Source organism: Lactuca virosa, chromosome 9 (assembly GCF_052849685.1).
Source record: "Lactuca virosa cultivar CGN04683 chromosome 9, Lactuca_virosa_CGN04683_v6, whole genome shotgun sequence".
NCBI lineage: Eukaryota > Viridiplantae > Streptophyta > Magnoliopsida > Asterales > Asteraceae > Lactuca > Lactuca virosa.
Window position 1 is genome coordinate 151529941 of NC_136434.1, and position 72089 is coordinate 151602029.

At 35.2% G+C, this 72089-nt stretch overlaps 4 protein-coding genes, 3 long non-coding RNA genes and 1 other non-coding gene across 8 annotated transcripts; all 8 read right to left on the reverse strand.

The window, feature by feature from the left end:
• Positions 1 to 5721: 5721 nt before the first annotated feature.
• On the reverse strand, positions 5722 to 8909 carry LOC145138808 (uncharacterized). The gene is made up of 2 exons (XM_079072830.1): positions 7888 to 8909; positions 5722 to 7414 (listed from the first exon to the last, which is right to left on the reverse strand). Exons 1-2 carry the CDS (start codon positions 8711 to 8713, stop codon positions 5766 to 5768), a joined length of 2475 nt encoding a protein of 824 aa, XP_078928956.1. The 5' UTR covers positions 8714 to 8909; the 3' UTR covers positions 5722 to 5765.
• A 5655-nt stretch (positions 8910 to 14564) lies between these two features.
• LOC145136203 (uncharacterized) lies at positions 14565 to 15105 on the reverse strand. The gene is made up of 3 exons (XR_013720296.1): positions 15021 to 15105; positions 14800 to 14938; positions 14565 to 14675 (listed from the first exon to the last, which is right to left on the reverse strand). It is a non-coding gene; the product is annotated as an uncharacterized LOC145136203 (long non-coding RNA).
• A 113-nt stretch (positions 15106 to 15218) lies between these two features.
• Positions 15219 to 15608, reverse strand: LOC145141197 (uncharacterized). The gene is made up of 3 exons (XR_013722489.1): positions 15586 to 15608; positions 15390 to 15477; positions 15219 to 15314 (listed from the first exon to the last, which is right to left on the reverse strand). It is a non-coding gene; the product is annotated as an uncharacterized LOC145141197 (long non-coding RNA).
• A 188-nt stretch (positions 15609 to 15796) lies between these two features.
• LOC145141198 (uncharacterized) lies at positions 15797 to 18662 on the reverse strand. Its single transcript, XR_013722491.1, has 3 exons — positions 18560 to 18662; positions 16084 to 16264; positions 15797 to 15852 (listed from the first exon to the last, which is right to left on the reverse strand). It is a non-coding gene; the product is annotated as an uncharacterized LOC145141198 (long non-coding RNA).
• Positions 18663 to 32614: 13952 nt separating this feature from the next.
• Positions 32615 to 37017, reverse strand: LOC145138751 (uncharacterized). The gene is made up of 3 exons (XM_079072777.1): positions 36365 to 37017; positions 34784 to 36274; positions 32615 to 34310 (listed from the first exon to the last, which is right to left on the reverse strand). Exons 2-3 carry the CDS (start codon positions 35607 to 35609, stop codon positions 32659 to 32661), a joined length of 2478 nt encoding a protein of 825 aa, XP_078928903.1. The 5' UTR covers positions 35610 to 36274; positions 36365 to 37017; the 3' UTR covers positions 32615 to 32658.
• Positions 37018 to 42026: 5009 nt separating this feature from the next.
• LOC145139919 (replication protein A 70 kDa DNA-binding subunit C-like) lies at positions 42027 to 45549 on the reverse strand. The gene is made up of 5 exons (XM_079073580.1): positions 45447 to 45549; positions 42972 to 43152; positions 42473 to 42740; positions 42277 to 42373; positions 42027 to 42201 (listed from the first exon to the last, which is right to left on the reverse strand). Exons 2-5 carry the CDS (start codon positions 43137 to 43139, stop codon positions 42027 to 42029), a joined length of 708 nt encoding a protein of 235 aa, XP_078929706.1. The 5' UTR covers positions 43140 to 43152; positions 45447 to 45549.
• A 438-nt stretch (positions 45550 to 45987) lies between these two features.
• LOC145137751 (uncharacterized) lies at positions 45988 to 47752 on the reverse strand. The gene is made up of 4 exons (XM_079071891.1): positions 47480 to 47752; positions 46497 to 46578; positions 46243 to 46327; positions 45988 to 46150 (listed from the first exon to the last, which is right to left on the reverse strand). The coding sequence occupies exons 1-4, from the start codon at positions 47640 to 47642 to the stop codon at positions 46130 to 46132; spliced, it is 351 nt and encodes a 116-aa protein (XP_078928017.1). The 5' UTR covers positions 47643 to 47752; the 3' UTR covers positions 45988 to 46129.
• Positions 47753 to 55703: 7951 nt separating this feature from the next.
• LOC145141663 (small nucleolar RNA R71) lies at positions 55704 to 55810 on the reverse strand. The gene has a single exon (XR_013722856.1). It is a non-coding gene; the product is annotated as a small nucleolar RNA R71 (small nucleolar RNA).
• Between the last annotated feature and the right edge of the window lie 16279 nt (positions 55811 to 72089).

Genomic DNA, 72089 nt, shown 5'->3' on the forward strand with positions numbered 1-72089 from the left:
TACCTACTACGTATGTGTGAGCCCTCCCTCGGCAGCTATTCGACTTATGAAAGGCGCTTCGGGGTTCACCATTGGTCAACTCGGACCGATTGTTATTGGTGATACCCATTCTTATACCATGCGTAACTTCCTTATTTCAACATCCTAATTATTTTTGACCTGGGTACCTAATTGTATTAACCGCCTATTGGAACCAGGGTAATACTTAATCAGGTACATAAACTCGATTGCCAAAGAAAGTTCCATGTATCATTTCATATACATTTTATTACTCAACCTATTCATGTATCTACATTCTATACATAATATTGTTTTCATTTTAGTTCCAAAAGCTTATTTTTTAACATTCTATTTGTTTTTGGTTTAACATTATGTGTGAGCATCAAGATTTCTGATTCCGAACCAAGGTTTTCCGTAGTTTTTTTCAAGTGGTACATCTCATAAAAACCCTTAACACTTCCATTTGACATAACTTTTCCATTTCAAGTCCAAAAAGCTAGGTTTTTTTATTTTTTTTTTATTTTTTTTTTATTTTTTATTTTTTATTTTTTTGCATTTCATTCTTAGTTGATCCATATAGGAACAACTAAATTACTTATACAGTGCACTAAAAACTGGATTTCATTGCCATTTCCTTGTAATTATTCACATGTTCACTTTTCTTCATTTCGCTAATAAGTTTCATGTATTAACCAAAACCCGCATTTTAAGCATTCTTACATTTTGCTTAATATTTACAACCTTAGTTTAAGGATTTAAATTCACATCCAAAAACCATTTCTTGTTTGCAAGTGTTCGTATGCCACATTCTATCTTGTTCCCCTTTTATGTACCTTGGCATTCCTATATGCCTCTTAAAATTTGGGGTGTTAAATACATGACCTACATAAGTGTATAATGTCAAAGGGAAGGAAAGTGTCCGGATTAATTAGAATCGTAAAGAGGTAAATGTTTAATTATGGAAAGTTGGCAACAACCGAATATTTTACTCCTCGAATGCTTATAAAATAAATAATAAACTAGATTATAACCCGCGTTAAACGCGGGGAGCATATAAAAAACATAGAATTGTAAACATATATTACATCATAGGAAGCATGACAATTAAAAGTAGATTACCATAGCTATTTTAAATTCATTAACATACATTACAATAGCTATTTTAATTTCATAACAATTAAAAGAATAAATAAAAAAAAGTAATAAATCATAGAATAATATAAAATATTAAAATAGTTCATTACAAAAAAAAAAACTATGTTCGAATGCAAATTAAAATATATATAATCACTACTATCTACTTGGCATAGTCACTGTATCAAAATCAGAACGGATTGAAAAAACTTGTTGAGAATGATGTGCCGGAACCACATACTCAATCGTATTTCCTTTAAAGAAATAGAGGGTATTGTTTCTATAATCCCACCATTCATGTGCACTTTCATTGTAAGTACTAACATCTACTTTAACCCACCGATTGTGAATGAAAATCCAAATAGCCCACGAACTATCTCCACTTATAGAGAGATATTCCAATTCTATTGCCATGTAGTAGATGAAACAGGATAAACAGATGATGGTAACCGGATATTTTGAAACTCCCTCCATTGCCATGTAGTAGATGAAAACAATTCTATGTTGTAGTAATCATAGTCCACTTTTTCCTTAGGCATATCACTACAAATAAAATAACATATAAGTAAATCATAAAGTAAATTAATAACATAAAATGTACTACATATAAACTCTTACGATGGCTTTGTGTATGACAATCGAATGACCTTGAAATGTAACGGGTTCGAACTGATAACTACCAAAGCAAACTTTGTTGCAGTGTATTCAGAGGTCGGAAAAGGTATCCATTTGGCATCTGAAGTCGTTGGTTTGATAACAAATAAAATCTTTGAAACGTATTCATCTGGATCATAGGATTCAACAAGAAGGAGTCCACACAATGATGATGCTAAAATAGTACAAGTATGTGGTAGCCAATTAATGCCATGATTGTTGCTACCAGAAGACGGAAGAAACTGACGCTCTATATTTCTCCATGGTTTTTTTGTTGAACGATAATTCCACAAACCACATTATTTCTACGGTTGTAGTTATGAAGAACATAGTTGTTGTATGTTAGATTTCCATAATATGTATTTGTACAACGTACAGTAGCAAATGTTTGTAATGATGTTCGTGAAAGAATTTCAATAATTAGTTCAGAAGTCAATAACGATAACTGCAAAAGAAAGAAATAATAAGATAATAATATTAGAAAAACTTAAAATTTAATATTTGATGACATATGATTTTAATTGATAATAAGTATACTGTTTGTAGCATTGAGGGTAAAGAATTTTACCCGATCCATTTTCAATATTTTTTCCAATTCATCAATGATTGTATTGTTAGACGTGATCCTTGAGATAGCATAACCTTCTGTTTTGTTATTCAAATTGTCATGTGTAATTTGAATTTTGAACGCCATCTTTTTTTCCAATAGTATATTTAGAGCAGATGGATAAATTTCATTATTACCAACCTCAAAAAAAAGAATGTTTATAAAAATAGATATACAAAATAATAATTTTGTTTTATGTAAATGAAGTTAATATGTATAACCTTATAGAACTCATGAACCAACTCTTGTGTGTTTTTTCTTATAAGCTTCTTTGTGTCAGAATCATATAAAGTAAGTGACACCGAACCGGTAATATCTTCCACTATAATGGTGATTTTAAAACTGAAAGCATTGATGTAAACATATTTAGTAATATAAATTTATATAATTTAACAGAACAATATAATAATATTTATAAAATAAGTTTCAAAACCTGGGAACAACAGAAATGACTTTGTTTATGCAGCTTGAAGTGTTACAATAAAAAACTTCTTTATCTTGAGACTGATCATGATGGATTAAAATTTGTTTCACGACTTTTTGTTGACATCTAATACAAGTATAACAGTACCATTCCCCTTCAGCACATACTTGCTTAATCGTACCGACAACAATTAAAGTTTTTTCCTAAAAAATATTAATGGAAGTTTAAATTTTAGTATAAAATAATAATAATCAAGGAATAAGATATAAATAATACAAAACCAATTTCTCATAATTTATATATTGTAAATGAAAGTGATTTATATATACCTGATGTACTTGTTGGAGATCAGCAATACTATTGAAATCAAAATTATGAAGGAAATCTTCATTTTCGGAGTAGATGATCGATGACGAAGAGTTGCTACAATTAGCAATTGTGGTTTGAGCCATTTATCTGGACAAAAAACAAATATTGTTTGAAGTTATATATATATATATATATATATATATATATATATATATATATATATATATATATATATATATATATATATATATATATATATAACCCGAACCTAAGATTGCAAAAATATATGAAGAAATATAGAAAATGAATTACCCTCCATGCAGGCTACGAAATATTAGTTTGAAAATGAGTCAAAAGCATTAATTGCGAATGTAAAATGATGGTAAATATTAAATTAACGATGCATTTTTTTTAAATTTTTTTATTTGATTTAAAGTTTTGTTAAATATAAAAATGATGAGACCTCCACATCTTTAAAATCGGATAACCGAAATTTTTTAATAGTAGACTTTTCATTTTAGATATACAAAAAAATTAATACAAAGTTACAAACACAAGTTCCTACAATTTAAAAAAAATACAATTCAAACACGTCAATTTAAAATTTAAAAACAAACAACATATATAAATATTTATATTTAATATGATATTAATGAATTAAAATTAAAAACGAAAATAACTTGTTTTTCATACGAATACATTATTAACCCTAGATATTTTAGGAACATTCACATATGTTTGTTATTTATCACTTAAAACTTACAACCTGATTCAATAATCAATAATACAGTGTATAAAGTGAAGACGATGAAGACAGAGTTTTCAAAAGAAAAAAACGTACCTGATCTTGAAGATCTAATTTTGAAGAGAAAAGAAGACGTGGAGAATAACAGAAAACAGTGAAATTGGCGAAGATGACGGCAACAATGGAGGACGGAGGTTCGGAGAGTAGTATGAACGGGTGCCAGTCAGGGACTCAGTGAGTCAGCAACAGGAAAATGGAAAATGGGCACTCGGATACCAATGTATGATTGTTAGGGAAGAAGAAAGAGATACAGTTGGCGATACACCTGTCAAATATCATGGAAAATGGGCACTCAGATGTATGATGTTCGGTGGAAATAAAGTAGGTTGTTATGTATCCAACATTTTTTTGGGGTTGTTTCTTTCTAAAGTATGATGTACTTACAGGGGTAGATTGGTCATTTTACAAATTTCATATTATAATGTGGCTAAGTTTTGTTTATTAACTTTAGGTGTTCAAACCAAGGGCACTTGTTGATCTTGCTGCAGCAGTGTCGTCTGCATTGTTAATGAATGAGCCTCAATGGGTGGGTATAATTGTCAAACCAATTTATTATTCCCTAAAAGGAGCTGCTTTACATATTGATACTGGTCCTGGATTGAGGATAGAAGAGTCATTTCCCATTGAAATGGAGAAATACGGATTAGAGGATAAAAAGAACGATAATGATTTTGTTAAGGAAATTACGAAATTAACCTTGAAGAATGGTAGCATAGAGTTGCCTGATTGGGCAAGTAATATAGAGAGTGTTTTATGGGTTCCAGTTCGTGCCATTAATGAAGGACTTGCAAGAGGAACATCTGCAGGTTCAGTTATTACTATTATTAGAATAAGTTACATTTCTGTTCCCTGTGTAAATGAGGAAGAACATCAATAAATGGAAGCTACCAAAGAGAAGAATAATAAATATTTTTGTAAAAAATGATAATGTAGCATAAAGTTACATTTCCATCCTTATACATGTTTCTTTCTCACCCTTTTGGCTTATACTACTGGAACCCATTTTCTCACGAGTTTGTTTTCATGTATGGTATATAATAGGGAGGACCAACCAGAAAAAAAGCTATGGTTAATTTAATTTGACATTCCAATCATTTCAGTTTTCAAGGGTGCTTGACATAGGTGTGGTTTTGCTTCAACCTAATTAAGTATTGATTAAATTCAATTATGTATTCTAATTAGATATATCTTTGTTTAGCTTCAAAGATCCTGTTTTTTTAAAAAGAATTACTAACATGTTGAAGTCTGATTATGTTGAAATTTAGAGCTAAAAATCGTGCCTTCATTAAATGACAACCATTGCACATAGAATTGTAGAAGTTCGGGCAATAGTTGAATCGGTGCATGATAAATCAGGGTTTGTGAAAGTTTTGTGTATTGTATGTTTCTTGATTCACTGTATTTTCTACATATTTCAATAATACCAATAATCCTGATTTTTTTATAATTATTCTTCAATATTTATATATATTTGTATTTTATTTATGCGTTCCCCTGCATTACCAATAATATGAATTTTAAATGTACGTTACCAATAATATGAATTTATTTACTTATAAGAAACAAAGGAAAATAATTGTTTATTCAATAAACAAAAAGCTGTCTTTTGCAGGTTTTAGACTTTGGACTGTTTCATATGTTTATTAAATTAACACATTTGATTTAAGGGTGTAAAACATATAAAGAAAACACAATCAAGGACCCCGATTATTTAAGATGATATCATAAAAAACGTACACAATAAAATTAAATATGATAAAGTAACATAAAGACACGTCGTTTTATTGATTATATTGATATGTCTAAATAAATAAAAAGAAATGTATGATTATCTATAATCGTTGAAGGACCTCCTTGTATACAACATTTTTTGTTTTATTGGTTTGACGACCTTCCTCATCACATATGAGTACCTTCAAGCCTTTTTTACTTGTCACGCGAGATACAGCTACATATAACTGACCATGAGTAAAGACGGGTCTACGTAAATACAATCCAACAGTTGATAATGACTGCCCTTGACTCTTGTTAATGGTCATGGCAAAACAAACAGCTACGGGAAATTGTCTCCGCTGAAAACGGAAGGGGATTCTTTTATCAGACGGAGTTAACTTCATGCGAGGTATATAAGTAGTCTCATTGAAGAATCTACCAGCTATAATGCGTGCCTCAATGACATGTTTTCCAAGCCTAACTATTTGTAACCTTGTACCATTGCATAGACCTTTGGTTTGGTCAATATTACGAAGCAACATGACCGGAACACCTGTTTTTAATGTGAGTTTATGGTTGGGAATTCCAGATGCCTTAAAAGCATTCAGTACATCCGGAGAGTAAACTGATTCCTCAAAACAATCTGCTGACTCTGTCTCACATAAAGAATCCGAACTCAGATAAGTTTTCCCTTCGTCTTTCATCAATCCTAACATGTAGTCATTGATAGCATCAACTTCTTCATTTGTAGGAACCAAAATAGCCTTATCTTGAAAATATGATGGGTCATCAATATGGTTTTCAAAAGAAGGATAAATGGTCGATACAATTGAATGAATATGGTCACCTGTAGAGCGAATGATAACATCTTCTGGAAATTCAACTTCAGCTTCACCATCATTAGGACCACCAATATTACCTTCACTAATTTTAAGAATCCATTCTGCAAATGCTTTTGTCTCATCCAAATCATTAGTTCGACAACCAACCTGAAGCCTCATGTTTACCGTTAAACATAAAACTGTACATTCACTCCATAATCTTGATGAATGTAACGATGCCTGCACAATATCCGAACGATTACCTCTTTGTATTACTGGAAGAATTTGTCTAAAGTCACCTCCAAATACAATGGTCTTGCCGCCAAACGCTTTATTCCTGTCAGATGAACGGATAATGTCTCTAAGTGTCCTATCAAATGCTTCAAAACAATGACGGTGCATCATCGGAGCTTCATCCCAAATGATAAGTCTCGCTTTGTTCAGTAGTGCAGCAAGATCACTGTCTGGCGCGATAGAACAAAATGAAATCTCGGTCAAGTTAATTGGGATAATAAATCTTGAATGCGCTGTCCTACCACCAGGGAGCAATAGTGCTGCAATTCCACTTGAAGCAACGTTGAGAACAATTTCACCTTTGGATCTAATAGCAGCAGACAAGGTCTTCCAAACAAATGTTTTTCCGGTTCCTCCGTAACCATAAAGGAAAAAGACACCACCTTGTTTGTTGTTAACCGCATTCATAATGGTGTGATAAACATTTTTTTGGTCGACATTTAATTTGGAATACAAATCTTGATGCTCAACTTCAATAATAGCAGGATCATAGTTAAGCTCATCTTGAATTAACATATTGCATGACTCTTGAATGTATCTATGATCAGGAAACGGCATATTTGGTATTTGCTTCAAACTCAATCCACAGCTCAATGATTTCTCGATGTATGACAACGTAAGGTTGAAAATTGCATCCTCTTTTAACTTCAGGCCTGAAAAAAAAATAAACAACGAAATTAAATATAGTTATAGCTATGTAAATGGCTTATGTTAAGACCTTTATAACGACTATAAATGATGTAATCGCGAGTTGCTTTTTTGTCAGTTTTACATGCATAATGTATAAATGATGGAAAACGAACAATTTTTTGTGAAAATGGCAAAAATAATTGTTGATTATGTTTTATGTCAAATATTTTCATAAAGGTCATTTTTAAGCAATATAGTTCCGTCCAAGGACCATTTGTATATGAACAATAATTGGGTTGTTTTGGAATCAAATTAAAATGTAAGGGAAAACGAAATTTTAGGGCAATTAATACAAATGCAATTCCTGACCATTTAAATATGACCTTTTGTTAATTAGTTTTTATCCGTTTTATTTAAAGTTGAAATTAATTGATTTTCTTTTCAAGAAGAAATTAATTAGTTTGAATAAAAAATAACTATAAATTAGTGTATTTACCTCTGACGCCGATTTCTTGTTCACGAACGTGAATGACATCATCAGAAAGACATTGATATGTCTCTTCAAAAACATGAGCAGGACTTGACAAACTATCAGATGTAATCAACATAACAAAGAGAGACCGGCAGAAAGAAGCTGTGGCCCAATGATGTGTTTCGTTTATTGACGAAATGTACTCTCTATCATCATCTAATAGACCAAGAGCATAGCAAGCATCTTTGTAAGAGTCATGTACAATTCCATTAATTGTCTTGATATCTTCATAGCATGTAGGACCCTTGATTTTGTTCAACAAAATCCGTAGGTAGTAAATGTCACCAGCCTTGGGAGAAACGTGGTTTAATCGACCGAGTGCCTTGGACTTGGTTTTTCTTTTTGTCCATATCTTATCTGATTTATTCCAAACATATTTAGTTGGGAATTCAACGTATGACAACTTCCGTGCATCTTCATCATGCTTGTTACATTCCATCCAAGCTAAAAATTGAGAAGCAGCGACAGTCGGTTTAGAAACAACCTGATTAAGATGTTGGTTTGGTTTAAAAACAACAGGTTGTTTGTGTTCGAGGTGAAATGACAACCTTTCGACAGACGGTGTTCGATAATGAATATCATACCCAAAAAGCCTCCAACATGCCTCACATGCGGAAATATAACGACAGTTATAGAACTCACCAATTTCGTCATGGTCGTTATTTTCTATCTGTTGTTTTTTCTTTTTTGTTGGATCAACAATAGATGCTGTTATCCTATCCGGTCCTTTGTTAATATACTTAAAAAGATACTTTATCGATCCAACTTGGTTACACCACTCTAGATTCATGTGAGCTTGATATTGTTTCAGAAGGATCTTATTATATGGAACAACATTTATGAAAAATCAAGAAAAATGTCATAAACAACATTAAATGATAATTTGAGGTTAACATAGGAAGAACATAAGAAAACATATATAATGAGTAATATGTTTTTATAGATTACATTATCCGTTTAAAAATAAAATATTAGTACCATTTTAATTTAAGTTGTTTATTGATATTTATGTATTTAAACATATAATAATATATTTCATAAAAACAAAACAAATTTAAAGAATTAAAATTTAGTAAATCATTGAAAAGGATTTGTGTATACCTGTTGTCTAAAGAAACACCGTTTTTAAGGACATTATTTCCATCGTTACGTCTCCGGTAAATAGGATAACCATCTTCATCAATATATGTATGATCGGTATATTCCCTTGGAAATCGTTTTGAACATTTGCCTTTTTTCATACACGGCATAAATGGTTGATCGTTGCCACAAGGTCCGTGTATCATGTTATCACAAACAATCTGATACAAATCGGGTTCACTATCCTTGTCTGGCAATTCAGCACATATAACACGGTCTATGTCTTCGGGATTTGGAATTTTAGAATTTTTTTCCAAAAACAGACATACATGACAATATGGCAGGCCCCTCTTTTGAAACTCAATCGTATATACAACTGTGTGAGCAAAGAAAGCAACCAGGGTTAAAAGATAAAATTATCGAAAAGTTATAATGTTAATGAGTAAAAAATATATAAGATTGATACCTCCACCGACTTCACCCAAAGTTTTTTCATCCTTCAATTGACTGATTAATGAATCAAATTTAATTTTGAAAATTCGTGTCAGAATATCTGGCCTGTCTTCCGGTTTAAGATTCTCGGCTTCAACAAATCTAATGACTTCTGGCCATTTAGGATTACATGTAAGGGTTAAAAAAAGATCTGGATAACCAAACCACTTAACCAGAGTCATCGCATCTAATTAGTTTTGTTGCATGTAACGGCTGCCGCCAGTAAAAGAAGATGGTATAATAATACGGTTTCCCATCAAAGAAGCATCTTCAATGCCATCTTCAGCTGCCTGGGCCAAGTTGCGATAAGGTGCCACGCGTAATGTTGGCTGGTTAAACCTAATATAACTAAGTCGTTCATTTTCAACCATTGTATACGAATCAACCAAAACTGTTGGAATAGTTTTCTTGAACGTAATATCAATGATATTTCATCGGTTCTCTGTTGTATACGATAAGCAAAAAACTCTCGCATGGTCAACCTTATTCGTCCATCAGATTCTGGATCTTCAACACCACGATGTAGTATATCGACTCGAAATCCATCTTCGGCATAAGGGAATAATAAAGGATATTGAAGTGCAAGATATTGAGGATGCAACTCATTAATACGTTGAAGTTGTCGACTTTGCGTTTCCAATACGATATCCCTTGAATCATACCCATCAATGTCACCTATAATGAGGGCAGCTACCTCATTTGTGGTAGGAAGATTATACTGCCCACCATCATTTTCTCTTGACCCAATCAATTTCAACCTAATACGCTCTGTTGGATTTGAACCAAAGCGATCACGTGCCATTCTAAATTGTTTAGCCAGTGGATTAATGAAATCCAATAAGCCCATCAACTCGTGAATAGTCCAGAACTCAAGAGAAAACGGATTTGCCATGGACTCATTAGATGTGGTCTTTTTCTTCTTATTAGACCTACAATAACATAATAAAAAAAATAATGGATATAAATTTTTTGTAGTAATATATATATATATATATATATATATATATATATATATATATATATATATATATATATATATATAACTAATGGAGTTATATAATATAGGGTATTCACACACTCGCATGATTTGAATCTGTTTTGAACCTCATGATCTGTATCATACATGTACAACTGGCAAAATCTTGGTGATTCACCCTCTTCGGGAAGTAAGCTGCCTGCAATATGATAATTTTGGCCATGCATTCGATAAACATAAGGACCACCTCCTGAGTTAACGGTGTGATCAATCTTTCCAACCATAGATGTGAATGCGAACATCATATTGTATCGACGTATATTCTGTATAAAGTTTTGACTTTTTTCCGAAAGACCGCTATATAAATCAAGCAACAACTGAGGTGGGTGAATCAGACTGGGTAGTTCAACTTTTCCATTGTAACAACAAATGGAATAACATGTTTTCTTTAAATCCTTATTTCCTCGAATTGCTTCTCCCTGCCACACCTTAGCTTTACATACTGAGCAAACATATACAGCATCTCCAGAATCCAAATAATCTATAAATAAATAAACAAATTTACGAAATTATATTTGTGGTATGCTTTAAATGTAATAGGGTAACGACATTTTATTTGTCATGACAAATAATTTATGGTGTGGATATAACACCTTTGCTTATTCCGATATATTTACTATGATTGTTACCGGTTACATCATTCTGAGCATTTGAAGTAGAAGGAATACATATTTGTGTCTTCTTTTTTGTAGAAATTGGTCTGCCTCTTTTTTTCTTTTCTTTATAGTTAACGCTGGTACCAACTGAAAAATGTGTAACTGTATGTATGAATAAAATATATAATAACACAACTGAATGATGAAGTTGATCATTATTAACAGATAAACGATCAAGTTGAACAATATGGGTACCTGAAGGTTCAACGAAATCTTCATTCAACTCAAAAAATGGAATATATTGTGTATTAAATTGTTTCCGTTTCGTTGTTGTTGAATGAGTTGTGTTGTGCTGAATTGTATCTTGGTTGTTGGAAAAGTCTGGAGGTAATTCGGTAAACTTTTGAGCAACTCGACAATTAGGGGGTATGAAGAAACTATTTTCTGAAAAATGAAAATTTGTATGATAATTTAGCGAAATATATAAATAAAATATATGAATTTAATACACATAAGCAAATAAAAAAACAAAAAATGCAATACAAAAGAGACATAACATATAACAAAATGTACCTTTGTGAGAATTTCTTTGCATTGTCTGAGATGATGGTGTTTTCAAAGCATTCGATGAAGAGGGTGAATGAACTAAAGAGGAAAAGTATATATAAAACATTAAATTAAATAAGATATTAAAGGAAAAAGATAGTTACCCAAATTAGATATTATAGACCTATATGTATTAAAAAAGATAGTTATACAAATTAGATATTATAGACATATATGTATTAAAAATTAAATGTTAAAAGTTTATATATTGGGAAGTTAAAATTGACGTTATATGATTTAAGAAGTGGATGTAAATATAATATAAAAGAAATTAAGAATACTTTACCTTGATTGGTTAGCTGTGAAAGTGGCGATCTTGAGGAAATAAATGTGGATTGAACATTCGGTTGTATGATGTTATGAGACGGGGTAGCCTTAGGTAATTCGGAAAGGTTTCGAGCAACTCGACAATTAGGTGGTATGAAAAAATTATTTTCTGAAATGAAGATTCGTATCATAAACGGAGGAGAAATATTAAAAAATATTAATAGTACAATAGATAAGCAAATATAAAAACGAAAGTGTAATATGAAAGATGCATAACATATAAGAAAATGTACCTTTGTGGGATATTGTTTGTAATGTTGAATGTGATGATGTTTTTAGAGCATTGGATGAAGATGATGCATTCACTAAGGAACAATGGTATGTATATCAAAAACTCAAAGGAAATATAAAGAGAAATGAGTTATACAAATTGAACATTATAAACATTTAAGCACTTCAAATATAAACAGAATGCTTAAATATGAATCTTACCATTTGTGATGTCAGACAGTGGTGTTGTTGGGGAAGTGTTGTTGGGTGAAACATTAGTAACAAACCTTGTAGGTTTTTTCTTTCCCGAAGCATTTGAAATGTCACTCATTTCAATACGTTTGATAATTTGTACGTTCTTGGTCATATCTCTGTATATATATATATATATATATATAGTGATGATGATGATTTCTAACACTTTAAATAAGGGAACTGGATATTTGAAGGGTTTAAATTTGGTAAAAAATAAATATTGCATATAATTAAATAAAGTAATGAAATATTAGTTGGGTTTAACTTAGGTAATAAATAAAGTCTTCATATAATTATGGAGGGAATAAATGCAGTATAGAAAATTGATTTTGATTACATATTCCATGATTTTATTCTGTTACCATATGAAAACGATGCATATTTATGCAAATAAAATTTAAATTTGACTTTAAAAAATAAAAGTAGGTGGAATATCATATATAATAAAAATATAAATTTTCGTGTATATATATATATATATATATATATATATATATATATATATATATATATTTAAATTAGGTAACTGAATATTAGAAGGATTTGAATTAGGTAAAAAGTAAAGCATGCATATAATTATGGTAGGAATAAATAAAATATAGAAAAATACATTTTGAATACTTACACTATGATTTTGTTTTGTTACCATATGTAAACGATGTATATTTATGCAAATAAAATTTAAATTCCATTTAGACAAATAAAAGTAGGTGAATTAGCATATATAAAAAAAAAATTATTAATTTTCGTATGTGTGTCTGTGTGTGTGTGTGTGTGTATATATATATATATATATATATATATATATATATATATATATATATATATATTTATATTTATATATAATAAATTTATGAAATCAAATGATGAACGAAAGAAAAAAGAAAGAAAATATGCATTAAATCAAAAGAGTTCAATAACTTGAAATTGTCATAACCTCCAATTCTATCATTGTGTACACACCAAATAAAAACTCAATAAAATTTTAAAAACAACCAAAAGATCAATAAACAGACAATTGAAAATGCGACACACAAAAGATTAAAAAGAAAATGTCTATAAACATATCGAAGATGATATGTAAAATTTTGATGGGCGGCTTCATATTAGTCCAACTTTTCTAACTTTGGGATCTTCAAGGTATCCCGTACAGCACGAGTTTTTGAAGAAGACCACTCCAAAGAGTCAGTGTTGGCATCAATCTCAATAGGGCGCTTCCCCGTACTCGATGATGGTGTTACAGCTTCAAGGTCAACAACATCAAGATTGTCATCATGCACATAATTAGTATTTTCCTGCAGAAAACAGAAAATAATAAATATCGATCAAGAAAAATATAAAACAAAACATAACATATTTGCACAAAGTCATGAAAAATGAAAGAAAAATATATTGAAGAGAGGGCACAGGGTTTGACTTTGGAAATATATGAGATAGTTACCAACCTTATTTGGCTTGTTAATAGGAGTACCATTATCATTTATATTATGATGTTGATGATTTGGTGACCGTTTTGTCACCTCAGCAAGAACCCTTTCATCATCAGTTAACTTATGCACAGTGTAAGCACGATAGTTGTTCTGCAGATTGAACATGGATATCTGAACTTTGAAGACAAACTTCTTATTTAGAAGAATTTTGAACTCATCAGGTATCTGTTGTCGCCCTTGATCCTAATTTACATTATAAAATGCTTGGAAAAGTTAAAGAAGAAGAATCATATATGTCAATCATTTAAATAACGGAGATATTTTATCAAACCTTAGCTATTTTTTCCATCAACCATTGGTTTCCACGATGAATAAGATCTTTTACATGACGCTCAAACAATACAAACGAAGAAGACCCACTTTCATCTTGCACACGAACTACTATCCTAATCCTAAAAATTATAACATAATACTTATATTTAGCTTGACATACACAATGAAATATATGAAAAAAGTAAAATACATGTATAGTCAAAGAGATAATAATTACTTACTTTCCAAATACATCTGAGACAAATCTACAACCATCACAGTGAAAAGGGCCAGCATCAACATCATCATCATTTTTAGTAACTTTTTTAGAACAATCACGGCAATAAAATGAATACCAACCATCATCCATATCAAAACCAATGATAGTAGCGATAATGGTTAAACCAACTTCCTGTTTCATATATAGGAAAAAAAAGGAATCATATTAAAATATTATTTCATATCAATTGTACATATAAAATCAAAACAATAATAGAGTGCGGAAACTGTTATATAAAAATGTTAAGTAAACCTCATTAAAATCAGGAATTTCATCAATGTTTTTTATCTGAAAACGGAGGTAGTAATCCTCTGGATTAGCCACAACAGTATCTGAGTTGAGCTGGGATGTACGGCTAGAAGACTCAACATTCGTATCCAAAGCATTAAGACTACATATACAAAAAAGTGAGGTTATTCAACAAAAGTAATGATTTAGTAAGATAAATGTGTTAACTATGGTAAATAACATACTTTGATTTGAACTCCAAAATCTGAGGCATATCATCATTTATATGCAATCTAGACCCAAACAAACAATTACCAACTTGAGGCTGACTTGCAACAAAAAAGTAAAATAATATTGTCAGTAATTACTTTGAAGTTGAAATGATAATTTGTTGTAAAAAATACTTACCACCCCAAATTTTGAGTTTGGCCAAACGTAGCAAGATAATAACAGGAGCAGTCTCATTATTATGTTGTGAAATGTAAGTATTCAGCTTCATTGCAAAACTGCCCCACAAAGCGACTGCAATTCTCGTACCACTAAATATGCATGGTGGTTATTAATGAAAGATAAATATAAACGGGGGAATGTGTAATAATAATACGAATGTGTACCTTAAATCCTGAGCAACCAGATTCATTAACCTTTTCTCTCTTCCATACTCAACAATGACTCGCATGGGATCAGTTGACACAACTTCACCTAGAAAATCTATGTGAAAAAATGTAATAAATTAGTAATAATAATCCAAATGTGTATTACATTAAAAATTGAAGTATAGAAATAAGTTAAACTAACAACATAACATACCAAATGCAACACGAGTGTCAAAGTTCCTGGCTAGCAAATCTGGGAAAGAGATAAAATGATAAGGATCTACTGTATCAACAAAATCAGTGGATACACGAACTTTTGTGGTTTTGTAGAAATTGATTTTATGTTTATGAGGAACAAGCATGTATTCGCTTTCATTGCTAGCCATAGCGAAGTTACTGATCTCCCGGACAGCTCCTTCATCGATAGGGATTCAAATACAGGAATAAGATTTTTTTTTATTGTTGCTTGAATTCTACTTCCCTGTAGGTGACAATGAAAGATAAAAAAGTGTAAAAAAAAGTATTAAAAAAAAGGAACAATAAGAGATTTCATTACATAGACTAAAGTTTATTATTAAAAATAATAAAGTTGATTATTAAAATTGTATGAATAGAAGTAAAAAAGCATAACAAAAATCGAATTTAAATTTTTTTGAATAGAAATAACATAAGAATTTGATAATCTAAAAAATAAAGTGTGTAAAAACAGTACCTCCTGGTCAATTAAAATCATGTCCAGGCTTGCGACCATATTAGGATTGTTTATATAGGTCGGCTTCCAAAGCATGACGACTTTAACACGTATGTTCCAAGACTCTTTAGATGCGTTGATTTCAGCAACCTTATCAAAGACGACCTGATCTGCATTGTTAGCTGCCATGGAATACTATTATCTGCAATGGAAGGGGATAATTAGTTAGAGAGAATTTTGATTTGTAATGAAAAATCGTAGACAGTATATTTATAGGGAAAAATAAATTTGGTTAATGCTGATATCACATAAAGATTTTGGAATGTAATATCATTTCTATAGTTAAGATATGTTTTATATATGGTATGATATCCAAAATAATATCAATATACCATGTCAAATATAAGTACAAAAATAGATAAAATCATACCATATTTAAGATAATAATTACCATATAAAAAACTGTAAATTTGAAAAGCTTGTAGAATAAGGAAATTATATAATAAATATATAATATTTTCATAAATATGGTATGATATCGAAAATAATATCAATATACCATGTCTAATATATTTACAAAATATAGGGAAATATAAATTTGGTTAATGCTGATATGACATAAAGATTCTGCAATGTAATATCATTTCCATACTTAAAAGATGTTTTATATATGGTATGATATCCAAAATAATATCAGTATACCATGTCAAATATAAGTACACAAATAGATAAAATCATACCATATTTAAGTTAATAATTACCATATAAAAAACTGTAAATTTGAAAAGCTTGTAGAATAAGGAAAAAATGTAATAAATATATAATATTTTCATAAATATGGTATGATATCGAAAATAATATCAATATACCATGTGTAATATATTTACAAAATGCCCATTGTCATAGTTTGTAATTTTAAACTGAAACTTCGACAAAATTACTAAAATGCCCCTGATCGATTTTGGTGATATCAGACCGAAACTTTGCAAGAATTACTAAAACGCCCCTAATCGTATTTGGTGATTTCAGACTGAAACTTTGCCAAAGTTAATAAAATTCCCCTAATCACCTTTTGTAGGCTCCATGTTATTTTTATAGCACAATTTTGACCTGATGCCAAAATTGCCGCATTTTTGTCAATTTGACCTTTCCAAAAACTATCTCATTTTGACCAAAATGTGCTCGCTTTAGTCTATTTTACTTGATATACAAATGTCCATTTAACGGAAATACGTTGCTATAAATTGCTCTGAAAATGCTCTTTTCTGCACAATATTTACGTAATGCCAAAAGTTGCTATAAATTGCTCTTAAAACTATATCATTATGTATATGTGTTTTTGTATGGGTCTTTGTTAGTATTCATAATAATGCCCCTCATCGAATTTGGTGATTTCAGACTGAATGAATGATTATTTACCTGTAAAAGAAGATCATACAACCTTACAAGTTCTTCAGGTTTTGTAACTTTTTCATTTTTTTTTATCACATGGTGAGAAACGTCATTCATTTAATGGTGACCTCGTGGTGAGAAACGTCATTATTAAGAGGTGACCTAAGCCAACAATTTTGTATATACTTAAGATGACATTTTATTAAAACGTACTGTCAAGTACTAACTATAGAGTCATGGCACGCCATGACAAATTTTTTAGAACCTTGGTTTATGATGATTAGAGCGGCTTGATTAGTTTTGAAATCGTGAGATATTTAGGGAGGATGTTTATTAACCAAAAAAACTAAAATTTTATTTTCTATTTATTGAGCATGTTTATTTTTAGAATTTTGAGTTGATATTACATTATTACTTATTAGGATCTAGGAATTGCAAATTTTAGTTTTCAATTGCCATATTTAGTAGGGATTACCTGTTTCAGTTAACAATTGACAATTTTAATATTATTTGAGGTAAATAGCTAAATGTTATGTTATTGTTTATTTATTTATTAGGAAATTCCTATTTCCGTTATCTTATTATTATTTGTTATGAAATATGTAACTGTATAATAAGAAACTATTTAATTTATTAATATTTCCTCTTTTAAGTTTCAAGATTAAAGTAATCAAGGTCCAATTAAATAAAACTATAGGCAATTAGGCATGATGTCAAAAGGTTGGCCGAATCAAATAAATCAACTACACCTAAGGTCAATTAAGTAGTTACAGCATCTTAAATTGTCCTATTGAATAGAATAAATTAAGCTATAGCAACAATAACAGTATAGCTTTATAATCATATTTAATACATTACGTATTTATAAATTTAAAAAAATGGGTGGTAAAGTGTTGACAGACCATACATAACAGTTATCAATATTGAGACTCTTTGACATGTGTAATCTAATTTATCTTTTACTCTTTGCAATACTAACAAACAGTTGGTTGCGTTCAACGGTACGTTGCCCTAATACAGCACCTATAGCTGAAAGGGTAAATCGGGAAATCGAAGAATTAGACATACCCTCGGAAGCACTAAAGACTGATAAATGATAACTAACCTTTCAAAATGGAAACGCGAGTTTTGGCATTTGATATTGGAAATTTATGCCCTAGCCAATGAAATTCAGTCATGGATGCAGCTTGTTCAGATCTTGCTTCATCCATAACAACCTGTATTTATAAAAAAATGAAAAGAATGGAAGAAATAAGATTTGTGTGAAGTTAAAAAGGTATTCAAATTAATAGCATTACCTCGAATTTAGCTTTAAAAAGGTCAAGTGCAGGTCCAGTCTTACTAAGATGTGGGATCATGTCCACGCCAAACATAGTCTGTAATTGTCATGCCTTATGCAGTTGCACCTTTTCTGACAGCATCCACAACAACAGCAAGTGAAGCACCTATAATAAAAGTAAAAGATTTTCTTGTTTCTTTAAATTAATTTATCAAGTAGCATGAAAATGTTTCTTTAAATTCTTTAAATTCACAACAGCTGAAAAATAAAGGACGAATGGTTCAAGCATATAATCATTAGTACATGAGACAATTTAGAAATTAAATGCAGGAATATTATTGATCAGCTCCTTGAAACACATGCACTTATATTCTCAAATGCAGGACTACTATTGATTGGTTCTCCTCTTGTCTGACTCATGGTACACCTGTAGTAAAGGAAAGATGGAAAAAATCTATCAGAATGGTTACTTCAAATGCCAACAGAGGAAGGAAGACAATCTGCAGGCTTAAAGGTGGAGGCTTAGTAACTGCATAAAACAAAATTAGTATGGAATCATAACCGATATACATGGTATTATTTTCTAAACAGTTAATATAATAATATCATATGTTGTCATACCATGGCTATTTTCAAGATAGATGAAAAGAAGCAGTTCAAATGCAATAAGCAAAGGTGTGGCAACAACTGCATGACATGGTTCCCACTGCATAAAAGATAAAGAAAAAGTATTCCCTGATGCATAATGTAAGATATGGAAATGACACAGTTCATAAGGTTTATACAGATTGTTCATACTTATAGTCTTACATATTAAAGTGAATGAAAAATGATGATGAAAAGGAAGAAAAAGAAAGAGATAATACATCACGGACATGGGGAACTGATGGTGCAGGTAATGAGAATCTTCCTCTGGCAACAACAACATGAAATAGGAAAAGTGGGAAGAAAATGACCCTGCATACAACAATAAATCATAATCCACTATGCTTTCATTCTGCAATTCATGCATAAAGGATTGAAAAACCTTCGGCTTTAAGAAACAAAACTCTCTCTTTCAATCTAAAGTCGCATAAGAACTTTGGGTAAACATGTTTAGAGGGGATAATCTAGATAAAAATGGAGCCAAATCTCGAAGCAAACATAAGTACACAAAAACCCCAATAAGCCTTAATGATATGAATTCAGATACGTGAACAGAAAGTTCAGTAATCAGTACAAAGCTACAATCAGAGCTGATTTCTTAACTAAAGAGATACAATTTGAAGATAGGCTTTTCACTTTACAGGTCTGATTCATTACAAACGTCCATGAAATCACGCCATTATTATAAGTTTGTAAGCATCCATTATTGAAATCTATAGGGTTTGGGGGTTGATTTTGTTAGAGATATGGGACACAGCTGGACAGGAAAGATTCCAAAGCCTTGGTGTGGCATTTTATCGTGGTGCAGATTGTTGTGTTCTTGTGCATGATGTGAATGTGATGAAGTCATTTGAGAGTCTTAATAATTGGAAGGAAGACTTTCTGATCCAGAAAACTTTCCATTTGTTGTTTTGGGAAACAAGATCGATGTTGATGGGTGCAATAACAGAGTGGTAATATGGTCTTTTTGTCATTTTAAATTTAAATTCATCAAGATTCAACTTCCAATACACAAGTAACAAATGGAATGCGAAAACACATTTGTTTAATCTACTTTCTTGTTTTCAGGTGTCGGAGAAGAAAGCAAAAAGCATGGTGTGCTTCAAAAGGAAATATTCCTTACTTTGAAACATCTGCTAAAGAAGGGTTTAATGTTGAAGCTGCTAAAGAAGGGTTCAAAATGGAAACGCGGTTAGGGTTTTCAAAATCTTACCTGCATAAAGAACTCGATCTCCTAATCGAGCTTCAACATATTTCATCTACATCTGAAGTAGAACACACAGGATCGAAAATTGTTGATGGTCGACGCGGTGCCCCTCAAGGCTTCCTGGGGTTACGCATAGGATCGATTCCATATCAGCAGAAGTAGAACGCATAGGATCGATTCCATGTATATATGAAATCAATGGGGTTACGCATATCGGCAGAAGGAAGGGGTTAGGGTTCGTATCTTTTGAGTTTCATGGGGAGCTGATTGTGTTGATTGTGTGGAGAGAAAACATAAGAATGAAATTAGGAATGAATCGTAAGAAGGAAGTTTTATTCGGGAGGCGCGTGTATTTTTTTGGGTCAGGATGATGTCAGCAAAATGATCCTAAGGTGTATAGTAAAGGAGGGAAATGCAATCAAGGGCCCTTGTTTCTTCATTGAAGAATTTAAGGTTTTGTTTTAGTAATATTTAGAGATGAGTAAGTAAATGATCAATGCCAATTTAGCAAGTGAGGTGCGGTTTTTCTCTTTTCTTTGGAATCTTGAACTTCTCCAAATTTGGTAGATCTATCCACCAGAATGGTTGGCGGTATAATCTTAGGCCTGCTTGACCGCCGTGCATCACTTTGTAAATGAAGCTCCTCGTTAGTTCTAGTTCATAGAAAAAAAATTGAATTTCTAACGAATGTAAAGTCAGTTGAAGCTTGAATTTTATGTTTTAATTGGTGAAATTTCGGTTTGGAAAAAAATTATTTTACCTGCTTTCCTAATTTATATTGGTGCTAGATATATTTTCTTGTGTACTGGCCCAAAATTTAATTGTTTTGGATTGGTCAATAATGTGCACTAGGAAATTAAGTTAAGGTGGATCTTTGAATTCTTATCTTCGAACCAAATAATAAGGATATAATTTATTTCATCGAATTACAGAAATTCTGTTTATATTTTCCACTTTTACTATCAATAACTAAAATTTATAACCTACGACTTTTTGCATCATGAAGAACCTACTATGTTTCATTTGTCAAATAAATAAACAAATATGCTTTCTATTAAACCCTCCTAAGGAAAGTCGCCAAGTCTCATCCCCACATTTTCATATCTTAAGACAGCTCAACTCTTATGTACAGATGAGAAGTTGAGCTAACTCTCCCAAATCTAAGAAATTCCTACCAACTCACGTACTTAACACTATTCCCAACATCCCACGTCCACTATATAAATCCAAACGAACACATATACCATTTCAAGCCATCTCGAATTAATTAACTTCTTAGTTTCTTATTTCAAATATCTACCTTTTGCAACACCATGGGACGTTCTCACCTAAATTCCATAATCCTGATTCTTGTTTCGGTCAGCTTAGCATCATTTAGCGGGAACATCATTGCTGAGGCACGTAAACTTGCAGAGATCCCTGACCTTCCCGTGGTTCCTAAGCCTGAGCTTCCCGTGTTTCCAAAGCCTGAGCTTCCCGTGTTTCCGAAGCCTGAGCTTCCGGTGCTTCCTAAGCCTGAGCTTCCTGTCATTCCTAAGCCTGAGATTCCCGTACTTCCTAAACCTGAGCTTCCCGTGCTTCCAAAGCCTGAGCTTCCGGTGCTTCCTAAGCCTGAGCTTCCGGTCGTTCCTAAGCCTGAGCTTCCCGTGCTGCTTAAGCCTGAGGTTCCCGTGGTTCCAAAGCCTGAGATTCCTGTTCTTCCAAAGCCTGAGCTTCCCGTGCTTCCAAAGCCTGAGCTTCCTGAGGTTCCAAAACCTGATGTTCCTGTAGTTCCAAAGCCTGAGGTTCCTGAGTTTCCAAAGCCCACGTTTCCCGTCATTCCGAAGCCCACATTGCCAGAGTTGCCTAAGGATTTTCCTATCCCTTCCGTTACCCATCCATAAAGTAATGCTTTTTGCAAAGTTAGATGTCTATTGATTCACCTTACAACTGCTACTTTTAGTACCTAGATCTCTGTGGAATGCTGATGAAGCTTAGATGATTATTTATTTGTTTTCAGAGTTATATAGTATGGTCATTTATACATGTATTTCATTAAAATATTGATTACAGAATGTGTTTGATTTTTGTATACGAAATGTTGCTCGTAGCAATTAATGTCACAAGCATAAATCGAACCAGGATCCATAAATTAAAGGTCTTCAATTTATAAGCTGAAAACAAATCATGAACAAATATCACCCTTTTCTATAATTAATCAATTTGGAAGGAAAAGGAATGGAAAATGAACATTTATTGGTCACTGAAGTAATTGCACACATTGTTCCTGCAGTGGGATCTATTTCACCATGGTGCATCAGGCCCTTCAGTCCACCAAAACACTAAATTTAATCATCAAATTGGATAGGTTTACAGAATCCGATAAATACTCCACTCCACAGTTGTGTCAAAAAAATCAAGAGATATATATAAATGTTATTGGTAAGGTAAATGTCCTTATGTGATTCGTCAACTTCAAAAGACTTTGGACTCGGTACAATCTAGCTGTGTCTGGGATTGGTATTCTTTTATGTGCTGCCGTTTTCCTGCAGCACGGTGGAGAGAATAGTATTTGTTTATCGAATTCCCCATCACCAAAGATCAGTGGGAGGTCGTGGTCAGATGGCATGGCTGCTATGATAAATTTATTTGTCTATACTTTTGGCAATAACATTGACAAGATGCTCAAAACCGACCAAGAGGCATGTTTGGATCAGACTTCACCTAGCAATATGACTAAGTTCAGTCTGCCATCTTACTGTCCTTAGCTGATGAGATAATTTATGAAGTCGCAGATGAAGAAAATGTCTCTATGGTTGACGCTTGAGAGTCTGTACAAGACAAACTCCTTAACGAACAAATTACTATTGAAGCAACGGTTATTCTCTTTACGAATGAAGAAGGTAATGTTCTTGTCTTCTTGAAGGACCATTTTGACGTGTTACTCCAAGTTGTCGCAAACCTTATGGAAACACTCTGGATAGCCAATAGTAGGTAAAACATCACTCTCATATGGTGATTTTAAAATGGTCTTAAAATATAGTTTTCATCCAAAAATGAGAGTTTAAGTCGTTAAAACATGTGCGGATATGCATTTGGTCCGAATTCAAATTTAGTTTAAAGCATAGCGAGGATATTACAATGGATCTCAAAACATAACTGAAAGTACGATATTACATCTATATCATCTTCTAAATAACCAAGCATCCTTCTTCATCTCTAACACGTCAAAATATAGCATAAGGCGTGAGAATGTCTCGTGAGAATACCCGAGTGCAACTCTTCAATAGTAAAGGATGATGACAGTCATCTATACTTGGAGTTGAACCTCCAAAATAGTTTAAATCAACAAAACATCCCAATACCCTTAAAGCGGGTTCAAGTAATATCATTGACTTTTGAAAACATATCAACATATTAGTTTCACAACATTAGTAGAAATGCAATGCCTATGATCCTAAACCCAATTTCCATGTCCATCCGACAATATACTACAAGGTTGTACGTCCACATAACATCGTATCGGTTATACAACCCTCCCTACATAACATGGTATCAGTCATACATGGCTTCGTGGCTAGTACAAAACCCACCATGTACAACCTTACCAACATAATAACATACTAGTTGACTTGTGGACCATTGCACATGCCCACTCAAAGGGTATCTAACCACTTTACGCATTGTGGTGATTAATATCCATAAATAAAACCACTCACAACGCATAATAATAGATTTTGGTACCTTGGAGTCACCTAGGGAAGGGATTTTTAACCGAAAACCAATCCGGAACCGGAAGCGAACCGGTTAGTAGTATTTGGTCGGTTCTCGGTTCTTAGTTTACGACTTATTCCACTTTTTTTTTCGGTTTTAGTTATGGTCCGGTTCCGTTTCGAACGCTTTCTTAAATAGCACATTTCTTAGTACAACTGAACGATTGGTTAATGTATTCGATCCGGTTTTCGATTCTTAATTTATGTCTTATTTGGTTTGTGGGTTTTTCAGGTTCTGGTCCGATTTGTTCCATTTCCGGTCCGATGTGTTCCATTTGCGGTCCAGTATACATGCCTAGTGTCACTTCAAGCCCAACCTACCCTAATATGAAATGCACATATAGGATGCTCACAAAATACTTTTAGAAATCATTCAACACGGGTTAATTAGATATCTTTTCAAAATAGGCTTTCATGATGCAACAAGTACTATGCAACACATAGAATCAAGTTTAAGAAAAATGCCAAAGGGTTATATAGTATGTTTATAGTACATGTGCTTGAATAAATTCACCTTAGTTGTATAGACACTACCACTTCACTTGCACTACAATTCTTCTTACACCTCTTCACCTACAATACACATGTAGACACTTATTAACTTTCAAACTTCATACACAATGACTTTTTTTAATTTGTCATTGCTATAAACCATTTAAATCTTTATTCTTAATTAATCATATTATAATATCCCTCAGGGTGACACCAAGATACCCCGCCTTCAAACTACTAATAAACTATTAAAATATTTGAATACAACATTTTAATCTTCTAAGAATTTCTTTGTATTCAAATTAAACATTATTATTATTATTTATTTGATAAAAAATATCCCTAAAAGTAAAGTGTTACAATTACCTCCATCTTAGGACGATTCCGTCCTCGGAATCGCAAGATCTTGAAAAACTTGTGGGTATCTTTTCTTCATATCATAATTCGTTTCCCAAGTAAGATTTGCACCGATGCGAAGTCTCCATTCAACCGGTACAATATCTATCATCTTTCTTCTCAATTTCATAGTCTTTCCATCCACAATTTCCTTTGGTTCCTAAATGAGTCTTTTCTTCTAGTATCTACCTCATCACCCTTCAACTTCGTCAGGTAGCGTACGTGAAATACATTATGAATGTCTTCCAGTTCTTATTGTAGCCACAACATATAATCTTGTTTCCATATCTTCTCTAGTAGATGGCATGAGAATGATATAGAGGCTCTCTTTTATAGTAGGGTTGAACGAAAAATTTGTCAAAATAAAAGATATGTATAAGAACATGATTCTTTCCCACCAAATCTCTCTAATTTTGGAGGAAAATTTTCAAGGACAATTATCCACCAAAATCCTTTCTTTCCTTCCCACTTCCTTAAACAAAAATAAGGAAAACCTTTTTTTTTATCTTCTTTTCTTTCTGTTTCGTTCAACTTCCGTTCCTTTGCGTCCTTAAGTGGAACTCCGTAACTAGGCTTTAAGGAGGAAAGAGAAGGAAACGAAGGATTGATAGGGGAAGAAAAGACTAATTTTTCATGAAATCTTTCATATCGAGCCCATTTGGGGTGAATCTAAGGGAAAGGGAAGGTAATGAAAGACAACTTCCCTTTCTTTCCGTTCCTCTCCATTAGAAAAACTCGAGAACATGGCTTTAATCAAAATGGAATCAAGCTAGACATGCCATTATACCTACTACGTATGTGTGAGCCCTCCCTCGGCAGCTATTCGACTTATGAAAGGCGCTTCGGGGTTCACCATTGGTCAACTCGGACCGATTGTTATTGGTGATACCCATTCTTATACCATGCGTAACTTCCTTATTTCAACACCCTAATTATTTTTGACCTGGGTACCTAATTGTATTAACCGCCTATTGGAACCAGGGTAATACTTAATCAGGTACATAAACTCGATTGCCAAAGAAAGTTCCATGTATCATTTCATATACATTTTATTACTCAACCTATTCATGTATCTACATTCTATACATAATATTGTTTTCATTTTAGTTCCAAAAGCTTATTTTTTAACATTCTATTTGTTTTTGGTTTAACATTATGTGTGAGCATCAAGATTTCTGATTCCGAACCAAGGTTTTCCGTAGTTTTTTTCAAGTGGTACATCTCATAAAAACCCTTAACACTTCCATTTGACATAACTTTTCCATTTCAAGTCCAAAAAGCTAGGTTTTTTTATTTTTTTTTTATTTTTTTTTTATTTTTTATTTTTTATTTTTTTGCATTTCATTCTTAGTTGATCCATATAGGAACAACTAAATTACTTATACAGTGCACTAAAAACTGGATTTCATTGCCATTTCCTTGTAATTATTCACATGTTCACTTTTCTTCATTTCGCTAATAAGTTTCATGTATTAACCAAAACCCGCATTTTAAGCATTCTTACATTTTGCTTAATATTTACAACCTTAGTTTAAGGATTTAAATTCACATCCAAAAACCATTTCTTGTTTGCAAGTGTTCGTATGCCACATTCTATCTTGTTCCCCTTTTATGTACCTTGGCATTCCTATATGCCTCTTAAAATTTGGGGTGTTAAATACATGACCTACATAAGTGTATAATGTCAAAGGGAAGGAAAGTGTCCGGATTAATTAGAATCGTAAAGAGGTAAATGTTTAATTATGGAAAGTTGGCAACAACCGAATATTTTACTACTCGAATGCTTATAAAATAAATAATAAACTAGATTATAACCCGCGTTAAACGCGGGGAGCATATAAAAAACATAGAATTGTAAACATATATTACATCATAGGAAGCATGACAATTAAAAGTAGATTACCATAGCTATTTTAAATTCATTAACATACATTACAATAGCTATTTTAATTTCATAACAATTAAAAGAATAAATAAAAAAAAGTAATAAATCATAGAATAATATAAAATATTAAAATAGTTCATTACAAAAAAAAAAACTATGTTCGAATGCAAATTAAAATATATATAATCACTACTATCTACTTGGCATAGTCACCGTATCAAAATCAGAACGGATTGAAAAAACTTGTTGAGAATGATGTGCCGGAACCACATACTCAATCGTATTTCCTTTAAAGAAATAGAGGGTATTGTTTCTATAATCCCACCATTCATGTGCACTTTCATTGTAAGTACTAACATCTACTTTAACCCACCGATTGTGAATGAAAATCCAAATAGCCCACGAACTATCTCCACTTATAGAGAGATATTCCAATTTTCCGTGAAACTTGGTTAGTCTCGATGCATACGGTTTTAATTCATTAATAGTAGAAGGTGCAAATATGAGTATATGTTCTTCTGAATAAATATCAAATCGCAATATGGTATCATTAGATAATAAGAAGTATACGGCACCGCCACTTGTAACTGCCTCATCAGAAACAGGATAAACAGATGATGGTAACCGGATATTTTGAAACTCCCTCCATTGCCATGTAGTAGATGAAAACAATTCTATGTTGTAGTAATCATAGTCCACTTTTTCCTTAGGCATATCACTACAAATAAAATAACATATAAGTAAATCATAAAGTAAATTAATAACATAAAATGTACTACATATAAACTCTTACGATGGCTTTGTGTATGACAATCGAATGACCTTGAAATGTAACGGGTTCGAACTGATAACTACCAAAGCAAACTTTGTTGCAGTGTATTCAGAGGTCGGAAAAGGTATCCATTTGGCATCTGAAGTCGTTGGTTTGATAACAAATAAAATCTTTGAAACGTATTCATCTGGATCATAGGATTCAACAAGAAGGAGTCCACACAATGATGATGCTAAAATAGTACAAGTATGTGGTAGCCAATTAATGCCATGATTGTTGCTACCAGAAGACGGAAGAAACTGACGCTCTATATTTCTCCATGGTTTTTTTGTTGAACGATAATTCCACAAACCACATTATTTCTACGGTTGTAGTTATGAAGAACATAGTTGTTGTATGTTAGATTTCCATAATATGTATTTGTACAACGTACAGTAGCAAATGTTTGTAATGATGTTCGTGAAAGAATTTCAATAATTAGTTCAGAAGTCAATAACGATAACTGCAAAAGAAAGAAATAATAAGATAATAATATTAGAAAAACTTAAAATTTAATATTTGATGACATACGATTTTAATTGATAATAAGTATACTGTTTGTAGCATTGAGGGTAAAGAATTTTACCCGATCCATTTTCAATATTTTTTCCAATTCATCAATGATTGTATTGTTAGACGTGATCCTTGAGATAGCATAACCTTCTGTTTTGTTATTCAAATTGTCATGTGTAATTTGAATTTTGAACGCCATCTTTTTTTCCAATAGTATATTTAGAGCAGATGGATAAATTTCATTATTACCAACCTCAAAAAAAAGAATGTTTATAAAAATAGATATACAAAATAATAATTTTGTTTTATGTAAATGAAGTTAATATGTATAACCTTATAGAACTCATGAACCAACTCTTGTGTGTTTTTTCTTATAAGCTTCTTTGTGTCAGAATCATATAAAGTAAGTGACACCGAACCGGTAATATCTTCCACTATAATGGTGATTTTAAAACTGAAAGCATTGATGTAAACATATTTAGTAATATAAATTTATATAATTTAACAGAACAATATAATAATATTTATAAAATAAGTTTCAAAACCTGGGAACAACAGAAATGACTTTGTTTATGCAGCTTGAAGTGTTACAATAAAAAACTTCTTTATCTTGAGACTGATCATGATGGATTAAAATTTGTTTCACGACTTTTTGTTGACATCTAATACAAGTATAACAGTACCATTCCCCTTCAGCACATACTTGCTTAATCGTACCGACAACAATTAAAGTTTTTTCCTAAAAAATATTAATGGAAGTTTAAATTTTAGTATAAAATAATAATAATCAAGGAATAAGATATAAATAATACAAAACCAATTTCTCATAATTTATATATTGTAAATGAAAGTGATTTATATATACCTGATGTACTTGTTGGAGATCAGCAATACTATTGAAATCAAAATTATGAAGGAAATCTTCATTTTCGGAGTAGATGATCGATGACGAAGAGTTGCTACAATTAGCAATTGTGATTTGAGCCATTTATCTGGACAAAAAACAAATATTGTTTGAAGTTATATATATATATATATATATATATATATATATATATATATATATATATATATATATATATATATATATAACCCGAACCTAAGATTGCAAAAATATATGAAGAAATATAGAAAATGAATTACCCTCCATGCAGGCTACGAAATATTAGTTTGAAAATGAGTCAAAAGCATTAATTGCGAATGTAAAATGATGGTAAATATTAAATTAACGATGCATTTTTTTTAAATTTTTTTATTTGATTTAAAGTTTTGTTAAATATAAAAATGATGAGACCTCCACATCTTTAAAATCGGATAACCGAAATTTTTTAATAGTAGACTTTTCATTTTAGATATACAAAAAAATTAATACAAAGTTACAAACACAAGTTCCTACAATTTAAAAAAAATACAATTCAAACACGTCAATTTAAAATTTAAAAACAAACAACATATATAAATATTTATATTTAATATGATATTAATGAATTAAAATTAAAAACGAAAATAACTTGTTTTTCATACGAATACATTATTAACCCTAGATATTTTAGGAACATTCACATATGTTTGTTATTTATCACTTAAAACTTACAACCTGATTCAATAATCAATAATACAGTGTATAAAGTGAAGACGATGAAGACAGAGTTTTCAAAAGAAAAAAACGTACCTGATCTTGAAGATCTAATTTTGAAGAGAAAAGAAGACGTGGAGAATAACAGAAAACAGTGAAATTGGCGAAGATGACGGCAACAATGGAGGACGGAGGTTCGGAGAGTAGTATGAACGGGTGCCAGTCAGGGACTCAGTGAGTCAGCAACAGGTGCAAGGCTAAGAAGATGGTGAAATCGGATACTTGGGAATGACAACTGAGAGGGATTGGTGAGGTATGTTCTAAAAGATCAAAATAATGAGTTTTTGTCCCTAATTTCCTAGATATTTATAATTGATTCGTGATATATTTTTTCCTGATTTTCATAGTTTTTGTGAGATTTCTTTCCAATTTTTATAAAAAAAATCCTCCCTAATCTTGTACATTTTTATATTTGTTTATGATCTGTATGCATGATAGCACTAAAAATCAGCATCGTATCTTCAATTTTTTGAAGAATAAATCTCGATTTTGTACTTGAGTATGATCACGATCGCAACATTTTCCCTCAAAATCCCTGAGTAATTTCCAATCAAATCGCTATAAAATCGTTTTCATGTGACAAATTACATAATCCATCCGCAAAAGCTTCAACGCAAGTTTGGATTTTGACCAGGGGCATCATAATAAGAATTTCTTGACATCTATCTTTGTGTGATAATGCATTTGCATCACTTATTTGCTTATTTTAAAATCCTTTAACAGTAATCATATCATCTTTATTAACCCTTATGAACTAATTCTATCAAAATATAAAAGAGCTTTGACTTACTTAAACAAAAAAAAATCTTTTTCTGCCAATTTTAATCCAAGTTTTTGACTATTATCTCGAGATGTATGCTTCCAACACTGCAATTTGACATCCAATGGGAAATCCGTGAGTGATCCATGATATGTACAAGAGCCATTATACATAAAATGGAAAAATTGGATTGTCTCAGTGGCTGCAGATACCAATGTATGCTTGTTAGGGAAGAAGAAAGAGATACAGTTGGCGATACACCTGTCAAATATCATGGAAAATGGGCACTCAGATGTATGATGTTCGGTGGAAATAAAGTAGGTTGTTATGTATCCAACATTTTTTTGGGGTTGTTTCTTTCTAAAGTATGATGTACTAACAGGGGTAGATTGGTCATTTTACAAATTTCATATTATAATGTGGCTAAGTTTTGTTTATTAACTTTAGGTGTTCAAACCAAGGGCACTTGTTGATCTTGCTGCAGCAGTGTCGTCTGCATTGTTAATGAATGAGCCTCAATGGGTGGGTATAATTGGCAAACCAATAAATTATTCCCTAAAAGGAGCTGCTTTACATATTGATACTGGTCCTGGATTGAGGATAGAAGAGTCATTTCCCATTGAAATGGAGAAATACGGATTAGAGGATAAAAAGAACGATAATGATTTTGTTAAGGAAATTACGAAATTAACCTTGAAGAATGGTAGCATAGAGTTGCCTGATTGGGCAAGTAATATAGAGAGTGTTTTATGGGTTCCAGTTCGTGCCATTAATGAAGGACTTGCAAGAGGAACATCTGCAGGTTCAGTTATTACTATTATTAGAATAAGTTACATTTCTGTTCCCTGTGTAAATGAGGAAGAACATCAATAAATGGAAGCTACCAAAGAGAAGAATAATAAATATTTTTGTAAAAAATGATAATGTAGCATAAAGTTACATTTCCATCCTTATACATGTTTCTTTCTCACCCTTTTGGCTTATACTACTGTAACCCATTTTCTCACGAGTTTGTTTTCATGTATGGTATATAATAGGGAGGACCAACCAGAAAAAAAGCTATGGTTAATTTAATTTGACATTCCAATCATTTCAGTTTTCAAGGGTGCTTGACATAGGTGTGGTTTTGCTTCAACCTAATTAAGTATTGATTAAATTCAATTATGTATTCTAATTAGATATATCTTTGTTTAGCTTCAAAGATCCTGTTTTTTTAAAAAGAATTACTAACATGTTGAAGTCTGATTATGTTGAAATTTAGAGCTAAAAATCGTGCCTTCATTAAATGACAACCATTGCACATAGAATTGTAGAAGTTCGGGCAATAGTTGAATCGGTGCATGATAAATCAGGGTTTGTGAAAGTTTTGAGTATTGTATGTTTCTTGATTCACTGTATTTTCTACATATTTCAATAATACCAATAATCCTGATTTTTTTATAATTATTCTTCAATATTTATATATATTTGTATTTTATTTATGCGTTCCCCTGCATTACCAATAATATGAATTTTAAATGTACGTTACCAATAATATGAATTTATTTACTTATAAGAAACAAAGGAAAATAATTGTTTATTCAATAAACAAAAAGCTGTCTTTTGCAGGTTTTAGACTTTGGACTGTTTCATATGTTTATTAAATTAACACATTTGATTTAAGGGTGTAAAACATATAAAGAAAACACAATCAAGGACCCCGATTATTTAAGATGATATCATAAAAAACGTACACAATAAAATTAAATATGATAAAGTAACATAAAGACACGTCGTTTTATTGATTATATTGATATGTCTAAATAAATAAAAAGAAATGTATGATTATCTATAATCGTTGAAGGACCTCCTTGTATACAACATTTTTTGTTTTATTGGTTTGACGACCTTCCTCATCACATATGAGTACCTTCAAGCCTTTTTTACTTGTCACGCGAGATACAGCTACATATAACTGACCATGAGTAAAGACGGGTCTACGTAAATACAATCCAACAGTTGATAATGACTGCCCTTGACTCTTGTTAATGGTCATGGCAAAACAAACAGCTACGGGAAATTGTCTCCGCTGAAAACGGAAGGGGATTCTTTTATCAGACGGAGTTAACTTCATGCGAGGTATATAAGTAGTCTCATTGAAGAATCTACCAGCTATAATGCGTGCCTCAATGACATGTTTTCCAAGCCTAACTATTTGTAACCTTGTACCATTGCATAGACCTTTGGTTTGGTCAATATTACGAAGCAACATGACCGGAACACCTGTTTTTAATGTGAGTTTATGGTTGGGAATTCCAGATGCCTTAAAAGCATTCAGTACATCCGGAGAGTAAACTGATTCCTCAAAACAATCTGCTGACTCTGTCTCACATAAAGAATCCGAACTCAGATAAGTTTTCCCTTCGTCTTTCATCAATCCTAACATGTAGTCATTGATAGCATCAACTTCTTCATTTGTAGGAACCAAAATAGCCTTATCTTGAAAATATGATGGGTCATCAAGATGGTTTTCAAAAGAAGGATAAATGGTCGATACAATTGAATGAATATGGTCACCTGTAGAGCGAATGATAACATCTTCTGGAAATTCAACTTCAGCTTCACCATCATTAGGACCACCAATATTACCTTCATTAATTTTAAGAATCCATTCTGCAAATGCTTTTGTCTCATCCAAATCATTAGTTCGACAACCAACCTGAAGCCTCATGTTTACCGTTAAACATAAAACTGTACATTCACTCCATAATCTTGATGAATGTAACGATGCCTGCACAATATCCGAACGATTACCTCTTTGTATTACTGGAAGAATTTGTCTAAAGTCACCTCCAAATACAATGGTCTTGCCGCCAAACGCTTTATTCCTGTCAGATGAACGGATAATGTCTCTAAGTGTCCTATCAAATGCTTCAAAACAATGACGGTGCATCATCGGAGCTTCATCCCAAATGATAAGTCTCGCTTTGTTCAGTAGTGCAGCAAGATCACTGTCTGGCGCGATAGAACAAAATGAAATCTCGGTCAAGTTAATTGGGATAATAAATCTTGAATGCGCTGTCCTACCACCAGGGAGCAATAGTGCTGCAATTCCACTTGAAGCAACGTTGAGAACAATTTCACCTTTGGATCTAATAGCAGCAGACAAGGTCTTCCAAACAAATGTTTTTCCGGTTCCTCCGTAACCATAAAGGAAAAAGACACCACCTTGTTTGTTGTTAACCGCATTCATAATGGTGTGATAAACATTTTTTTGGTCGACATTTAATTTGGAATACAAATCTTGATGCTCAACTTCAATAATAGCAGGATCATAGTTAAGCTCATCTTGAATTAACATATTGCATGACTCTTGAATGTATCTATGATCAGGAAACGGCATATTTGGTATTTGCTTCAAACTCAATCCACAGCTCAATAATGATTTCTCGATGTATGACAACGTAAGGTTGAAAATTGCATCCTCTTTTAACTTCAGGCCTGAAAAAAAAATAAACAACGAAATTAAATATAGTTATAGCTATGTAAATGGCTTATGTTAAGACCTTTATAACGACTATAAATGATGTAATCGCGAGTTGCTTTTTTGTCAGTTTTACATGCATAATGTATAAATGATGGAAAACGAACAATTTTTTGTGAAAATGGAAAAAATAATTGTTGATTATGTTTTATGTCAAATATTTTCATAAAGGTCATTTTTAAGCAATATAGTTCCGTCCAAGGACCATTTGTATATGAACAATAATTGGGTTGTTTTGGAATCAAATTAAAATGCAGGGGAAAACGAAATTTTAGGGCAATTAATACAAATGCAATTCCTGACCATTTAAATATGACCTTTTGTTAATTAGTTTTTATCCGTTTTATTTAAAGTTGAAATTAATTGATTTTCTTTTCAAGAAGAAATTAATTAGTTTGAATAAAAAATAACTATAAATTAGTGTATTTACCTCTGACGCCGATTTCTTGTTCACGAACGTGAATGACATCATCAGAAAGACATTGATATGTCTCTTCAAAAACATGAGCAGGACTTGACAAACTATCAGATGTAATCAACATAACAAAGAGAGACCGGCAGAAAGAAGCTGTGGCCCAATGATGTGTTTCGTTTATTGACGAAATGTACTCTCTATCATCATCTAATAGACCAAGAGCATAGCAAGCATCTTTGTAAGAGTCATGTACAATTCCATTAATTGTCTTGATATCTTCATAGCATGTAGGACCCTTGATTTTGTTCAACAAAATCCGTAGGTAGTAAATGTCACCAGCCTTGGGAGAAACGTGGTTTAATCGACCGAGTGCCTTGGACTTGGTTTTTCTTTTTGTCCATATCTTATCTGATTTATTCCAAACATATTTAGTTGGGAATTCAACGTATGACAACTTCCGTGCATCTTCATCATGCTTGTTACATTCCATCCAAGCTAAAAATTGAGAAGCAGCGACAGTCGGTTTAGAAACAACCTGATTAAGATGTTGGTTTGGTTTAAAAACAACAGGTTGTTTGTGTTCGAGGTGAAATGACAACCTTTCGACAGACGGTGTTCGATAATGAATATCATACCCAAAAAGCCTCCAACATGCCTCACATGCGGAAATATAACGACAGTTATAGAACTCACCAATTTCGTCATGGTCGTTATTTTCTATCTGTTGTTTTTTCTTTTTTGTTGGATCAACAATAGATGCTGTTATCCTATCCGGTCCTTTGTTAATATACTTAAAAAGATACTTTATCGATCCAACTTGGTTACACCACTCTAGATTCATGTGAGCTTGATATTGTTTCAGAAGGATCTTATTATATGGAACAACATTTATGAAAAATCAAGAAAAATGTCATAAACAACATTAAATGATAATTTGAGGTTAACATAGGAAGAACATAAGAAAACATATATAATGAGTAATATGTTTTTATAGATTACATTATCCGTTTAAAAATAAAATATTAGTACCATTTTAATTTAAGTTGTTTATTGATATTTATGTATTTAAACATATAATAATATATTTCATAAAAACAAAACAAATTTAAAGAATTAAAATTTAGTAAATCATTGAAAAGGATTTGTGTATACCTGTTGTCTAAAGAAACACCGTTTTTAAGGACATTATTTCCATCGTTACGTCTCCGGTAAATAGGATAACCATCTTCATCAATATATGTATGATCGGTATATTCCCTTGGAAATCGTTTTGAACATTTGCCTTTTTTCATACACGGCATAAATGGTTGATCGTTGCCACAAGGTCCGTGTATCATGTTATCACAAACAATCTGATACAAATCGGGTTCACTATCCTTGTCTGGCAATTCAGCACATATAACACGGTCTATGTCTTCGGGATTTGGAATTTTAGAATTTTTTTCCAAAAACAGACATACATGACAATATGGCAGGCCCTCTTTTGAAACTCAATCGTATATACAACTGTGTGAGCAAAGAAAGCAACCAGGGTTAAAAGATAAAATTATCGAAAAGTTATAATGTTAATAAGTAAAAAATATATAAGATTGATACCTCCACCGACTTCACCCAAAGTTTTTTCATCCTTCAATTGACTGATTAATGAATCAAATTTAATTTTGAAAATTCGTGTCAGAATATCTGGCCTGTCTTCCGGTTTAAGATTCTCGGCTTCAACAAATCTAATGACTTCTGGCCATTTAGGATTACATGTAAGGGTTAAAAAAAGATCTGGATAACCAAACCACTTAACCAGAGTCATCGCATCTAATTAGTTTTGTTGCATGTAACGGCTGCCGCCAGTAAAAGAAGATGGTATAATAATATGGTTTCCCATCAAAGAAGCATCTTCAATGCCATCTTCAGCTGCCTGGGCCAAGTTGCGATAAGGTGCCACGCGTAATGTTGGCTGGTTAAACCTAATATAACTAAGTCGTTCATTTTCAACCATTGTATACGAATCAACCAAAACTGTTGGAATAGTTTTCTTGAACGTAATATCAATGATATTTCATCGGTTCTCTGTTGTATACGATAAGCAAAAAACTCTCGCATGGTAAACCTTATTCGTCCATCAGATTCTGGATCTTCAACACCACGATGTAGTATATCGACTCGAAATCCATCTTCGGCATAAGGGAATAATAAAGGATATTGAAGTGCAAGATATTGAGGATGCAACTCATTAATACGTTGAAGTTGTCGACTTTGCGTTTCCAATACGATATCCCTTGAATCATACCCATCAATGTCACCTATAATGAGGGCAGCTACCTCATTTGTGGTAGGAAGATTATACTGCCTACCATCATTTTCTCTTGACCCAATCAATTTCAACCTAATACGCTCTGTTGGATTTGAACCAAAGCGATCACGTGCCATTCTAAATTGTTTAGCCAGTGGATTAATGAAATCCAATAAGCCCATCAACTCGTGAATAGTCCAGAACTCAAGAGAAAACGGATTTGCCATGGACTCATTAGATGTGGTCTTTTTCTTCTTATTAGACCTACAATAACATAATAAAAAAAATAATGGATATAAATTTTTTGTAGTAATATATATATATATATATATATATATATATATATATATATATATATATATATATATATATATATATATATATATATATAACTAATGGAGTTATATAATATAGGGTATTCACACACTCGCATGATTTGAATCTGTTTTGAACCTCATGATCTGTATCATACATGTACAACTGGCAAAATCTTGGTGATTCACCCTCTTCGGGAAGTAAGCTGCCTGCAATATGATAATTTTGGCCATGCATTCGATAAACATAAGGACCACCTCCTGAGTTAACGGTGTGATCAATCTTTCCAGCCATAGATGTGAATGCGAACATCATATTGTATCGACGTATATTCTGTATAAAGTTTTGACTTTTTTCCGAAAGACCGCTATATAAATCAAGCAACAACTGAGGTGGGTGAATCAGACTGGGTAGTTCAACTTTTCCATTGTAACAACAAATGGAATAACATGTTTTCTTTAAATCCTTATTTCCTCGAATTGCTTCTCCCTGCCACACCTTAGCTTTACATACTGAGCAAACATATACAGCATCTCCAGAATCCAAATAATCTATAAATAAATAAACCAATTTACGAAATTATATTTGTGGTATGCTTTAAATGTAATAGGGTAACGACATTTTATTTGTCATGACAAATAATTTATGGTGTGGATATAACACCTTTGCTTATTCCGATATATTTACTATGATTGTTACCGGTTACATCATTCTGAGCATTTGAAGTAGAAGGAATACATATTTGTGTCTTCTTTTTTGTAGAAATTGGTCTGCCTCTTTTTTTCTTTTCTTTATAGTTAACGCTGGTACCAACTGAAAAATGTGTAACTGTATGTATGAATAAAATATATAATAACACAACTGAATGATGAAGTTGATCATTATTAACAGATAAACGATCAAGTTGAACAATATGGGTACCTGAAGGTTCAACGAAATCTTCATTCAACTCAAAAAATGGAATATCTTGTGTATTAAATTGTTTCCGTTTCGTTGTTGTTGAATGAGTTGTGTTGTGCTGAATTGTATCTTGGTTGTTGGAAAAGTCTGGAGGTAATTCGGTAAACTTTTGAGCAACTCGACAATTAGGGGGTATGAAGAAACTATTTTCTGAAAAATGAAAATTTGTATGATAATTTAGCGAAATATATAAATAAAATATATGAATTTAATACACATAAGCAAATAAAAAAACAAAAAATGCAATACAAAAGAGACATAACATATAACAAAATGTACCTTTGTGAGAATTTCTTTGCATTGTCTGAGATGATGGTGTTTTCAAAGAATTCGATGAAGAGGGTGAATGAACTAAAGAGGAAAAGTATATATAAAACATTAAATTAAATAAGATATTAAAGGAAAAAGATAGTTACCCAAATTAGATATTATAGACCTATATGTATTAAAAAATATAGTTATACAAATTAGATATTATAGACATATATGTATTAAAAATTAAATGTTAAAAGTTTATATATTGGGAAGTTAAAATTGACGTTATATGATTTAAGAAGTGGATGTAAATATAATATAAAAGAAATTAAGAATACTTTACCTTGATTGGTTAGCTGTGAAAGTGGCGATCTTGAGGAAATAAATGTGGATTGAACATTCGGTTGTATGATGTTATGAGACGGGCTAGCCTTAGGTAATTCGGAAAGGTTTCGAGCAACTCGACAATTAGGTGGTATGAAAAAATTATTTTCTGAAATGAAGATTCGTATCATAAACGGAGGAGAAATATTAAAAAATATTAATAGTACAATAGATAAGCAAATATAAAAACGAAAGTGTAATATGAAAGATGCATAACATATAAGAAAATATACCTTTGTGGGATATTGTTTGTAATGTTGAATGTGATGATGTTTTTAGAGCATTGGATGAAGATGATGCATTCACTAAGGAACAATGGTATGTATATCAAAAACTCAAAGGAAATATAAAGAGAAATGAGTTATACAAATTGAACATTATAAACATTTAAGCACTTCAAATATAAACAGAATGCTTAAATATGAATCTTACCATTTGTGATGTCAGACAGTGGTGTTGTTGGGGAAGTGTTGTTGGGTGAAACATTAGTAACAAACCTTGTAGGTTTTTTCTTTCCCGAAGCATTTGAAATGTCACTCATTTCAATACGTTTGATAATTTGTACGTTCTTGGTCATATCTCTGTATATATATATAGTGATGATGATGATTTCTAACACTTTAAATAAGGGAACTGGATATTTGAAGGGTTTAAATTTGGTAAAAAATAAATATTGCATATAATTAAATAAAGTAATGAAATATTAGTTGGGTTTAACTTAGGTAATAAATAAAGTCTTCATATAATTATGGAGGGAATAAATGCAGTATAGAAAATTGATTTTGATTACATATTCCATGATTTTATTCTGTTACCATATGAAAACGATGCATATTTATGCAAATAAAATTTAAATTTGACTTTAAAAAATAAAAGTAGGTGGAATATCATATATAATAAAAATATAAATTTTCGTGTATATATATATATATATATATATATATATATATATATATATATATATAAATTAGGTAACTGAATATTAGAAGGATTTGAATTAGGTAAAAAGTAAAGCATGCATATAATTATGGTAGGAATAAATAAAATATAGAAAATACATTTTGAATACTTACACTATGATTTTGTTTTGTTACCATATCTAAACGATGTATATTTATGCAAATAAAATTTAAATTCCATTTAGACAAATAAAAGTAGGTGAATTAGCATATATAAAAAAAAATTATTAATTTTCGTATGTGTGTCTGTGTGTGTGTGTATATATATATATATATATATATATATATATATATATATATATATATATATATATATATATATATATAATAAATTTATAAAATCAAATGATGAACGAAAGAAAAAAGAAAGAAAATATGCATTAAATCAAAAGAGTTCAATAACTTGAAATTGTCATAACCTCCAATTCTATCATTGTGTACACACCAAATAAAAACTCAATAAAATTTTAAAAGCAACCAAAAGATCAAAAAACAGACAATTGAAAATGCGACACACAAAAGATTAAAAAGAAAATGTCTATAAACATATCGAAGATGATATGTAAAATTTTGATGGGCGGCTTCATATTAGTCCAACTTTTCCAACTTTGGGATCTTCAAGGTATCCTGTACAGCACGAGTTTTTGAAGAAGACCACTCCAAAGAGTCAGTGTTGGCATCAATCTCAATAGGGCGCTTCCCCGTACTCGATGATGGTGTTACAGCTTCAAGGTCAACAACATCAAGATTGTCATCATGCACAGAATTAGTATTTTCCTGCAGAAAACAGAAAATAATAAATATCGATCAAGAAAAATATAAAACAAAACATAACATATTTGCACAAAGTCATGAAAAATGAAAGAAAAATATATTGAAGAGAGGGCACAGGGTTTGACTTTGGAAATATATGAGATAGTTACCAACCTTATTTGGCTTGTTAATAGGAATACCATTATCATTTATATTATGATGTTGATGATTTGGTGACCGTTTTGTCACCTCAGCAAGAACCCTTTCATCATCAGTTAACTTATGCACAGTGTAAACACGATAGTTGTTCTGCAGATTTAACATGGATATCGGAACTTTGAAGACAAACTTCTTATTTAGAAGAATTTTGAACTCATCAGGTATCTGTTGTCGCCCTTGATCCTAATTTACATTATAAAATGCTTGGAAAAGTTAAAGAAGAAAAATCATATATGTCAATCATTTAAATAACGGAGATATTTTATCAAACCTTAGCTATTTTTTCCATCAACCATTGGTTTCCACGATGAATAAGATCTTTTACATGACGCTCAAACAATACAAACGAAGAAGACCCACTTTCATCTTGCACACGAACTACTATCCTAATCCTAAAAATTATAACATAATACTTATATTTAGCTTGACATACACAATGAAATATATGAAAAAAGTAAAATACATGTATAGTCAAAGAGATAATAATTACTTACTTTCCAAATACATCTGAGACAAATCTACAACCAACACAGTGAAAAGGGCCAGCATCAACATCATCATCATTTTTAGTAACTTTTTTAGAACAATCACAACAATAAAATGAATACCAACCATCATCCATATCAAAACCAATGATAGTAGCGATAATGGTTAAACCAACTTCCTGTTTCATATATAGGAAAAAAAAAGGAATCATATTAAAATATTATTTCATATCAATTGTACATATAAAATCAAAACAATAATAGAGTGCGGAAACTGTTATATAAAAATGTTAAGTAAACCTCATTAAAATCAGGAATTTCATCAATGTTTTTTTATCTGAAAACGGAGGTAGTAATCCTCTGGATTAGCCACAACAGTATCTGAGTTGAGCTGGGATGTACGGCTAGAAGACTCAACATTCGTATCCAAAGCATTAAGACTACATATACAAAAAAGTGAGGTTATTCAACAAAAGTAATGATTTAGTAAGATAAATGTGTTAAGTATGGTAAATAACATACTTTGATTTGAACTCCAAAATCTGAGGCATATCATCATTTATATGCAATCTAGACCCAAACAAACAATTACCAACTTGAGGCTGACTTGCAACAAAAAAGTAAAATAATATTGTCAGTAATTACTTTGAAGTTGAAATGATAATTTGTTGTAAAAAATACTTACCACCCCAAATTTTGATTTTGGCCAAACGTAGCAGGATAATAACAGGAGCAGTCTCATTATTATGTTGTGAAATGTAAGTATTCAGCTTCATTGCAAAACCGCCCCACAAAGCGACTGCAATTCTCGTACCACTAAATATGCATGGTGGTTATTAATGAAAGATAAATATAAACGGGGGAATGTGTAATAATAATACGAATGTGTACCTTAAATCCTGAGCAACCAGATTCATTAACCTTTTCTCTCTTCCATACTCAACAATGACTCGCATGGGATCAGTTGACACAACTTCACCTAGAAAATCTATGTGAAAAAATGTAATAAATTAGTAATAATAATCCAAATGTGTATTACATTAAAAATTGAAGTATAGAAATAAGTTAAACTAACAACATAACATACCAAATGCAACACGAGTGTCAAAGTTCCTGGCTAGCAAATCTGGGAAAGAGATAAAATGATAAGGATCTACTGTATCAACAAAATCAGTGGATACACGAACTTTTGTGGTTTTGTAGAAATTGATTTTATGTTTATGAGGAACAAGCATGTATTCGCTTTCATTGCTAGCCATAGCGAAGTTACTGATCTCCCGGACAGCTCCTTCATCGAATAGGGATTCAAATACAGGAATAAGATTTTTTTTTATTGTTGCTTGAATTCTACTTCCCTGTAGGTGACAATGAAATATAAAAAAGTGTAAAAAAAAGTATTAAAAAAAAGGAACAATAAGAGATTTCATTACATAGACTAAAGTTTATTATTAAAAATAATAAAGTTGATTATTAAAATTGTATGAATAGAAGTAAAAAAGCATAACAAAAATCGAATTTAAATTTTTTTGAATAGAAATAACATAAGAATTTGATAATCTAAAAAATAAAGTGTGTAAAAACAGTACCTCCTGGTCAATTAAAATCATGTCCAGGCTTGCGACCATATTAGGATTGTTTATATAGGTCGGCTTCCAAAGCATGACGACTTTAACACGTATGTTCCAAGACTCTTTAGATGCGTTGATTTCAGCAACCTTATCAAAGACGACCTGATCTGCATTGTTAGCTGCCATGGAATACTATTATCTGCAATGGAAGGGGATAATTAGTTAGAGAGAATTTTGATTTGTAATGAAAAATCGTAGACAGTATATTTATAAGGAAAAATAAATTTGGTTAATGCTGATATCACATAAAGATTTTGGAATGTAATATCATTTCCATACTTAAGATATGTTTTATATATGGTATGATATCCAAAATAATATCAATATACCATGTCAAATATAAGTACAAAAATAGATAAAATCATACCATATTTAAGATAATAATTACCATATAAAAAACTGTAAATTTGAAAAGCTTGTAGAATAAGGAAATTATATAATAAATATATAATATTTTCATAAATATGGTATGATATCGAAAATAATATCAATATACCATGTCTAATATATTTACAAAATATAGGGAAATATAAATTTGGTTAATGCTGATATGACATAAAGATTCTGCAATGTAATATCATTTCCATACTTAAAAGATGTTTTATATATGGTATGATATCCAAAATAATATCAGTATACCATGTCAAATATAAGTACACAAATAGATAAAATCATACCATATTTAAGTTAATAATTACCATATAAAAAACTGTAAATTTGAAAAGCTTGTAGAATAAGGAAAAAATATAATAAATATATAATATTTTCATAAATATGGTATGATATCGAAAATAATATCAATATACCATGTGTAATATATTTACAAAATGCCCCTTGTCATAGTTTGTAATTTTAAACTGAAACTTCGACAAAATTACTAAAATGCCCCTGATCGATTTTGGTGATATCAGACCGAAACTTTGCAAGAATTACTAAAACGCCCCTAATCGTATTTGGTGATTTCAGACTGAAACTTTGCCAAAGTTAATAAAATTCCCCTAATCACCTTTTGTAGGCTCCATGTTATTTTTATAGCACAATTTTGACCTGATGCCAAAATTGCCGCATTTTTGTCAATTTGACCTTTCCAAAAACTATCTCATTTTGACCAAAATGTGCTCGCTTTAGTCTATTTTACTTGATATACAAATGTCCATTTAACGGAAATACGTTGCTATAAATTGCTCTGAAAATGCTCTTTTCTGCACAATATTTACGTAATGCCAAAAGTTGCTATAAATTGCTCTTAAAACTATATCATTATGTATATGTGTTTTTGTATGGGTCTTTGTTAGTATTCATAATAATGGCCCTCATCGAATTTGGTGATTTCAGACTGAATGAATGATTATTTACCTGTAAAAGAAGATCATACAACCTCACAAGTTCTTCAGGTTTTGTAACTTTTTCATTTTTTTCATCACATGGTGAGAAACGTCATTCATTTAATGGTGACCTCGTGGTGAGAAACGTCATTATTAAGAGGTGACCTAAGCCAACAATTTTGTATATACTTAAGATGACATTTTATTAAAACGTACTGTCAAGTACAAACTATAGAGTCATGGCACGCCATGACAAATTTTTTAGAACCTTGGTTTATGATGATTAGAGCGGCTTGATTAGTTTTGAAATCGTGAGATATTTAGGGAGGATGTTTATTAACCAAAAAAACTAAAATTTTATTTTCTATTTATTGAGCATGTTTATTTTTAGAATTTTGAGTTGATATTACATTATTACTTATTAGGATCTAGGAATTGCAAATTTTAGTTTTCAATTGCCATATTTAGTAGGGATTACCTGTTTCAGTTAACAATTGACAATTTTAATATTATTTGAGGTAAATAGCTAAATGTTATGTTATTGTTTATTTATTTATTAGGAAATTCCTATTTCCGTTATCTTATTATTATTTGTTATGAAATATGTAACTGTATAATAAGAAACTATTTAACTTATTAATATTTCCTCTTTTAAGTTTCAAGATTAAAGTAATCAAGGTCCAATTAAATAAAACTATAGGCAATTAGGCATGATGTCAAAAGGTTGGCCGAATCAAATAAATCAACTACACCTAAGGTCAATTAAGTAGTTACAGCATCTTAAATTGTCCTATTGAATAGAATAAATTAAGCTATAGCAACAATAACAGTATAGCTTTATAATCATATTTAATACATTACGTATTTATAAATTTAAAAAAATGGGTGGTAAAGTGTTGACAGACCATACATAACAGTTATCAATATTGAGACTCTTTGACATGTGTAATCTAATTTATCTTTTACTCTTTGCAATACTAACAAACAGTTGGTTGCGTTCAACGGTACGTTGCCCTAATACAGCACCTATAGCTGAAAGGGTAAATCGGGAAATCGAAGAATTAGACATACCCTCGGAAGCACTAAAGACTGATAAATGATAACTAACCTTTCAAAATGGAAACGCGAGTTTTGGCATTTGATATTGGAAATTTATGCCCTAGCCAATGAAATTCAGTCATGGATGCAGCTTGTTCAGATCTTGCTTCATCCATAACAACCTGTATTTATAAAAAAAATGAAAAGAATGGAAGAAATAAGATTTGTGTGAAGTTAAAAAGGTATTCAAATTAATAGCATTACCTCGAATTTAGCTTTAAAAAGGTCAAGTGCAGGTCCAGTCTTACTAAGATGTGGGATCATGTCCACGCCAAACATAGTCTGTAATTGTCATGCCTTATGCAGCTGCACCTTTTCTGACAGCATCCACAACAACAGCAAGTGAAGCACCTATAATAAAAGTAAAAGATTTTCTTGTTTCTTTAAATTAATTTATCAAGTAGCATGAAAATGTTTCTGTAAATTCTTTAAATTCACAACAGCTGAAAAATAAAGGACGAATGATTCAAGCATATAATCATTAGTACATGAGACAATTTAGAAATTAAATGCAGGAATATTATTGATCAGCTCCTTGAAATACATGCACTTATATTCTCAAATGCAGGACTACTATTGATTGGTTCTCCTCTTGTCTGACTCATGGTACACCTGTAGTAAAGGAAAGATGGAAAAAATCTATCAGAATGGTTACTTCAAATGCCAACAGAGGAAGGAAGACAATCTGCAGGCTTAAAGGTGGAGGCTTAGTAACTGCATAAAACAAAATTAGTATGGAATCAGAACCGATATACATGGTATTATTTTCTAAACAGTTAATATAATAATATCATATGTTGTCATACCATGGCTATTTTCAAGATAGATGAAAAGAAGCAGTTCAAATGCAATAAGCAAAGGTGTGGCAACAACTGCATGACATGGTTCCCACTGCATAAAAGATAAAGAAAAAGTATTCCCTGATGCATAATGTAAGATATGGAAATGACACAGTTCATAAGGTTTATACAGATTGTTCATACTTATAGTCTTACATATTAAAGTGAATGAAAAATGATGATGAAAAGGAAGAAAAAGAAAGAGATAATACATCACAGACATGGGGAACTGATGGTGCAGGTAATGAGAATCTTCCTCTGGCAACAACAACATGAAATAGGAAAAGTGGGAAGAAAATGACCCTGCATACAACAATAAATCATAATCCACTATGCTTTCATTCTGCAATTCATGCATAAAGGATTGAAAAACCTTCGGCTTTAAGAAACAAAACTCTCTCTTTCAATCTAAAGTCGCATAAGAACTTTGGGTAAACATGTTTAGAGGGGATAATCTAGATAAAAAAGGAGCCAAATCTCGAAGCAAACATAAGTACACAAAAACCCCAATAAGCCTTAATGATATGAATTCAGATACGTGAACAGAAAGTTCAGTAATCAGTACAAAGCTACAATCGGAGCTGATTTCTTAACTAAAGAGATACAATTTGAAGATAGGCTTTTCACTTTACAGGTCTGATTCATTACAAACGTCCATGAAATCACGCCATTATTATAAGTTTGTAAGCATCCATTATTGAAATCGATAGGGTTTGGGGGTTGATTTTGTTAGAGATATGGGACACAGCTGGACAGGAAAGATTCCAAAGCCTTGGTGTGGCATTTTATCGTGGTGCAGATTGTTGTGTTCTTGTGCATGATGTGAATGTGATGAAGTCATTTGAGAGTCTTAATAATTGGAAGGAAGACTTTCTGATCCAGAAAACTTTCCATTTGTTGTTTTGGGAAACAAGATCGATGTTGATGGGTGCAATAACAGAGTGGTAATATGGTCTTTTTGTCATTTTAAATTTAAATTCATCAAGATTCAACTTCCAATACACAAGTAACAAATGGAATGCGAAAACACATTTGTTTAATCTACTTTCTTGTTTTCAGGTGTCGGAGAAGAAAGCAAAAAGCATGGTGTGCTTCAAAAGGAAATATTCCTTACTTTGAAACATCTGCTAAAGAAGGGTTTAATGTTGAAGCTGCTAAAGAAGGGTTCAAAATGGAAACGCGGTTAGGGTTTTCAAAATCTTACCTGCATAAAGAACTCGATCTCCTAATCGAGCTTCAACATATTTCATCTGCATCTGAAGTAGAACACACAGGATCGAAAATTGTTGATGGTCGACGTGGTGCCTCTCAAGGCTTCCTGGGGTTACGCATAGGATCGATTCCATATCAGCAGAAGTAGAACGCATAGGATCGATTCCATGTATATATGAAATCAATGGGGTTACGCATATCGGCAGAAGGAAGGGGTTAGGGTTCGTATCTTTTGAGTTTCATGGGGAGCTGATTGTGTTGATTGTGTGGAGAGAAAACATAAGAATGAAATTAGGAATGAATCGTAAGAAGGAAGTTTTATTCGGGAGGCGCGTGTATTTTTTTGGGTCAGGATGATGTCAGCAAAATGATCCTAAGGTGTATAGTAAAGGAGGGAAATGCAATCAAGGGCCCTTGTTTCTTCATTGAAGAATTTAAGGTTTTGTTTTAGTAATATTTAGAGATGAGTAAGTAAATGATCAATGCCAATTTAGCAAGTGAGGTGCGGTTTTTCTCTTTTCTTTGGAATCTTGAACTTCTCCAAATTTGGTAGATCTATCCACCAGAATGGTTGGCGGTATAATCTTAGGCCTGCTTGACCGCCGTGCATCACTTTGTAAATCAAGCTCCTCGTTAGTTCTAGTTCATAGAAAAAAAATTGAATTTCTAACGAATGTAAAGTCAGTTGAAGCTTGAATTTTATGTTTTAATTGGTGAAATTTCGGTTTGGAAAAAAATTATTTTACCTGCTTTCCTAATTTATATTGGTGCTAGATATATTTTCTTGTGTACTGGCCCAAAATTTAATTGTTTTGGATTGGTCAATAATGTGCACTAGGAAATTAAGTTAAGGTGGATCTTTGAATTCTTATCTTCGAACCAAATAATAAGGATATAATTTATTTCATCGAATTACAGAAATTCTGTTTATATTTTCCACTTTTACTATCAATAACTAAAATTTATAACCTACGACTTTTTGCATCATGAAGAACCTACTATGTTTCATTTGTCAAATAAATAAACAAATATGCTTTCTATTAAACCCTCCTAAGGAAAGTCGCCAAGTCTCATCCCCACATTTTCATATCTTAAGACAGCTCAACTCTTATGTACAGATGAGAAGTTGAGCTAACTCTCCCAAATCTAAGAAATTCCTACCAACTCACGTACTTAACACTATTCCCAACATCCCACGTCCACTATATAAATCCAAACGAACACATATACCATTTCAAGCCATCTCGAATTAATTAACTTCTTAGTTTCTTATTTCAAATATCTACCTTTTGCAACACCATGGGACGTTCTCACCTAAATTCCATAATCCTGATTCTTGTTTCGGTCAGCTTAGCATCATTTAGCGGGAACATCATTGCTGAGGCACGTAAACTTGCAGAGATCCCTGACCTTCCCGTGGTTCCTAAGCCTGAGCTTCCCGTGTTTCCAAAGCCTGAGCTTCCCGTGTTTCCGAAGCCTGAGCTTCCGGTGCTTCCTAAGCCTGAGCTTCCTGTCATTCCTAAGCCTGAGATTCCCGTACTTCCTAAACCTGAGCTTCCCGTGCTTCCAAAGCCTGAGCTTCCGGTGCTTCCTAAGCCTGAGCTTCCGGTCGTTCCTAAGCCTGAGCTTCCCGTGCTGCTTAAGCCTGAGGTTCCCGTGGTTCCAAAGCCTGAGATTCCTGTTCTTCCAAAGCCTGAGCTTCCCGTGCTTCCAAAGCCTGAGCTTCCTGAGGTTCCAAAACCTGATGTTCCTGTAGTTCCAAAGCCTGAGGTTCCTGAGTTTCCAAAGCCCACGTTTCCCGTCATTCCGAAGCCCACATTGCCAGAGTTGCCTAAGGATTTTCCTATCCCTTCCGTTACCCATCCATAAAGTAATGCTTTTTGCAAAGTTAGATGTCTATTGATTCACCTTACAACTGCTACTTTTAGTACCTAGATCTCTGTGGAATGCTGATGAAGCTTAGATGATTATTTATTTGTTTTCAGAGTTATATAGTATGGTCATTTATACATGTATTTCATTAAAATATTGATTACAGAATGTGTTTGATTTTTGTATACGAAATGTTGCTCGTAGCAATTAATGTCACAAGCATAAATCGAACCAGGATCCATAAATTAAAGGTCTTCAATTTATAAGCTGAAAACAAATCATGAACAAATATCACCCTTTTCTATAATTAATCAATTTGGAAGGAAAAGGAATGGAAAATGAACATTTATTGGTCACTGAAGTAATTGCACACATTGTTCCTGCAGTGGGATCTATTCACCATGGTGCATCAGGCCCTTCACTCCACCAAAACACTAAATTTAATCATCAAAAATTGAATAGGTTTACAGAATCCGATAAATACTTCAGTCCACAGTTGTGTCAAAAAAATCAAGAGACATATATAAATGTTATTGGCAGGGTAAATGTCTTTATGTGATTCGTCAGGGATTGGTATTCTTTTAAATGCTGCGCTTTTCCTGCAGCACCGTGAACATGATAGTATTTGTTTATCGAATTCCCCATCATCAAAGATCAGTGAGAGGTCGTGGTCAGATGGCATGGCTGCTATGATAAATTTATTTGTCTATACTTTTGGCAATAACATTGACAAGATGCTCAAAACCGACCAAGAGGCATGTTTGAATCAGACTTCACCTAGCAATATGACTAAGTTCAGTCTGCCATCTTACTGTCCTTAGCTGATGAGATGATTTATGAAGTCGCAGATGAAGAAAATGTCTCTATGGTTGACGCTTGAGAGTCTGTACAAGACAAACTCCTTAACGAACAAATTACTATTGAAGCAACGGTTATTCTCTTTACGAATGAAGAAGGTAATGTTCTTGAAGGACCATTTTGACGTGTTACTCCAAGTTGCCGCAAACCTTATGGAAACACTCTGGATAGCCAATAGTAGGTAAACCATCACTCGCATATGGTGATTTTAAAATGGTCTTAAAATATAGTTTTCATCCAAAAATGAGAGTTTAAGTTGTTAAAACATGTGCGGATATGCATTTGGTCCAAATTCAAATTTAGTTTAAAGCATAGCGAGGATATTACAATGGATCTCAAAACATAACTGAAAGTACGATATTACATCTATATCATCTTCTAAATAACCAAGCATCCTTCTTCATCTCTAACACGTCAAAATATAGCATGAGGCGTGAGAATGTCTCGTGAGAATACGCGAGTGCAACTCTTCAAGAGTAAAGGATGATGACAGTCATCTATACTTGGAGTTGAACCTCCAAAATAGTTTAAATCAACAAAACATCCCAATACCCTTAAAGCGGGTTCAAGTAATATCATTGACTTTTGAAAACATATCAACATATTAGTTTCACAATATTAGTAGAAATGCAATGCCTATGATCCTAAACCCAATTTCCATGTCCATCCGACAATATACTACAAGGTTTGTACATCCACATAACATCGTATCGGTTTTACAACCCTCCCTACATAACATGGTATCAGTCATACATGGCTTCGTGGCTAGTACACAACCCACCATGTACAACCTTACCAACATAATAACATACTAGTTGACTTGTGGACCATTGCACATGACCACTCAAAGGGTATCTAACCACTTTACGCATTGTGGTGATTAATATCCATAAATAAAACCACTCACAACGCATAATAATAGATTTTGGTACCTTGGAGTCACCTAGGGAAGGGCTTTTTAACCGAAAAACCAATCCGGAACCGGACGCGAACCGGTTGGAACTGGTTAGTAGTATTTGGTCGGTTCTCGGTTCTTAGTTTACGACTTATTCCACTTATGTTTTTTCGGTTTTAGTTCTGGTCCAGTTCCGTTTCGAACACATTCTTAAATAGCACATTTCTTAGTACGACTGAACGATTGGTTAATGTATTCGATTCTTAATTTATGTCTTATTTGGTTTGTGGGTTTTTCGGGTTCTGGTCCGATTTGTTCCATTTCTGGTCCGATGTGTTCCATTTGCGGTCCATTATACATGCCTAGTGTCACTTCAAGCCCAACCTACCCTAATATGAAATGCACATATAGGATGCTCACAAAATACTTTTAGAAATCTTTCAAAACAGGTTAATTAGATATATTTTCAAAATAGGCTTTCATGATGCAACAAGTACTATGCAACACATAGAATCAAGTTTAAGAAAAATGCCAAAGAGTTACATAGTATGTTTATAGTACATGTGCTCGAATAAATTCACCTTAGTTGTATAGACACTAGCAATTCACTTGCACTACAATTCTTCTTACACCCCCCTACAATACACATGTAGACACTTATTAACTTTCAAACTTCATACACAATGACTTTTTTTAATTTGTCATTACTATAAACCATTTAAATCTTTATTCTTAATTAATCATATTATAATATCCCTTAGGGTGACGCCAAGATACCCCGCCTTCAAAGTACTAATAAACTATTAAAATATTTGAATACAACATTTTAATCTTCTAAGAATTTCTTTGTATTCAAATTAAAAATGATTATTATTATTATTTTGATAAAAAAAATATCCCTAAAAGTAAAGTGTTACAATTACCTCCATCTTAGGACGATCCCGTCCTCGGAATCGCAAGATCTTGAAAAACTTGTGGGTATCTTTTCTTCATTCATAATTCGTTTCCCAAGTAAGATTTGCACCGGTGCGAAGTCTCCATTCAACCGGTACAATATCTATCATCTTTCTTATCAATTTTATAGTCTTTCCATCCACAATTTCCTTTGGTTCCTAAATGAGTCTTTTCTTCTAGTATCTACCTCATCACCCTTCAACTTCGCCAGGTAGCATACGTGAAATACATTATAAATGTCTTCCAATTCTTATTGTAGCCACAACATATAATCTTGTTTCCATATCTTCTCTAGTAGATGGCATGAGAGTGATATAGAGTCTCAGATAACATGATATTTGTAACATCCGGATTCCCAGGTATCCTATTTTAAGTATTTTATATTGAGGAACAGATCTGACCTCAGAAGGTCATTTGAGTGTGAGCATGGAATGAACTCGCCGAGTCCATGAGCAGACTCGACGAGTCGAGTCGGGTTGCCCCGCGACTCGCGACCTGTGACGACCCGTGGAGTATAAGGTTGACTCAGCGAGTCAAGGGAGGACCAGGGGCGTAGAGGGCAGGCGTGTACTCGCCAAGTCACCCTAGTGCACTCGGCGAGTCGGGTCAAAGTTGGCCGTTGACTTTCGTTGACTTTAGGGTTCTGGTCAAGGCTGATTAAGGAGAGTTCAGGGAAGGGTAGAATGGCCTTCTACCCAGTCTGTAGAGATGAGATCATGAGAGAGTATTGATCGGGAATGTTATTTGAATAATAGGAGGAGGCTAAGTCGGGACGTTGAGCACGAGAGGTTATCCGACTTCATTGAGGTGAGTTTTCTCACTATACTGTACCTGGAAGGGTACCTATGTGTGACCGGAAGGTCTTGTATGCTATGATGTATGTGCTATATGCAGTTATGTGATATGTATGTGTTATGTATGCTATGAATGATAAGGACCGGAAGGTCAAGATGATATGTATGTATGTGATATGTATGTTACGTATGGTAAGGACCGGAAGGTCGAGATGATATGCGCCGGAAGGTCAAGAGGGTACGGACCGGAAGGTCTACCAGGATTTGGGACGGAAGTCCCCTGAGACACACGGATCGGAAGATCCTACAGAGTTGTGGCCTGGAAAGGCGTATGTGGGGTATGAGGTATTTTGGGGAACTCATTAAGCGTTTATGCTTACAGTTGTTGTGTGATGTGTTTCAGGTACTAGCGAGGACCGCGGGAAGGCGCCGGCATGATCCGTACACACTTATGGAGTTTATAATATCGAGATCTTGGGACATGTTTTGTTATGTGATATGTGCATAATTAATCATATGTTTAACACATATTTCTATTCATTTTTGGCTAATTATATGCATAATATGGACAAAAGGTACTTAATAATGCTTATATTGTGTTTTCAGTCCAAAAGACATGCTTGGAAGCAGAAAGGAAAAAAGGAGAAGCAATTAGAGACCAAAGAATGAAGAAAAAGGGAAAACTACACAACTACTCGGCGAGTCCACGCATGTACTCGGCGAGTTCATTAGAATGTTCCCGAAAGAAAAGTCAAGATTCCTTACCGAACACAGATTTCACACTAGTACTCGGCGAGTCCACGACCTACTCGCCGAGTAGCCCCTGTTTTGTGATAATTATAAATAGCGGGTCTTAATCCGATGGAAGGACTTCTGGAACCTTTGGGGAGAAGCAAGATGCGATTGAAGAGCCAGAAGAACCCTAGAGAATGAAGATACAACCTAGAATCCAATTCCGAAGAAGATTTGAGGCACATTCTCATCATTCTACTTAATCTATTGTTTCTCAATTATGGTTAGACAATTAGAATTCGTTTTATTGCTGTTAATTACCTCAATCATGAGCTAAAACTCTTAAACTTCTGTTTGGGGATACAAAATTGATATTATGGTTTGATTAATGGTAGGATTAATTAAATATTGGTGATTTTGTTAATTTTAGCTTGTTAAAGAACCTTGTGTGTGAATGATAACTAATTTTCTGTTAATAGGAAGATAATTAAATATTATGAACATCTTTTAATTATCAACCCCATATGTTTATGTGACCACTTTATCATATGTCTAGGACTAACGAACGCGAAACTAGAATTAATAAGAAAAATTAGGTAAATTCATGTGTGAGCTTGTTTGATGACCATCAGCAAGAGGTTAACTAAAGGACCAATTTAGTTAGCTATTACAAGTCTGAATTAACCCGAATAAATAATCTAGTGAATTAAATTAAATTAGACAACTGATCACTGTTTGAGTTAGTTTGTTTTGTAAGGATTATCGTAGCGAACGCAAGGCTAATCACTTGAATCGGTAGCCAATAGAAGAATTAATCCATTGCACTATTACCATAATATCAACCATAGGATCAATTGAGTTGAACTAAACAGAAGTCCCTTTTATTATTAAATTCAGTTAAATCTTTGTTTTTCTAGTTCTTAGCCTAAGTAGTATTAGTAAGTTTCTAGTCTTGTAAAACTAGAGAAAACCCATATTTACTATTTAATTTAGATAAAATTAGTCTTTAGTTTTAATTTACCGTTCCCTAAGTTCGACACTCTACTTACCCAACTATACCACTAAAAGACAGGCTCACTGCCTTTGTGTGCTTAATTTATAACTCAAAAGTAGGATTAAAACCAGTGCATTTCACACACATCAAGTTTTTGGCGCCGTTGCCGTGGAACGGTTCTAAATTAGCATTAATTTCTATTTTTATCGATCCTTTGTGTGGGATTTATCTTACACAAAGTTAATTCTTAGGTAATTTAGTAGTTAGTATAGGTTTTGATCAATCTCTGTTTTAATAAATTAAGTAGAAAATTTTTCTGTTTTTACCTTGAACTCGCCGAGTGCACTCGACGAAACTCGGCGAGTCCATCACTGTTCACAGTTTTAGCTTTTATTTTATTTTTGTTCTTTTTACGCATTTTTCTTGTTTTATTTGCAGTTGTTTGATGACCCGAGGATCTGATACACCTTTGATCCCTCCTCTAGACGACCCGGAATCCGCCCTAAGGAAGAACAAAGGAAAATCCGTTGGAGAATCCGCTTCTTCAAGGAATTCGCCATTAAAGAACCTAAAGTCCGTTTTCAGCAAGAAGATGAGCAGCAAATCAGGAGCATCCAGCGCCTCTTTGACAATCAAAGACCCAATTAAAGAAGACGCCGAGTACGAGACCGAGGAAGAAGAAGACCCTACATTCGGTCACGTTTCCGATTCCGACGACGAATTAGCTATTCTCATGGCTAACATTGATGAAGTCCCCATGGGGGAATGGAAGAAGAGGATACGCGATGATACCGGACCGGGACTTGTGCAACCCGAAATCCCCGCTACTGCTACTTTTGAGCTCAAGGGTCACATCCTGGCTCTACTTAAGGAGATCCCCTTCACAGGCAAAGACCACGAAGACGCTTACAAACACTTGGACGAAGTCAATGATGTAGCTGATTATTTCAATGTTCCAAATGTGCCTCGGGAAACTTAGCTACTTCGCATGCTTCCGGTTACTTTGAAGGGTGCTGCCAAGGATTGGCTCAAGTCATTGCCCCCAGGATCTATCACTACATGGGCCCAAATGAAAGAAGAGTTCATTGATCAATTCTGCCCACCATCCAAGATATCCAAGCTAAAGAAAGCCATAGCTAACTTTGAACAACAAGCTGGAGAATCACTATATGAAGCGTGGGAGAGGTACAAGAGCCTGCTAAGGAATTGCCCACATCATGACCTCAATAATCAACAAGAAGTCTCCATCTTCTATGATGGAGTAAATGTTACCACTAGGCAATTACTTGACTCGCAAGGTCCACTCACGAAGAAGGCACCTCCAGTGATAAAGCAACTAATTGAAGAATTCTCTAAGCATTCTAGAGAATACCACAATCCAAGAAATGATATGACGAGGGGGGCCGCCTATGCAGCTTCAGAAGACTTGTCAGCAGTTATGGCTATGCTAAAAACCATGGATAGGAGGATGGATAAAATGGACCAAACGATACATGCTATTCGGGTGGGTTGCGAAAATTGCAATGGGCCTCACCTTACTAGAGACTGCGACTTGGATGAGAATGGCAACAAAAAGGTGCAAGTTTGTTACTCAAGTGGGGACCGATATGATGAAGATTGGCGTAGACCAAAGAAAGAGTGGCTCCCTTATGACGAGTACAAGAAGGCTAAGGAGGAGAAGTTCAAGCAAAAGGGAAGGGGTTTTTACCAAAAGGAGGAGCCATCACAAGAAAGAAAACCAAGTTTGGAAGAAATGCTTACCAAATTTGTAGCTGCTTCAGAAAAGAGACATAGTGATCATGATGCTGCAATTCAAGAAACAAGGACCATGCTTAGAACCCAGCAAGCATCTATCCACAACATAGAAACGCAGCTAGGGCAACTTGCTCAACAAATAAACCAAAGATCACCGGGCGAACTTCCTAGCAAAACCGAAAACAACCCACGAGGCGCGCACATAAACATAGTCACAACAAGAAGTGGGAAAATAATCACTCCTCTGGCCCCTATTCAGAATGAAGCACCCAAAGAATCACAGAAGGAGGAAGCAGAAAATCAAGCAGAAAATCAAAATCTTCAATCTGACAGCTCTACTCGCCGAGTACAGAATATGGACTCGGCGAGTCCACTGCCAAATCCGAACAATCAGACCCCTGAAAAGTTTTACCAGCCGCCATTGCCATACCCAGCCCGAGCTAAGAAAGTGAAGCAGGAAGAGGAGTACCAGAAGTTTCTAGATCATATAAAGGCTCTTCAAATCAACATACCCTTCATCGAAGCTGTCGCACAAATGCCCAAATATGCAAAGTTCCTTAAGGAACTTCTCACTAATAGAAGGAAGATGGAGGAAGTGAAGAAGGTAGTCCTCAATGAGAATTGCTCAGCCGCCATGCTCAACAAACTACCAAAGAAGAAGGGTGACCCGGGGAGCTTAACTTTACCTTGCTAATTTGGCAATTTAGCTACCACTCATGCCTTGGCTGATTCAGGAGCAAGTGTGAATTTAATGCCTTATTCATTCTTCAAGAAGCTGGATCTCCCGGAACCAAGACAAATTCGTATGGCGATTCATTTAGCTAACAAGACAATCACTTTCCCAAGAGGAATATGTGAAGACTTAGTGGTCAAAGTGGACAAGTTTGTATTTCCCGCTGATTTCATAATTCTAGACATGGAGGCGGATCCTCAAGTCCCAATCATCCTTGGAAGACCCTTCCTCAACACGGCAAGTGCTATAGTAGACATGAGGGACTCGAAGCTCACTTTGCGGGTAGGAGAAGATTCAGTCACATTTGGGGTTGATCAAGCTATGAGGTATGCACGGAATAGTGACGACATGGCATTCTCAATTGACATGCTTGATGAATTATTGGAGGAATGCATAAGTGAAGATTCCAGCAAGTTCACAATTTTTGATGAAGAATTTGATGCAGAAAAAGACTTAATGGACATCGAGAGGCTGCTGGAAGAAGCTGAGTTTGAAGAATTGGTGAGGCAATCTGACACTTCAACTCGCCGAGTAGGGCCGATCTACTCGCCGAGTCCAAGCGAAAAAAAAACAGAATTCGTAAATTCATCTACCAACTCGCCGAGTCCCTTACCTACACTCGGCGAGTAGAACAAACAGAACCCAAAAACTGAGCTCAAAAAGCTACCAGAACATTTGGAGTATGCCTTCCTTGAAGATGGCCATCAAAAGCCAGTCATTATAGCCTCTGACCTTTCCAACTCTGAAAAGGAAGAACTAGTGCAAGTTTTGAAGAAGCGAAAACAGGCCATAGCATGGAGCATTACTGACATCAAGGGAATAAGTCCCTCTTATTGTTCACACAAGATTAACCTGGAAGAAGGAGCAAAGCCGGTTGTGCAGCACCAAAGAAGACTAAACCCAAATATGCAAGAGGTAGTCAAGAAAGAAGTGGTCAAGCTTTTAGATGCGGGGATTATATATTCCATTTCCGACAGCCCGTGGGTGAGTCCGGTTCAAGTGGTGCCCAAGAAAGGAGGGATGACGGTCATAACCAACGAAAAGAATGAGCTTATTCCGACACGAACGGTAACCGGTTGGAGAGTGTGCATTGATTAACGAAAACTAAACTATGTCACTCTTAAAGACCATTTTCCCTTACCCTTTATTGATCAAATGTTAGAGAGATTATCGGGCCATAGTTATTATTACTTCCTAGACAGATTTTCGGGTTATTTCCAAATACCCATAGACCCATTGGACCAAGAAAAGACCACATTCACTTGCCCAAGTGGGACTTTTGCTTATCGACACATGCCCTTTGGGCTATGCAATGCACCCGCGACATTTCAAAGGTGCATGACAGCCATATTCCACGACATGGTGGAAAAATTCATGGAAGTCTTTATGGACGATTTTTCTGTTTTTGGATCTTCCTTCCATGATTGTCTCACAAATCTTGACCTAATGCTTGCTAGGTGTGAAAAGACCGACTTAGTCCTTAATTGGGAAAAATGTCACTTTATGGTTAAGGAGGGTATAGTTTTGGGCCACAAGGTTTCCAAATCGGGAATTGAAGTGGATTAGGCAAAGATTGACACCATTGCCAAATTACCTCCACCAACTAATGTGAAGGGTATTAGAAGTTTTCTAGGACACGCGGGTTTTTACCGGCGTTTTATCAAAGATTTTTCTAAAATAACTAGACCTCTAACACAATTACTCCTAAAAGATGCACCATTTAATTTTACTAAAGAGTGTTTAGAGGCATTTGAATTTTTAAAGGAAAAATTGACTAATGCCCCGATCATTGTTGCACCAAATTGGAATTTACCATTTGAAATAATGTGTGATGCTAGTGATTTTGCATTAGGAGCTGTCCTTGGTCAAAGGGTTGATAAGCACTTCCGACCCATATATTATGCTAGCAAGACTTTAAATCCAGCCCAAGAAAACTACACCACCACGGAAAAGGAATTATTAGCTGTGGTGTACGCTTTTGATAAATTCCGCCCTTATTTAGTTTTATCTAAAACAACTGGTTTTACTGACCACTCTGCTATCAAGTATTTGTTTGCCAAACAGGATGCCAAGCCAAGATTGATACGATGGGTTCTACTTCTTCAAGAGTTTGACATAGAGATACGCGACAAAAAGGGAATGGAGAATGTAGCAGCTGACCACTTGTCAAGGCTTGAAAACCCGCGATTGCAAGAAGATAGAGTTGGAGATGATTTTCCGGACGAGTATATTATGGTGACTGTGGGACAAGAACCATGGTTTGCAAATATAGCTAATTACTTAGCTAGCAATTACATCCCAAAAGATCTCATAAGTCAACAAAAGAAGAAATTCTTTTCCGAGATAAAGTATTACTTTTGGGATGAACCATATCTTTTCCGAAGCTGCGCGGATGGAATCATACGAAGATGCGTGTTCGGGAATGAAAGCTGGAAAATATTGGAGCAATGTCATAGCGGGCCCACGGGTGGACATCATGGAGCACATTACACTGCTAAGAAGATCTTTGACATTGGGTTTTACTGGCCCACGATTTTTAAAGATGCAACCCAATTTGTCAAAGAATGTGATGCATGTCAAAGAGCGGGAAACATTTCATCTCGAAATGAAATGCCACAACATAGTATCCAAGTGTGCGAAGTATTTGATGTGTGGGGGATCGATTTCATGGGACCATTTCCCATATCCAAAGGCAACAAATACATATTGGTGGCGGTGGATTATGTATCCAAGTGGGCGGAGGCACAAGCTTTGCCAACTAATGACGGTCGGGTAGTGGTGAGGTTTTTAAAGAAGTTATTTTCAAGATTTGGGGTCCCAAAAGCTCTCATAAGTGACCGAGGCACTCATTTTGCCAATGATCAACTAGAGAAGGTGCTAAGTAAATATGGGGTAACCCATAAATTTTCAACATCCTACCATCCACAAACTAGTGGACAAACCGAAGTGACAAATCGAGCTTTAAAGAGAATCTTGGAGAAATCGGTGGGGAGCAATCGAAAAGAATGGTCGGATAAGCTAGACGATGCACTTTGGGCCTTCCGTACAGCTTTCAAAACCCCTATTGGTACTACACCATATAGGTTAGTTTATGGAAAGCAATGTCATTTATCGGTGGAGATAGAGCATAAAGCTTTTTGGGCTTTAAAGATGTGTAACTTCAACATGGAGGAGCTCAAGAACAACCGGTTAATGCAAATGAATGCTCTTGAGGAACTTAGAAATGATGCATACACTAGTTCTTTGATCTATAAAGAGAAAACTAAGAATTGGCATGACAGGAGGATCAAGGAAAATAAAGACTTTCATAAAGGGCAAAAGGTATTGCTCTTTAATTCAAGGTTAAAACTCTTCTTGGGCAAACTCAAGTCAAGATGGGATGGTCCTTTTCTGGTAAAGAAGGTGTTTCCACATGGTGCTATAGAGCTATTGTCAAAAGATGGCACCCCGTTCAAGGTCAATGGACATAGAGTCAAAAAGTATGAAGAAGGAGTTCCAAGGAATGAAGGCATGGAAGAGTTGATGTTGCTGGAAGGGATTGCAGCCACGTAGAATGGGAGGAGTCCAGCTAATGACTCCTTAAAAAGAAGCGCTTCCGGGAGGCAACCCGAGTTTAGAGTTTGCATTTCTTTTTCCTTTACTTTCTTTTTAATTTCTTAGGATCTTTTTCATTCATCTTCTTCTGGAAATATGTTCTAAATGATTGCTTGAGGGCAAGCAATGCCTAGAGTGTGGGGTGGTGGGTTAAAAAAAAAATTAAAAAAAAAAAAAAAAAAAATTTCAATTTTTGTCAAACTGCAAGCTTTACTCGCCGAGTAGGTACGAGTACTCGGCGACTGCTTGTCTAAATAACCAAAAAAACCGCGTAAAAGCATTTGTACTCGGCGAGTTGATCGTTTCTACTCGGCGAGTAGCCAACTTACACAGACGGTATAAAAATCTGAGAAATAAGGGTTTTTACCCATTTTACCCACACACTCGCCGTGCACAGCCTCCTTCAAGCGATTTCTGTGATTTTTGGCATAATCCTCGACTTTCAAGGGAAAAGGTATGATCTTTACACTTAAAAACTCATCAAAGGTTCAAGCTTTATCACTGATTTGCCCCTATTTAGTCTAAATTCGGATTTGGGGGTTTCCTCAAATTCTAGGGTTTTAATTTTACCATGAATTAGGAGTTGTAAGGAGAATTTTCTTTTGGTTTAGTGGTTAATGGACTTAGTACAGCAAACCCCTGTGCAAAATTGGGTGTTTTAAGTGACCCATATGTGTTCGACAGATTCTGGTCCCGATGTTCATCCTACTCGCCAAGTAGGACATGAACTCGGCGAGTAGGAGGCTATACAGATCTGTTTTATTCAATTTTAATTACTGGGTGTTGTTTGTTTGTGCTTTCTTAATGTTGTCATGCAGGTACCATGTCCAGACGAGGTCAGTCTTCAAGTGGGGGAAGCCAAGGGGACATCCCGTGGCTCTCGTTCCGCCAAATCACATCCAAATCGTCTCAAGCCCGTGCCAAAAACAAGTTAGAGGCTTTAAAACAGAAAGAGATTCATTTACCCAATGCAGTGGATTGGGATTGGATAGGGAAAGTTGGTTTGGAAGAAGAGCTAACACCATATTTGGTGAAAGAATGTAATTTGGGGGATTCAACCATCATATGTGATGGTTGGTTACAGCTTTTCAAAATTCAAGAACCGGTCTACGCTGAATTATGTTGGGAGTTTTTTGCTACCATCTCATTCCGAGGTGGTAGTGAGTACTACAATCCCAATGTAGTTTCCTTTTCTCTTGGTGGGGAGCTGCGACAATGCAGCATGGCTGAATTTTCATGGAGGCTTGGAATCTATGAGCAAAGCACTATGTTGAATGAAGATTTTGAAGTTTTTTTAGAGAATTGCCACAAAGATCTCCCCGAGGGAGTGGTTGCTTCTACCTGGTGGAATACTATTGCTAACCGGGTGTACATCCCATCTACCGCACAGGAGGGTCACATACGTTCACCGATCCACCGTCTCATTCATCGGTTCATTGCCAGCATGATTAATATGCGAAAGGACTGGGACAAGGTCCCGACCCTTGACATCTTTTATCTTTGGAGTATTATTACTCCCGATGTTTTCTGCAATCTCCCCTATCGCGTAGCCAAGTATCTTGCTGAAGGGGCTGTTAAGGAGAAGATGAACTCCAAGATTAATGGAGGGATGTTTGTGACGAGGCTTGCAAGGTCATTTGGGGTATTAGATTTGCAAGAGTCAAGGGCGCTGACGGTCATTTATCCCCCTCCGTTCAACACCGCATTATATAGGAGGGCAAGGATTGTGGAAAAGTTTGGTGATTCTTTTTCTATTCCTCATGCGGATGAGCCGGCTATCCCCGAGGAGCCGGGAAGGCGAGTGAGGCAAAGAAGCGAGTGGGTACGGGAAGACCCACCGGTTATTCCGGTGGAAGAAGAGAACGATGGATGGAATCAACTTGAGTACCGGCGCTACTTGGATGATATTGGAAGAGGAGTTAACTATAACAATCAATCATTTGACTATCTCTTCCAACAAATGAACATCGCACCGAGACCTGGACCCGGCTACCCCTACATCATGAGTTGGGAAGAAAGGATGAGGAAAGGAAATGAAGGAGGAGGAAGTGGAGCTGGAGGAGCCGACATGGATGATGAAGAATGAAGAATGTTTCTTTTGTGTTTTTTTAATTTATTTTTGTGATGTTTGATTTGGACAACTTGTTAAACTTGGATGATTTTATTTCTTGTTAGGACTTTTGGTTGCTTTCACTTTTGTCTGCATTTTTTTTTCAGGATTGGAAGATTAGGATGCATTTAGAAGTCTTATGGGTCAAGGTTCAAGTAAGGAATGTTCAATTGAGAGTGCGAAGTCTTTTCCATTAAGTTCGAGTCCGTTAGAGTTGGGAGTGTAGAGTGCTTTATTACTGAAGTAATTAGAAAAAGAGTCATTGAATTACCCCAATCCAGCACTTCCGTCGAAAGGAAAACTCAGCGCCCACTCACCGAGTGCACATATCCTACTCGGCGAGTGCATGGACAATTACACGACTTCTCTGCAAGTTAGCAACATACTCGCCGAGTACACGACTTACTCGCCGAGTCCATCATCATTTTTCGGATTCCAGAGTTGTTTTGGGCACGTTTGTTGCAGTTTTATCCAACTCTTTCATAGAGAATCATTGCTGGAGGTTTCTAGGAGCTGTATCCTACATATTTGAGTCATTTGCAAGTCTACCACACGCGACATGACACCCAAGACATGGATGAGCTGTTCCCATGTTTAAAGTCATTCAAAGATGGAGCTAAATTGAAGATGATCAGCCTCGCCACTGCTATTCCAGGGGAGTTTGTTCCAATTCCCTCTATACTTTAGTATTTTTTTTCTTTATCATGCATAGCATGCAATGGGGACATTACATGAAATAAGTGTGGGGTAGGGGGTTGGTTGAACCTTAGCAAATTTAGAATCATAATATCATAATTTAGGTCTATTTTTTTTTTCTAAAATTTTTTTGCACTATTGCATACCAAAAATGTTACTTAGGATTTAATTTAGAAAATTTTGGTAAAAAGTAATTAGGATTCGATGTTAGAATTGTGTGGATGATTGTATGAAGACCCAAATGTTTAGTTGAGCCTATATACGTTATAGTGCATTTGTGGCCCCCTTATTCTAGTGAAATCATGGGACAAAAACACAGCCTCGCTTAGCCCGAAGGATGCAATATGTTTAGCATCGTGTATTTGAAATGTATCCAGAAAAATTGTTATCATTAATCAATAAAGGTTGAAGTTGAGTGCCCCTGCTTAAGCATGTAGGTATTGAGTGAAGAAAAAAGTGAGTTACATGAAAAAAAAAGAGAAATACAAAAGAAAAGTTGTAAGAATTTTTGGAGCATCAAAGTCAAATATGAAATTAGAAGATCAAAAATTCCAAGAAATTCAAGAAGTTGAAGATACCAAAAACCAAACAACAAAGTGGTGAATTCAAAGAGATCAAAGATCAAATGCCAAAGAAATGAAGAATTCCAAAGAGCTCCAATGTGGTATCATAAATTGTAATTATCTAGATTATGTATGCTTGGGTTACTCAACCAAAAACACATTGAGGTTAAGAGGTTTTCTGAGGATGTATTCGGAGAGATGCATAAAATGAGCATAGTTCGGGGTGAGTGGGCGAATGTTTATGAGGATTGTGAGTATTTAGAGTATGGGGGTTATTAGGAATTTTAGACACAAATGTGCGCGTTGCGGTCTTGGCATAATGGCTGGGTTCGACTTGAGTTGTCCTATGTGATTCTAATGTGTTAAAATTCAGTTTTGCTTGGGGGCAAGCAAAAGTCAAGTGTGGGGTATTTTGATATGTGCATAATTAATCATATGTTTAACACATATTTCTATTCATTTTTGGCTAATTATATGCATAATATGGACAAAAGGTACTTAATAATGCTTATATTGTGTTTTCAGTCCAAAAGACATGCTTGGAAGCAGAAAGGAAAAAAGGAGAAGCAATTAGAGACCAAAGAATGTAGAAAAAGGGAAAACTACACACCTACTCGGCGAGTCCACGCATGTACTCGGCGAGTTCATTAGAATGTTCCCGAAAGAAAAGTCAAGATTCCTTACCGAACACGGATTTCACACTAGTACTCGGCGAGTCCACGACCTACTCGCCGAGTAGCCCCTGTTTTGTGATAATTATAAATAGCGGGTCTTAATCCGATGGAAGGACTTCTGGAACCTTTGGGGAGAAGCAAGTTGCGATTGAAGAGCCAGAAGAACCCTAGAGAACGAAGATACAACATAGAATCCAATTCCGAAGAAAATGTGAGGCACATTCTCATCATTCTACTTAATCTATTGTTTCTCAATTATGGTTAGACAATTAGAATTCGTTTTATTGCTGTTAATTACCTCAATCATGAGCTAAAACTCTTAAACTTCTGTTTGGGGATACAAAATTGATATTATGGTTTGATTAATGGTAGGATTAATTAAATATTGGTGATTTTGTTAATTTTAGCTTGTTAAAGAACCTTGTGTGTGAATGATAACTAATTTTCTGTTAATAGGAAGATAATTAAATAGTATGAACATCTTTTAATTATCAACCCCATATGTTTATGTGACCACTTTATCATATGTCTAGGACTAACGAACGCGAAACTAGAATTAATAAGAAAAATTAGGTAAATTCATGTGTGAGCTTGTTTGATGACCATCAGCAAGAGGTTAACTAAAGGATCAATTTAGTTAGCTATTACAAGTCTGAATTAACCCGAATAAATAATCTAGTGAATTAAATTAAATTAGACAACTGATCACTGTTTGAGTTAGTTTGTTTTGTAAGGATTATCGTAGCGAACGCAAGGCTAATCACTTGAATCGGTAGCCAATAGAAGAATTAATCCATTTCACTATTACCATAATATCAACCATAGGATCAATTGAGTTGAACTAAACATATGTCCCTTTTATTATTAAATTCAGTTAAATCTTTGTTTTTCTAGTTCTTAGCCTAAGTAGTATTAGTAAGTTTCTAGTCTTGTAAAACTAGAGAAAACCCATATTTACTATTTAATTTAGATAAAATTAGTCTTTAGTTTTAATTTACCGTTCCCTGAGTTCGACACTCTACTTACCTAACTATACCACTAAAAGACAGGTTCACTGCCTTTGTGTGCTTAATTTATAACTCAAAAGTAGGATTAAAACCAGTGCATTTCACACACATCATTATGTTACAGTGGACACATTATGTTTTTATGATTATCGTGGGAATGAATGAATGTTTTTTAAATGAAAAATTGTTTTGAAAAATTACGTTGTTACAAGTTGGTATCAGAGCCTTGGTTTGAGGGATTCGGGTGCATCTTCAGATGAATCTGAACTCAAACTGAGGAATTAAGGAAGTTTTTCATAAAATAAACAATTTTTCTAAAAGAGTAAAAGATTTTGAGAGAGGCAGAAGGAAGCAGTGTGTACGATCAGCCAGCGCCCGAACGGTGATTTCCCAAAAAACCCTTACATTATGTGTTATGAGACATGTTATGATATGATATGCATGCTAGAGTTAGCTTGGTATTCATATTAGGACTAGAGTGGCCTGATTTTGTGATGCCTTAGCCTAGGAAGGATTTTGATGCTATGTGATGCTTGAGAGCGAGTAGGTAGCAGTGAGGAGCTGATGAGAGGTCTACCGAAGGGTAGCCTATGCCAGTGAGATATAGAGTACTTGTGATTTGGGATCCAAGGAGGAGGACTTAGGGTGAATACTGATGCGGTGTGGACGGTAGTATAGGGCCCGTACTACTGAAGACACCGGAGCAGTGCGCACTCTAAGTAAGAATCCATTGGGTACCAAGGAACAGGTAGGGTTGAGTTATCGAGTGCGAGTATGCTCGAGCGAGTCTCTGATATTCTTATGTTGTATTTCAGAGACATCATGATTGGGACACGCCACAGACTTGAGTCGAGCGGCGTGAGTGACGAGGAGCTCCGTCAGATGATCCACGATGAGGTGGCGGCGGCGATCAGGGCGGAGATTCTGGGGATGTTTGGGTCTATCAAGACCACACTGCTTGAGACTTTCGATGAGCGGTACGCTGCGGTGAATGAGGCTGCTGCTGCTGCAGCTACTGCAGATGTGGCTACTGCCAGACCTCAGGGAGGTGACTCATTGTTGCTTCGAGAGTTCAGCAACATGAAGCCACCAGAGTTTGATAGGACACAGGATCTGATCGCTGCAATGAGATGGATTGCTGATATCGAGGGATGCTTCTACATGTGTTCATGTCCGGAGCATCTGAGGGTACGATTCGCATTGAACCAGCTTCGCTTGGGAGCGAAGGACTGGTGGAAGTTCGTGACGGCGAGCTTCACTCTTGCAGAGGTTTCAGTGGTGACCTGGGAGAGGTTCACCACCATGTTCAGAGACGAGTATGTTCCCCCGGTGGAGAGGGAACGGTTGGTACAGGAGTTCTTGACCCTCAAGCAGGGTACTGATTCAGTTACTGTGGTTACGAGGAAGTTTCATGAGAGGGCGGTGTTCTGCCCTGAGCAGGTGTCTACTGAGCAGGCACGTATGAGCCGGTATTTGGGCGTTTTGAGGAGGGATATACGGGAGTTCGTGTCAAACTCGACTTACCGGACATTTGCTGAGCTTCAGGCAAATGCCCGGAAGACGGAGATTGAGTTGGAGACTCAGGCCAGGGAGGAGGCCGAGTCTCAGAGGATAGATCGGCGGCCGGCACAGTCTCAGCCGGCAGCCAAGTGGACCAAGTCCGCTGATACGAGATCTGGAGGCCAGAAGGGCCGCACTTGCGGAAAGTGCGGCAAGGGACATGATGGGGTCTGTCGATCGGGTGCTTGCTACAAATGTGGCAAGGAGGGGCATATCGCCAAGGATTGCCCCAAGGGATTTATGGTTTGCTTTCATTGCAACCAGACTGGCCATCGGAAGGCCGAGTGCCCGCAGTTACATCAGGGATCAGCACAGGGATCTGCCCCTGCTACTAGGGTTACCGAGGTTCGGCCAGTGAAGGCCGAGGCACCGAAGGCTCATGGGAGATCTTTCCAGTTGACAGCGGAGGAGGTCCGCGCAGCGCCCGATGTTGTGGCTGGTACTTTTCTTGTGATTTCGGTACCTGCCTTAGTGTTATTTGACTCGGGTGCGAGTCGATCGTTTGTGTCGATAGCGTTTAGTCGGCACATCAGTAGCAGGCGAGAGGCGTTGATTCGACCTCTGCGAGTTTCCATAGCTGACGAGCGAGCGGTGTATGCTACGGAGGTGATTCGAGGATGTGTACTCGAGATCTTCGTGTTGAGTTCCCGATAGATCTGATCCCGTTAGCAATGGGGGACGTGTGTGTCATAGTGGGCATGGATTGGTTGAGCCGATTTGGGGCTGTGATAGACTGCGAGCGACAGTTGGTGACGATACGAGACCCTAGTAGGGGAGTACTTACGGTGTACGGCGAGGGTACCCGATGTGGGTCAGCGTTCTGTTCGGCTGCCAGAGCGAGACAGAGTTTACAGTAGGGCTGCAACGGGTTTGTAGCCTATGTGTTGGACACACGAGAGGCCACTGGGAGGCCGAGTTCGGTGGATGACGTTCCGATAGTGCGCGAGTTCCCGGATGTTTTTCCCGAGGAGTTGACGGAGGTGCCTCCCGAGAGGCAGGTAGAGTTCCACATTGATTTGGTTCCGGGGGCAGCACCTATCGCCAAGGCGCCTTATCACCTTGCACCGCCAGAGATGCAGGAGTTATCCTCGCAGCTTCAGGAGCTGCTGGGGAAGGGGTTTATTCGACCGAGTAGCTCGCCATGGGGAGCGCCGATCCTTTTTGTCAAGAAAAAGGATGGTTCACACCGGATGTGTATTGATTACCGGGAGTTAAACAAGCTGACGGTCAAGAACCGTTATCCATTACCGAGGATCGACGATTTGTTCGATCAGTTGCAGGGAGCTTCTTGGTTCTCCAAGATTGATCTGAGGTCTGGATATCATCAGATGAGAGTGCGTGATGAGGATATCCAGAAGACGGCGTTCATGACTCGTTATGGGAATTACGAGTTCGTGGTGATGCCTTTCGGGCTCACCAATGCCCCAGCAGCGTTCATGGATCTCATGAACAGGGTGTGTAGACCGATGTTGTACCATTCGGTGATCGTGTTCATCGACGATATACTGGTGTATTCGAGAACTAGAGAGCAGCACGAGGAGCATCTAAGAGAGATTCTCGGGGTATTGAGGACGGAGAGGCTTTATGCCAAATTATCCAAGTGCGAGTTCTGGTTACGGGAGGTCCAGTTCTTGGGACATCTCGTCAACCAGGATGGGATTTTGGTCGATCCGGCCAAGATTGAGGCGGTTATGAGTTGGGAGGTGCCGAGATCTCCCACCGAGATCAGGAGTTTTCTAGGACTGGCCGGCTACTATCGGAGATTTATCAGGGATTTCTCCAAGATTGTCGTGCCTCTCACCAGGTTGACCCGGAAGGGTGTTGTTTTTTCATGGGGTCCAGAGCAGCAGACCTCGTTTGAGACACTTCGCCAGAGATTGTGCGAAGCCCCTGTGTTAGCCCTCCCGGAAGGGATGGAGGATTTTGTGGTGTATTGTTACGCATCGATATCGGGGTTGGGTGCGGTGCTTATGCAGAGAGGGCATGTAATAGCGTATGCATCGAGGCAGCTTAAGCCTCATGAGACGAGGTATCCCACCCACGATCTGGAGTTGGGGGAAGTGGTGTTCGTCCTCAAGATTTGGCGTCACTATTTGTATGGGGTTCGGTGTACCATTTATACGGACCATAAGAGTTTGAAGTATCTGATGGATCAGCCCAATCTGAACATGCGTCAGAGAAGATGGTTGGATGTGGTAAAGGATTATGATTGTGAGATCCTGTACCACCCGGGCAAAGCTAATGTGGTAGCCGATGCGCTGAGCCGTAGGGCGGAGAGTGCCTCGATTCGAGGCACTTGTATGAGGTTGACAGTGATGACCCCGGTGTTGGACACCATTCGGGAGGCCCAGGCAGAGGTCGTGATACCAGAGAACCGCAAGAGGGAGCGGGTGATCGGGCAGGTGTCCGAGTTCGTGACGGATAGTCGAGGGCTGATGACCTTTCAGGGTCGGATTTGGGTGTCGTATGCAGGCGGGGCACGTACCATTCTGATGGAGGAGGCGCATAGATCGAGGTTCTCGATCTATCCCGGGGCCACGAAGATGTATTTGGACCTGAAGAAAGATTATTGGTGGCCCTGTATGAAGATGGATGTCGCGTGGTTTGTTGAGAGGTGCTTGACCTGTCGCAAGGTTAAGGCCGAGCACCAGCGTCCGCATGGCAAGTTGCAGCCGCTTGAGGTTCCCCAGTGGAAGTGGGAACAGATTTCCATGGATTTCATCACCAAATTGCCAAGGACCGCAAGGGGTGTTGATGCAATTTGGGTGATCGTCGACCGGCTGACGAAGAGTGCGCATTTTCTTGCTATCAGTGAGGGCTCTTCTGCTGAGAAGTTAGCTGAGTTGTGTGTGAGAGAGGTGGTATCACGTCATGGAGTTCCGATCTCGATTGTGTCTGATCGAGATGTACGTTTCACTTCCAGGTTCTGGAAGAAGTTCCACGAGGAGTTGGGTACGAGATTGCATTTCAGTACCGCCTACCACCCACAGACGGACGGGCAGAGTGAGCGGACGATTCAGACGCTCGAGGACATGCTTCGAGCATGTGTGTTGGACTTCGAAGGAAGTTGGGACACGTATCTGCCATTGGCTGAATTTTCCTACAACAACAGCCACCATTCTAGTATTGGTATGCCTCCTTTCGAGTTGTTGTATGGGAGGAGGTGTCGGACTCCCATTTGCTGGGGAGAGGTAGGGCAGCGTGTGATGGGTAGCACTGAGATAGTGCTTCAGACGACAGAGCAGATACAGCAGGTTAGACAGAGGTTACTGACGGGAGAAAAGCTATGTGGATCGGCGACGATCCGAGCTGGAGTTCCAGGTGGGAGACTTCGTACTCCTGAAAGTATCTCCTTGGAAAGGAGTGATCCGATTCAGGAAGAGGGGAAAGCTGGGGCCCCGGTACATCAGTCCATTCAAGGTGACCGCGAGGGTGGGCAAGGTAGCATATCGGTTAGAGCTACCTGCGGAGTTGAGCCAAATTCATGATACCTTCCACGTGTCCCAGTTGAGGAAGTGTATAGCCGATGAGTCGGCGATGGTACCACTGGAGGATATTCAGGTGGATGCGAGCCTGAATTATGCGGAGAGGCCAATCGCGATCCGGGATCGGAAGATCAAGGTTCTGAGGAACAAGGAGGTGTCATTGGTGCAGGTCCAGTGGCAACATCGGAAAGGGTCCGAGCTGACCTGGGAGCTGGAGTTGGAGATGCGGGAGCAGCATCCGGAGTTGTTTGTCGAGCAGGACTTCGAGGGCGAAGTCTGATCCTAGTGGGGGAGAATTGTAACATTCGGATTCCCAGGTATCCTATTTTAAGTATTTTATATTGAGTTTTAGAGGAGGGACTCGGCGAGTAGGCGCCCAGACTCACCGAGTTGGATCGCGATGTGTTGGCCTGATTTAATGAAGGACTCGGCGAGTCCATTCATGGACTCGGCTAGTCCACGCTGTTTAATGTAACCCTAATTCCTCGGGTTTGGGACCTATTTAAGGACCCTTATAGCCACCATTTGCGGCTACCAGACCCTTGAGAGAAACCCTAATAGTGCGTGAGCGTTTGAGAGAGAGAAGAAGCCATTATTGGACCTTTGTGGGTTGATTTTGCAAGAAGAAGTTGATTCCAGCTTAGAGGAGGCCAAGGAGGTTGCAAATCTGTGGTTTTCAAGCAAAGGGCATCATCTTTGAGGTAGCATATCGATCCTCTTTCTGTTTTGATAAAGAATCCATGGATTTAGGGTTTTCTATACCCTTTATTGGGATGATTTGTTGGAGATATGGTCCCTTATCATGTTTAGGCTTCAGATCTGGACCCATAGTGCTCCAGAGGACCTTATCCATCTTGCTTTATGATGAGATATGAAAGAAATGGACTTAGGATGTTGTATTTGGGGCTAAATCATCAAGTAGAGTCATTTGGACGTTGCATGAGTATCAAGTTCGAACCTTTACGTGTTTATTGAGCTTGGGAAGGTTAGATCTATGGATTAGAGGAACAGATCTGACCTCAGAAGGTCATTTGAGTGTGATCATGGAATGAACTCTCCGAGTCCATGAGCAGACTCGACGAGTCGAGTCGGGTTGCCCCGCGACTCGCGATCTGTGATGACCCGTGGAGTATAAGGTTGACTCAGCGAGTCAAGGGAGGACCAGGGGCGTAGAGGGCAGGCGTGTACTCGCCGAGTCACCCTAGTGCACTCGGCGAGTCGGGTCAAAGTTGATCGTTGACTTTCGTTGACTTTAGGGTTCTGGTCAAGGCTGATTCAGGAGAGTTCAGGGAAGGGTAGAATGGCCTTCTACCCAGTCTGTAGAGA

What these genes read in the sequence shown, in the direction of transcription:
- LOC145138808 (XM_079072830.1), bottom strand. Translation starts at nt 8,713, where the DNA reads ATGAATCTAGAGTGGTGTAACCAAGTTGGATCGATAAAGTATCTTTTT. An exon ending in ACAAGAAATCGGCGTCAGAG is followed by an intron (nt 7,415 to 7,887) that starts GTAAATACACTA and finishes TTTTTTTTTCAG; the next exon opens with GCCTGAAGTTAAAAGAGGAT.
- LOC145138751 (XM_079072777.1), bottom strand. Translation starts at nt 35,609, where the DNA reads ATGAATCTAGAGTGGTGTAACCAAGTTGGATCGATAAAGTATCTTTTT. An exon ending in ACAAGAAATCGGCGTCAGAG is followed by an intron (nt 34,311 to 34,783) that starts GTAAATACACTA and finishes TTTTTTTTTCAG; the next exon opens with GCCTGAAGTTAAAAGAGGAT.
- LOC145139919 (XM_079073580.1), bottom strand. Translation starts at nt 43,139, where the DNA reads ATGGCAGCTAACAATGCAGATCAGGTCGTCTTTGATAAGGTTGCTGAA. An exon ending in TGACACTCGTGTTGCATTTG is followed by an intron (nt 42,374 to 42,472) that starts GTATGTTATGTT and finishes TTTTTCACATAG; the next exon opens with ATTTTCTAGGTGAAGTTGTG. An exon ending in CTGGTTGCTCAGGATTTAAG is followed by an intron (nt 42,202 to 42,276) that starts GTACACATTCGT and finishes ATGCATATTTAG; the next exon opens with TGGTACGAGAATTGCAGTCG.
- LOC145137751 (XM_079071891.1), bottom strand. Translation starts at nt 47,642, where the DNA reads ATGCGTTCTACTTCTGCTGATATGGAATCGATCCTATGCGTAACCCCA. An exon ending in CTGCACCATCAGTTCCCCAT is followed by an intron (nt 46,328 to 46,496) that starts GTCTGTGATGTA and finishes TCTTTTATGCAG; the next exon opens with TGGGAACCATGTCATGCAGT. An exon ending in CTATCTTGAAAATAGCCATG is followed by an intron (nt 46,151 to 46,242) that starts GTATGACAACAT and finishes TGTTTTATGCAG; the next exon opens with TTACTAAGCCTCCACCTTTA.